Consider the following 61,515-nt stretch of genomic DNA (forward strand, 5'->3'; position numbering starts at 1 on the left):
GATAGGAAAGCCTGTTACTTCATCATCTCTAAATCTGTTAAACCACGCCCAAATGCACCCATGATGGTGGCAGTAGGAACTGTATGTCTAACTGCTAAATCATCAGCATTTAATGTTTAAATTAAGTTGTATTCTTTGGTTGTTTCCTTACATAACTATGTTAAAGTTTTTTTTTTAGGAAAGGGTTGCAAAAGCGAAACTCTCTAGTCAAGGATTTAAGACAGAATACACGTGCTTTGGTAGTGGTTTAGGATTATACAAAATAGATCAACGTAAATAGTATTTGAGGAGAATCCTTATTATAGCATGGAAAGAAATATTAATATTTTAAACTCACGAATAAATAAATTTTTTCTTTGATAGCACAGTTCCGATGTTTGTATGTTGTCAAACTAAGCTATCATGTCTTTATTCGATAATATATTGTCTCTATTCATGCTGTACACCGCATGCTGGCAAATTCATTTAATTGTAGTTAAATAAACAGTCTTGAGATATTTTGACTTTTAATTAGCTTTTAATTGCACAATTTGTATTCCCGAATATAATTGCTTTTTACTAGTGTATTGTGGTGTTTTTGTTATCTTTTATTCAGCAATAATGTCAGTCCTGAGTAGTTACATTCTAACACCATTTTCAAATGTTTCGTATATCTACCATTTGGATCCCTAACACTGGATACAGTCTGTAACTGGCTTTGGTTAGTTTGCTTTTCTTTTTGTGCTTTTTCAAAAACTGACTAAATCTGGTCATAGTTAAATCTTCTCCTTGCGAATTGTAGATATTTCTGGCATTAAATAAATATACGTGTCTACTCCTGATGTAGTCTTGTTCTTTTCTTGCTCTTTTCTATTTGTTCATCATTTTAAGTAAGTATTGTCCCAAAATCAACTGGTGCTTCTATTCTTAACTTTGTACCTAGTACAATGTATTACCACAGCTCTCTTTGTTAATACACAAACTCAGTGTATGTTTCTTTGTTTTAAACCGAACTGCATGCAAGAATTTAGTATGTAGTGAATGAAATGTACATCTCGTATGTATTGTTCCGATTTGCTTTCCAACAATAATGTCGAAAATGCCTGTGCGATTTTTAATTTCCCATACAATAACAGTTTCCGGTTGTATTTTCTAAGTATCATTACCTGTCTAACCTAACTTGCTTAAGTGCATTCTGATGTGAATCGCTATACATGAAGATATAGGGTCAACTAATGCTCAAGTGCATTCTGATATGAATCGCTATACATGAAGATATAGGGTCAACTAATACTTACGTGCATTCTGATGTGAATCGCTATACAGGAAGATACAGAGTCAACGGGCAGATCACTTTGCGAGAGTGGCTATCTTTTTACTCTCTTGGTTTTAACATAGAATAATATTTAATATTGTTTTGATATGAACTATTAAAACTTTCATATAGAGACTCAAAGTGTATTAGCAAATGTATCAGATACATTCAGTACTTAAATAGTTCGTTTTTCTAAATTGGCACTCACCTTTATGTTGATCAGTTTGTGTATATACTCTCTAATTTTAAGCATTTACAAACATTCTTCATAAAAGTGTGCATATATGCACCTACGTGTACCTAATCTGGATTTATATCGTGCACCTAATCTGGATTTATTTAGTTAAGAACACCCCTCGTAACCGCTGATTGAAGATAAACTGTCAAGGTATTCTCAATATAGTTAATCGTTCATTTTTTCCTGACACAAGTTTTATGGATGCGCTAGCTCTGTTTTTCAGTTTACACAATATGACACATCGAATTGAAGAAAATATTAATGTCCATCTTTGATATTCAAATGAAAACCATTACCTATTAGCAAAAGTTTACAATTTTCACACCACTAACTCTATCAGGTGTAGAGCTACACAACTGCACTCGTAAAGTAAATCTACCCCTAGTATGTCACATTGACCTTCAAAAAAGAACAACAACACACTCTCTTCTTATGATACAATTTACAAAACGTTATCCAGCAAATAGGCTAGTCTCAATAACCCTTTCAAGCAGAATAATACCGGAAAATTGTGTACAAAATTACACAAGTATCCGTCAACACTGCTTCCACCTTTTCTTCAAGAAGCACGTGGGCAGTTGTCAAGGAATTGTTTATACTGAATGCTTATGTATTATATTTGAACTAAAATGTGCTAGGGTTTGGGTTCGTTACCCGAGTGTGGTTTATTTATGTCCTACATTAATTCAAAATTCTGAGTTCGGATCACTCCATACCGTTAAAATATGAAAGATCTTGTCAGAGAGCTGTCCACATTACAAATCAAAATCTCCAGCTGTAGAGGTACATGAATTACAACATTTATTTCGCTATCCTTATCATAATAGAATTGTTTGATACATTTGATGTTCTAATATTTTGTTCTAATTTTACAGATAGTGAGACCTATGTCATGTAAGGTCATGTCACTAGATTTATTATAGTCTGTTTTCAAATTAACCAGTTTATAACTTATTAGACGAATTGTATTCACTTAAATGTTGCATTGTATTAAGCAATGAGAAAAGGTTAGCGTTTATAGTCTAAGATTCTTGTAGTCAGATGCTGATTCATATACGAACTTGATTATTATCATAATCTTGTACAGCAGTCCTTATCAAATGATTCACTATCAAATAAATCGACTCAACGTACGCGCATGTGTAACACACATCACTGTATTTTATTCATGACCGGCTTTAGGAATTATATTTTCAGCTGTTAGGGCAGCCGTTTGGCACCTGTTTAATTTTTGGTCTGTGTTTGGAAAGTATGTCTGATTTTGGATGTTTGGATCTATCCGATCTGTTTTAGCTACCCAAAGTTATCATCTCTGGTACAAGACCAGAGAGTGTAACCCAAATTCATATGTTATAGCACTGGCTCTGAAAATGACATAAAACCACCAACTTTCAGATCTCCGTATACAAGACTTCAACTCGTTGGATTGTTAAAGTATTTAGTGTCTGCAGAAACAAGTCCGGTACCAAGAGTCATGTCTTACTGCTCTGCATATTAAAGACGAACCCAAATCTTATCCCAAAGTTTCAAGACTGTGTCTCTAACGGTGTTGATGATACACTGCATTACTAACAGAGGGATATGCCGACAGGAATATATAATCCCAACTGCTTTGAAAGATGTGGAAATTTGTAATGTTAATTTTATTTACTTATTTAACACATTATGACTGTCAATGATGATTATGGGATAAAAGACGTTTATTTTTTTAATACTTTTTAAAAGAAATTATGACTGTCAGGTGCCAACAGATGTGTTATTTTTCCTCGCACATAAGCTATTTGAAATTACAAATGAATATGTGTCATAATGGAGAAAATAATGGGGTTTCACCTCATAAACCCGCTAGATTATCATAGCAGGAAGATTGGAAGTGGCCATACCATACACACATACACACACGGACACACAGTGCTGTTCTGAGTTTATGGAGCTTACATGTATGTATGTAGATGATCCTGATTATTCAGAGACTAAGAAAAATAAAGAATGTTAATACATTGTTAGACTGTTAACCCGCCACTTGAACAGCAACAATCCAGAAGAAAAGTTACCTCGAAACGTATCTCACAAATGAGTAGAAAATATTGCTCACGCATAATGTGCAATAATACATTTATGTGCAAAATCAATTCGTGTACATGCATCTACTTAGTCTGCATACGTTGCACTTTTATTTGTCCTCAGTTATCACCGACATAATATGACTTGTAAAACAGCAGCTTTAAAGTTTCTTTCTTTTTTATATTTTCTTGACTTCATCGTACTTTTTGTTCTCTGACTTCTACGTTTGTTTATCTGCTTTATCGAAACTTTCTCAGCTATCTTTACTTCCAAGACTGCAACATGAGTAGCAATATAAAGCCCTTTGGCCCTCTACGGTGATTTAACATTGAGGGTAAATGGTTACATTGTTAGAAGTTCATCTAAATCGGTCAATAATATTTTTATTGTGAGAAATGGTTGACCTTATTGATGGGACACTTTAAGCCCCAAGATAAACAAACATTACGCCTTAGGTTTACTTTGAGGGTACCCTCAACTAGAATGATAATATTAAATTATTTTTGGATACTATCCAACACCCACTTTTGACCTAATTTTGACCTCAGTAAAAACTAGTTTGTATGATGAAAAACAATGTGTGGGTCCATACATGAATGGTAATGAGTATTATTCAACACCATACATTTTGATTACTATACAACACCTAGCACGATTACATACAAAATGCCGTTTGTATTGACTGAAACCCATTACGCGTACTAACCAAAGAAAATGGTATGATGTAAAAGAAGGGAGAGGCACATATACACACATTACACACGCAAACAAGGCTCATGATGTTTACAAAGACACTGGACCCCCACAAACACACTGTCACACACAACGAAGGGTATGACTGTTTATAGACACACTGTCCCCATGAACATAAGAAGCCTTTCTTTACGTTTTAGTTGTTGTAAACATAGGCATGAAACATAGACAAACATACAATACATACAACATATGTTGTTTTCTTTTGTCAATAATTCTAAGTAATATCCCTCTTGTCTACATATATGGGTGGCCCTGAGAAGAGCTGTTGGGGTATAAACGAAAGAGGTTTATCATGGGTGATACCGCTTTGCAGTTCTTCACAAAATTATCGTCAAGGCCGGTCCATAGGCACAGCCGTGGTTCAAGCATCCATGTCTCTCCACATAAATTCGTCCTTTTAATATGGCTGAATATGTTATATCCTGCTAATGGCCCACGATGCATTGAAATATGCCCGTAAGTTTGATTAAACTCTATATTGTCAATCAAATCCGCTTATCATAAACACTTAGCCCGCTTATCTCTGTGAACGTATTTAATTGGGATAAAGGCTTTTATTCGTTTGCACTATCCCCATATTGACGTGCTGATACTGAGTGATATGATTGGCTCAAGATTCGCTATACCATTATGTTTGGATAAAGAATATTTCCCGGTTGTTGAACGGATACAGCAATTACGATGGTAAAAAATGTCCATGACTATTACTCTGGTGGAGTTAGTGTAAAGTTATGATAGAACCGGTTAAAGCGAATTCTGACGTTTTCAGCGGTGCGACCAAAACTAAAAGTAACCTATATCATCTAGTCTGCCATTGAATGTCTTAAAAGATTCACGTGAATTTACTAAATTAATGCAACGAAAATCAACACAATTTGCTCAAATAAGTCCCATGCCAAGTTTGTATAATTGTTTTCAGATATGACGGATAAACTCGGCCACCAATATTGTATCATAGTGAGAGTTTGGTTGACGCGTTTCTTAAATCAGTTGAGGTTACAACGAAATGGATTCGAAAACAACTGTATTCGTACTCCGACATGATTATAACCATTGCTGATATTAATGTTTTTATAGCCCACGAATTTCAGAATTCATGCTTACTGTCACATATCTGGTGCATATAGAGGAAATGCATACAGCACATGCGCTTTACAGTAACGGATTAAACCAAGTCAAGCAAAAATGTATGTGCTGTTTCGTGACCTCCGTGAGTATGCTATGCTAAAAGTAACCTATATCATCTAGTCTGCCATTGAATGTCTTAAAAGAGACAGAGACAGAGAGACAGACAGAGAGAGAGGGAGAGACAGACAAACAGACAGAGACACAGAGAGAGATAGACAGAGAGAGAGAAAGACAGAGAGAGACAGAGAAGGTAATTTAAGCTAATAGTCGTATGTAAATGAGTATTAGGTATCTATCTTTAGTCCATAGTTATGGATTATACTTTAAGATAATATTTGATAAAAATGTAGATTTGACGTTTTGGACTTTAGAAATTTCTTTAAGCGAAAGATTTGTGTTCTAGCTTTTTTTAATTTTGCTAATTAAATTCCTGTTTGTATCATCTTAATGATGTTACATGTAACTATGATGTGCAAGATTCGCAAGTTCAAATACAAGTTTATGAGACTGCAAATATTTCCGTTGGTCTTGAAGATCAAAATTTTGTAAGTGCTCATATACAATATATTAAATGTGGGAAAGCCTGCTAATTGCTTCGCGTGGGTCGGTGGTTCTTCCTACACCAGTTATACTGGCCGCCATGTATAGTCGATATTGTGCTGAAAAATGGCGTTAAATCCTAGAACAACAACAACATATAGTGAATGAAACGACACTAGATTGGAGACAGTTTAGATATGCACTGGGCTTGGACTTTGGATGCGATATACAATATATTTTGTTTAAACAAATAAATGCTGAAATGAATATCTAATCCAAAGACCAAAACAGTGGTGCAGTCGAATTAAGGAAGTTCCTAAATGGTGGCACAAAACATTTATCCTATATTTCCATAGAGAGCAAACTCACATAATATACTTTGATTAATGAATTGAAAGTTAGGGATGTAGCAAACCGACAACTAAAATCGACTACCGCCGTAACATAATTATAGAGGATGCATTAAATAGGCATAAATACAAACATAAATACAAAACAGGGCACAACATAACGTAAATATCTGAAAGAAATATCAGTTGTCATCAGGTGAACAATATAAGTCCATGACAATACCATATGTCAACAATAAACACAAACAAGCCGTTTAATGGATAGAAAAGAGAAGCAGAGTCTGTAATCAGTGATTATCAAGGAAGAATTTGAAAAGGAGAATAGAAAATTTCACATGCTGTGAAAAGATTATTTACAGAAAGTAGGAAGGCCATTAAGGGTTTACGTAACTGCAGACATTTTCGAATTACGTATAGAGTTCGTGCAGCTTGGTGTACAAATTTTTTTCTCGTTAAGTAGTTTTTAAATATTCTCGCCTACTGGAGCATTCAATATAGTTTTGGAGTATGGCGTTAAAGATAAGGTGATGTACCTGTCATTTTTTATAATTTGAAGTCAATTTATAAAATGCTGAAAAGTATCACCTGTATATCGATATGAAATTCCTTTTTTGGTGGAAATGCACTGATTCACTATTTAATTTTCCACACAGAAATTGTTTAGTTATCCCGTGTGATACGAGGCACTTATGGCAGTCCTTGCATAGTTTATATATTTTATTTCGTTTTCCATTTTCCAAATAGTTTTTTCTCCGCTGCGTTTGTAACATTAATAACGGACTTTTACTATGTATTTGACTATATGTGTAAGTCAATTACTACCAGGTGTATTTGTGTAATTTCAATTACTACCATGTGTCGTTGTGTAATTTCAATGAATACGAAGTTCCTTTGAAAAATGAATCTTCAAAATCAGTATGCCCACATACTGTGAAACGTGTATTAATTTCTACATCATTCAGATTTTGTAAAAGTGATTTCCACATTATTTGAATTTGGTTCATTTTCTTGTAATTATTTATCACTAATATTTTACGGATGCTTTATATTGAACATTGTAAATATATTCAAGATGAAATGCATCATTATTGCTTTTTGTAACTGTGTAAATAACTTTGAATGAAATATGAAAGACGCTTCAATGTTCGAATGATTTGCATCAACGTCTAAGTGACTTAATTTTCATACCATTTTGTTTATTAACTGGGATGTGTTCGGATATACTTTCTAATTTACATCATATCAACATGAGGTTTTCGCTGAAGACTTTTATGATGTTAAGTTGATCCTAAATGTAAATGGTGCTGAGGTGACATCCAATATGCTGACCAGAAAGCCATACTGACATGGTGTGATCGCCAAGAAACTTAAAATGGCCAATTGGTAGCAAAAATGACACATTTGACGATTATGTTTCATTATGTTAAACTGGGATTAAACTTTCGATCTGACACATTTGACGATTATGTTTCATTATGTTAAACTGGGATTAAACTTTCGATCTGGTCGCCATGTCAACTAGACATGAACATGTTTAATGGAAGCCTCATTTCGATAAAAGTGAACACCACATAAAATACCCCAAACGTACACATATTGTAATGAACGAGACAAAGAAATTAATAAAATATCAAAATAAAAAAGGAAGCAAACTAATTTCGTCTGAATAATGTCATCTCTAACAATTGAAATTTAAAAGTAAAATTAAGTTTTTGAGCTGTATAACAAAAGTCCAACTGTACTTCAATATTCCAATTACGAAAGAATTTATTTCATGGCATAATATCTCAGAACAAAAATGATTCATGGACATTTACAACTATTTTGACATTACAACCTTTTGAATTCCAAAGCAGCCATTCTAATTTCATACGAATGAAGGAGAGAAATTATAATGTATTTGTAATCATATTTAAAAGTTTGCAAAATAATTAAATAAATCAAAGTAAATGACTTTGCATATCAAGCATTTGGCAAACAATTTCAAATACCAACAATTCGTTAAGTATTACTACCATTATCATATTATAACAAATCCCATCATTTGTTCTGCCCGACCCTTTGTTCTAAAGTTCAAAGTTCTTTATATATGTTAAATTATTAACATTATGAACTGTTAACAAACCTCTTCGCTTGCTGTTTCAACTAAAGCACATTAACATTTAGCAGAGGCTGATAAAATAAAAGTACTAGCTAAAAAAGAACAGAACGCATAATGAAGACTTGACGAACATCTCAATTAATTAAAACAATATTCGCCATCCTCAGTGTGATAAGACGTATTGAAACGCTTGAGGACCGACTAGAAATAAATCTAACACAGTAATATACCAAATAATTTCAGGTTGAAAATGAAGTACATAATCTTCGTCCTCCTTATGTCCTGCTCTACTCATGTCTTCTCTAAACTGGAACTGATAAATAACGGATACGAGGGCTTGTACGTTGTAATCGGACCTGAGGTTCAGGAGAATTACAGCTTAGTCAGCAAAATTAAGGTAATATGCAATTAATATATTCATTTAATTCTGCCTTAATTGGTAAACCTATCAAGCAATCATCTGACTTAAACAGAAGCCATTTCAAAGTATTTTCAAAAATATATTTTGAAGAATGAACGTCTATCAGCAGCCACTATGCTTTCAGAGGACACTTTTGTCTCTTCCTAACTGTGTCGATTTAAGACATGGTCCATTGTGCACTGGATGAATCTGAGAAGGACAGATGTTTGATTGTAAACTGTACCAGTCTAAATAGGACAGGTTTAATTTGCACACTGGACCAGTCTAAAAAGGACATGTTTGATTTGTACAATGGACCAGTCTAATAAGGACAGGTCTGATTGTACACTGGACCAGTCTTTAGAGATGTGATGTGATGTGATGTGATTTTGATTTTTAACGTAACTTTAACAATTTTTCAGTCATATCGCTACGATGTCTGCAATGTGGCAGTTTATAGTGATGTCTAGGACTGGGGCATCATGCCGCAGACATGTAGCATGATGTCCCACGCAGTCACATTATCCTGACACCAGGCCGACCAGTCCTAACACTAACCTCTTAATACTGAACACCAAGCGAGGCAGCTGTTAGTACCATTTTTTAAGTCTCTGGTATGACTCGGCCGGGGATCGAACCCACAACCTCCCGCATAAAATCCAAGGAAAGTTTAGTTATTAATTTTTTAACTTTATGTTATTTTTGAAGACCGAGGATGCTCTTCTTTTACATTCTCATGTCAAATATATTTTTAATTTACAACAGAAAATCTTATTATCTTGTACGGTTTTAGTAGATCAGTGGGTTCGATCACATAAATTAATAGTTAATAAATGAATTGTTTCTCCTGAATGTCCGTCTAGAAAAAGTGTTTGCCTGACAGCTGAATATTGTATTCACCCAAAGTTATTTAAAACGAATGTGGTGATAAATGAATTGCAACGTAAATATTATGTATCCTTTATTCAGAGGAGCTGGTTTACGGTATGGGTATATGATGAACTCTTGAAGTAAAAGCTAAGGCAAAAATAATGCAAGCGCACACGTCAAAACATGTTTAATGTAAAACATTACCTTAAAAAGTAGTTTTAGATATGCACGGCACTAGATGCCAACTTTATAAGAGTTGTATTTCCCGTGGTTTTTACCATTCTTTGATATCATTGACATATAGGTCAGGATATACTTATTTTTGTGAACGGACGTTTTCTGTTAATTGTCACGTGTCTAATGTTGCACGGACGGTTCTGCTAAAGTCACGTGTCTAATGCTGCACGGACGGTTTATGTTGCCCACGTTAACGTACGACGAAGGCGCAGCTGAGTATTCGCCACCAAATTTGAATTTAATCGCCACCCAATTTTCTTCCGCGCTGCCTGCTGTGATACATTTTGAAGTAGATGTTGAATAGTTTATGCGTAATAAGGTAAATGACCCTTGGCAAACTGGCGTCTTGAGATCCCACTCCATCCCTCTCAAAATCGCCTACTATTTCGGAGGCCCGAAATCCAGGTTTTTTAGTCCGACCCTGGTATATCATACAATTGTTGGATCTAATCAAGATTATATCAATGATTCTACAAATAATGACGAGGTTAGTCCTTCTGCTAGTACACTGTGAAAGCATTGTACTTGGTATTCCGATTTTCATTATCGGGCGATAACAAAACATCTGGTGACTATTTCCGGTTATAGCTTCGAATATTCATTCATTAACAAAGAACAACTATGGAAAAAGATAGCATTTGAGAGTGAAAATATTTGAAATTATTCGGTAAACAAAGTAGCGAATAATAACTAACGCAAGGGCCTAGTGTTATAGTTACAATTATTACCGTCATCTATGGTTTATTTAACTTTAAAAATGATAAAAACACTCCTTAAATATATTAGCACTTGTATCCTGTTAACATATGGTTCTAACATATTTATTTAATGTGTGGAGGAATTTTCTTCTAGAACAAACAGAAAATAGTTAATATCACGCAAACAGCTTACAGCATGTATAAAGCATATATAGGACTGTTGCAATTACGTCCCTAACTCTGTAACATGTGTTGCCTTGATATTAAATAAAGTGTTGCCTTAATTTAGAGTTAATTAACTTATCTAAATGCATTAAATTTATTCCTTGTTTTGTTTCAGTGATGACGATGACGATGGTTATTATTATTATTATTATTATTACAGAGTATTATCACAGATGCTTCAAGGTTGCTCTTCACGGCCACAAAACATCGAGCTTTTATTAGGAATGTTACAATCATTATCCCCAGAACATGGTCCCGAAGTCTCGAAGGAGATATAATATCAAAGCCTTCGTCGCTCGATTCGGAATATATTTTGATTGATATTCCGTCCAGCAAATATGGACGCGATCCGTACGTGGAGGGTGTTGTGGAATGCGGAAAACCGGGGAAGTACATGCACCTGACACCTAGACTGCTCCTAATGGAAGACGCAGAGAAAGCACATGGCCCATGGGGTATGATTTATTTTTCATATTTTTGTCAAACGATTGGGAAGCAGGTCCGGCATATAGTGTGAACATATCCGTCTGCCATATCAGGCCACGCCACTACAATTCCATCACAATATTTGTTCCACTCGATAAAAGTTTGAATGCCTTCATCGCTTGGGCTATTTTTATGAGGCTTAACATTAGGAAGAATTAGATCAAATTCTATCTTCACCGTATTCCGGCATAACATCCACGTATTATGGCCCTGTTTAACTTAGACATTATTTTTCAATGTTGGTTCTGTTAAACAACGTTTGAGAGACTTCATGGATTGAAAAAATAAATTGGTATCAAGCTTTAGGGTTAAAAGAACTGTATTAATTTCGACTTGTACCCTTTTCGGTAAAAAATGTTAAAGATTTAACGACCCTGTTTATACATTTATATGTATAAAACGGTTGCGGTTTTTAAAAAATGTGAGGGGAAGAAAAACAAGTTTTATATATATCTATAAAAATCTTTAAAAAATAGTTGTGGTAAATAGGTTCTCTAATTTGCTATTGTTAACTTGACGTTATTCTACCCTCAAGAGAATAATAATTTGGACCATGCGACAACACCAAGACCACCTGGCATAACTATCTCTATACTCCCATTTGTGAAGTTACACACCACAACTGAAACACTGTACTTTATCTCCTTGTCCAAAGTAGACAAGTCCAGTTCTCGTTAAAGATTTCGGAGTGGCTCTTTCAACATATTTAGTTTGTTTTCCTTTGAGCGCATGGAATCGACTGGCAGAATCTCAATAGCCAGGAAAAGTCACAGGACCTTTGTATTCTTCTTTGATTCCGGATTCTCAATAGCTTACATCCAGATAGGTTTGTTAGAGTATTGAATTTGCACTTGCATGTAAATGATTTTGAATCGAATCCAATCATGGTGACGGGAAATCCGTTCCTTGATCTGAACTGTATTTCAAATGAAAATGTATTTTGTATCGTAATAAATTGTGAGCAATGACAGAAGCTTATTGATGACACTTTCGCACTATCTGTCGTCCACAGTCTCTCAGTGCACTAAGAGAAATCATAAAGAGTACAAAAGCCACGAAAAAGTTTCTTCTTCCCTTGCAACCATATTTTAAATCATTTTATCACTAAGGTATACCTTTCAATAGCATTTGATGTAACAGTCAAAGTGACCAGTACGTCCTTTTCCTATTCAGAAACACATTCATAAAGGTTTTCAATTTCTATTGGGCAGATATACAAACATTCTATTACAGTATGTCTTGGGATTTCTGGGGGACATATCATAATTATATCTTTGCCTATAAGCTGATATTACGGGTACGCTTGGGAACTTACAATACGTATATAGGCCGTGGGTTTAGAATGAGGATGGTATTATAGGGACAAATTATATATGGGCTAAATGGGGAATGGCAATGGCAAAGGTTAAAAGTTTTAGTTGTTGTTGGTAATATAGATATAGACAAACACATACACAAAGCATAAAACACAAATGGCAAAGAAGATTAGTATCTCTTTTCTAGAGATATGAATGGGCCTGAGAATAGCCATATACTTTCTGCTACTTCTCTCTCCGTGACCGCCATTTCTTCCATAACGTCTTCGTGAAAACTTTCAGCTTGAACTATGACTCTTCCGTTTGATTATCAAGTGTCCAGTCTGGATGCCACCATCATCAAGATGTAATTGGGGTGTTGAAAGTATTGGTCTTTTCTTTGACGTCATTTTCTTTTCGTTCCTCTTCCCAGGCCTGGACCTTCACCCAATTGGCATTGAGGCACTGAAAGTACTATTCTTTCCGACGCTCCTTTTCTTTTCTGTCCCCTTCTTCGGCAAATGTGATAGAAGTCGTTGACTTGTAGCTTATCTAAATGTTTTTGTTTGCTTGGCTCGACTTAGAGTTGCGACGTGTTCGGACATTCGGCCATGTACGTCGACTTATTGAGTGGGTCGGAGTCACAATCAACAAGATTTTACCCCTATTTGGGTGCAAACACTCATTTCGGGATATTAAAAAATGTGCGCGCGACACTCTAGCTTATTTCCCGTCGAGTAAAGATGGATCCACCATCAGAAGAGCTACACCTACTATATGTACAGAGCACGCTCATCGTGGATTAAATTACTAAGCTCATCGTACTTTACTCATTTTGTCGTCACGTGTGAGGAAGGAACAACCACCTGTCGACACCCAGTTTATGATGCAAGTACGGGCCCTCGGTTTTCTTGGTGTGAACAGCACGCTAGCGGGAATCGTGTTTGGGCAAGGGAAAGTAAGGGACAGGTCTTGCTGGAGTGGATGTACGCCTGAGACTGACTCGATGTAGTACCGATGTCCATTTGATGACCAATGCTAACGAGTACAAAACCATCAGAGAAGAAACCCGACTTTACGAGCGCGGTGCAGGAATTTTCCTTAAAGCGTGAAACGACATCAGCCAAAGTTTAAGTAAAACGACAGTAAAGTAGTGTCCGATAGGAAGAGAAATCTTCCCCATTGCCTCTTGATTCCGATCCAATGTTGAAGATCATGTTTTACGCGGACAGTTACCCAAAGTTTTATTCAGTAACATCGTATTGAAATCGCATATCATAAAGTGAACTAGCTATATCATTTAAACTCCGCCCTTGTTTGATTTTATTTCAACGGTTGTAGAATTCAAGATTGTGGTTTTCATAATCATTTGCAAGCAACAATTTGTAAAGTGTTTGGATTCCGTACCATGGAGTCATCCAGATGTGTGTTCTTGGCTTCTCTTCCTTACGTCAAGAGTTTTATCAGGTACGATCGGTAAGCGTAAGTATCCTTGCTGTAACTGACTAGTTTGTTATTCAAGTAAACAGCTACTTCAATGAAAAACGAATGCACACAATTGTTGGTGAGAGCCAAAATTTCTATTCCAGTTTGAAGTGACACAATTTTGCCTGTTCTCATTAAAGTTTGATGGGACTTCTCTACATTTTGAAGAAATTCTCTTTTTTTGGTATCAAAGTAGGATCTTTTAAAGCAAGTAATCTTCAAGTCACAATTTCTTTACGATGGATTCTACCGTACGAATGCGGATATGAACATCTCATAAACCATTCCTTGGTATTCTGGGTACATCTCGTACAATACACTGGGGAATCGATTTCGAAAACGTAGTTTCTCTGAGATTTTTCCATTGGAGAATATAATATTTTGTCCAGGATCTTTTATGTTGATGTTGCTACTGTCAAAATACAATTTGCAGACAGGAAGATATTGTGGATGTGTAAATTCATCATGAAATTGATATGTTTTCACCTTCCTCGTAAACAGTGATGGAAGAATTCATTTTGAAAGGAATGACTTTGAGTATTTGAGTGGATGTGTTTCCAACCACGTACTCAAACACATTGGATGACACAAACTTCAAATTCTTTCCTTTGTTCAATTTCCTTGGGCTGCAAAACTACTCTTAGAATCGATCGGTGTTATTGATGTCTTTTAAATGGGTGCTACGTTTATGTTCCATTTAGAATTTCAAACAGTCAGGGAGTAAAATGATGAATAACAGTTAGCTATCTATCAGACAAAATGCAGGATGAGACGGTGAACAATGGCACCATACTCGATTTGTAGACGTTTGTCAGCTTTTTCAAGGACTTTGCCAAAATGATCGTTACAAATAGCGGTAATCGTTTCAACTAGATGTTTGTTACTAATAAATAATAGCTTGCAGGAATGCGTAAGGAATAGATACTCAAATTATAGTTGTTTGGTTCCGTAATAACCAGGATCATTTTTATCTAACTGTTCTTGAATTTGTTCGTAGTGGATTTCGACGACAAAATCGGTTTGATTTTCAGGCACATTCAGGACGTGCGTAGGGTGAATGATTTCTACCAAATCTGCTTCCCACTGAGATTCGTAATTGAATTGTAGAACTTAAGATAATTTCGCCGTAAAGAATCATAGGATGTTGTAAAACACATTCATAGAACTACCACTGATTAATATTAAATAAAATTAGTTGATTATAGTTTGATGTTTCTGGCTTTCAAGAAGTCGCCCACTGTTAAAGGATAATGATTTTTACAATGTTGCAAAAGAGGGCAATTGTCATTGTGACTGGAAGAATGGTGACTGTCGTTGGCTACAAGGCTAGTGCTGTTGATGTTACAGCATATAGCATTGTTCAAAGAATAACTGGGAAGAAGATAATCAATACAACTAGTCATTAAAATTATCCGCACTTGTCTCTTTGTCGTAAACTCAAATTGACGATGGCTGCTTCGATAACGCAATACGATACACACATTTGGTAGAAAAAGACGATTAGAGGTATACACACGCGCTCTCCAGTTGACATCCTCAGAGTTTGCTATTATAGTTCTTGAAGAAAGGAACTCTGTGAAGGAGAAGCAGCTGCTGTGGTTTATAGGCACGGTTTTCACTGCATTAGTTTATAATCAATGATTTATGAAGCAGCAATCCAAAAATCAAAACTAGGTGGCTATTCTTTCCTAGCTCACTTTAACGATCAAGAATGCTTTCGATATAGTATATTTCCTTTTTATTCATTCGTTGTAACTCAGGAAAAATGTTTCCTTGAACACTTCACCCTTTATGTCTTCCAGTTTATTGATTGGACTATCACAACAACGTGCTTGTCCAGTAACAGAAACAATTCTGCTGTCCAGTTAGGTAAATAACCTTTGTCAAAGGTACGCTTGATTATTTGAATGCGAGGTAAATCTCCCTTCTTTAACATCTCTCGTTTCTTTGGGGTACTTGGTGACGTCCCAAACAAGCGTCCAAACACCATCACTTTGTTTTCGAGGCTGATTTCTTCGGTTTCATATCTGATGCTACAATAATACGATTGACTGTAAGCTATGAAGAATCTGAGTTATCATCCATATCACAAAACCTCTCCTGAAAGTAGTCCAACAATGGATCATAAAAAGGAACAATCACTTTTAACAAGAGTCCTATCAGCATGACCTGAAATCATTCGCTTTGAACATCATATTTTATCTGATGGGTATTTTCTCTTTCACCATATGAAGAAGAACATTCTGATGTTTCCATAATCGTTAATCGTTGTTTCTGTATTGTGGGCAAAGATACCATTCCTTTCAACACATTCAAACAGCATTCACATTCCGAATCAATGATTTATTTGGGTGTTTTTCTGAATGATTGTTTCCTCGTCGGAGGATCGAATTAGCGAGTACCACCAAGACGTGCCAATATTTAGATATATGAGGAGAGAGTTCATTTTTGGATGAGTATTGTATATTGGGACGACGAATAGAGTGGTGTGCACTTCTTTGTGGTAAGATCATTTGTTTCGGGAGTAAATATTACTGAAGTGAATGGTATTTCACACTTCAGTTTTATACTGGAATTCGCCTCCACTGATTGTCGGAACATCGTATCAGCCTCATTATGTACATCACCCCGACAATAAGGTGTTTCCAACGGAATAAATTGTGACAGTTCTTGTTTGGATGAATCTACTAAACTTTGTAACACTCCTGATTTGTCTCAGAAATTTGTCTTATTTGAGACCCATTTCGTTTCACCATGTTTTTAAACGCGGGTGTTGAATCATGCATGCTAGGCTTTATGGTGAATGGCGACGACGAAGTAGTAGGAGAAGGAAACACTGTAACTGAAAATATCTGGACACGAGTCGTTGTCTGTTTGGTATTGTTTTGTGGTAGGAAATAATATCCGTATCTAAGAAATCCTGGTAAAAGCACCGGAATGCTCTTGATGATGGTACAAATAAATATATTATCTGCCAAGGATATAGGTTCCTCGAAACACGAAAGCTTCTGGAACTACGTTATGGTATATTTTCAACGTACAGTGAAGAATCAAGTCGCCTTGAAGGTTTGCATTTCAGGAATGCCACACACCGTCCTGTTAGATATACGTACATGCTGTAACACGATTTCTACTTCTCTTCTCTTTTGGGTTCTGTCTAAATTCTAATGATCTCCCATGTTGTTTTCTATTATGCAGTCTCATTCTGGCTGGCATACGTTCGCCGCATGACGGTGGCATGAACTAAGCACATCTGATTTTGGAAGTAGTTAAATTAGATGAAACTTTGTTGGACTACAAATAACACATTGGCTGGAGCAATAGGTTTAAGAGGTGAATCGTGAGCCATATAAAGTGTAGTTTGTACTAGCGGTCATATTAAACTCGCCATTAGATTGTTAGACATGTTGAATTTTGTTGATGAATTTGGACGGTAATTCCACAGGTGTATTAAGTTTGATAAAGACCGGATGCTTCAAATTGTCACGAAGGATTGAAAGTCTCAAACTATCATCTCTTTAAGTCTGTTTAAATATTTTAACGAGGAATCCCACAAATCCGTTACGAAAATAGCGAAAATATATTTCGATTAACACTACCGACTACTCCTCATGAGCTATAAGTCAAGGTACCTGCTGCATGAAAGGACATTGGGCTCCATAATGTCATCAGCGTCAAAGAAAAAGAAAGACAGCAGAAGACCGAAGAAGCGAGAGACACAATTAAAGATACAGGTTCTATTATAATTGTCAGGAAAAAAGCAATGAGCATAATAGTGTCCTACAAAAATAGCGAATAAGCAAGAGGAGGTCAGTTCTTCAGAAAAAGAAAAAGGACCCATCCCAAAAAGAAAAGACAATGAATAAGTAGAATCAATGCCAGTGAAGAAATTAAAAGAAAAAGAGGCAGGGATTGAAAAAAGGAACGAAAATAGAAATGGATTTTTGCGATGTGTTATGAAATTTTCGTTGTGATTTAGATATAAAAAATATGCCAAAGAAACGTAAGTGTCTCTTTGTCTTGACCTTTAAGACTAACGATAAGTTACTTAAGCACGCACTCACACACAAACACCATTCAATCATGCGAATAGGGATTTAAGTTTAACTTGATGTGAAAATCACGGAGTAAAATATACTTTCTAAGAGACCAGGGAGGTCCGGAAAAGGGCATTTGGGTGTCTCTTTTAACAATCTCATGGACTTGTCTCTATCCTGCTTTTGTTAATATGATATTCCCCAGTACCCTAATACAACTACTTATGACCGAGTTAAGTGTGTGGGAGTAATACTGATTTGAAGGAAAACTATTCAGGTCATATCAAATAACAACAATGTTAAGTATTGAATCACGCCACATTAATAATGGTCTTGATGTTGCAGCTCACATGTTTGTCCACGAGTGGGGACATCTACGATGGGGCTTGTTTGACGAGTACAAGAGGACAGTTAATTATTTTAATCCTTATTTCTACTTGGACATGGAGACCGAACAATATCAACCTATTTTGTAAGTCTATCTATCTATCTATCTATCTATCTATCTATCTATCTATCTATCTGTCTATCTATCTGACTGCTCCGGTGGCCTCGTGGTTTGAGCGTCAGCTCCATATGTGGGAGGTCGTGAGTTCGAACCCTTCCGATTCATACCAAAGACTTCTAAAAATAGTACTAACAGCTGCCTCGCTAAGCGCGCAGCATTAAGAGGTTAGTGTTAGGACTGGCCGTCCTTGTGTCAGAATAATGTGACTTGGTGGGGCATCATGCTACATGTCTGCGGCATGATGCCCCAGTGCTAGACATCACTATAAACTGTCACACTACATACATCGTATCTATCTATCTATCTATCTATCTATCTATCTATCTATCTATCTATCTATCTATCTATCTATCTATCTATCTATCTATATATCTATCTATCTATATGTCTTGTCTGTCTGTCTGTCTATCTATCTATCTATCAAGAATATGTATGTATGTATGCATGCATGCATGCATGTATGTATGTATGTATGTATGTATGTATGTATGTATGTATGTATGTATGTATGTATGTATGCATGTATGTATGTATGTGTGCAGGTATGTATCGACGAATGAATTAAAAATTAGGACATGCCGACACAGGTACATACGGATGGATGGATATTTCCCATGAATGATCAATTATCAATGTTTTCTTCTGATATTTGTTGATGGTAGATGTTAGATGGTAGATGTTGATGGTATATGTTACTATAGAATATATGTATAGTATCTTCGTTGTATCATTGATATACCATGAGATATAAAATTTGTTTTTTTAAAGGAAACGATGTGTTCTTTTTTAAGCTTCTATTTTCGTTGATGTTTATTAAATGAAAATAAGACACAATTAAGTTGTAATGATTAAGGTTGGTTTAAATGAAGAAAGTTAGCACCACAAACACAGTATGGTTACATTAAACGCGCATCCATTCACTTACCGTTGAAACGAGCGTTGAATATAAACTAAGCAAAAAAGGCGAATAAAAATAGGTACTTGAAACATTTAAATGCCTTTACAGTTGATGCAAGTCATTATCATGCCTTAATTAACACTTGTTGATCCAAGTCATTAGTATGCATTAACTAAAATCATTCAATCAATCATGGATGTTATTTATATTCCTGTATTTCTACAATACCAAAGTCATCGAAAAGGGAACGTCGATTAAAAATCATATGCTTGAATTCTACACAAAGCTGGACAAATGCAATCCTATTTACATGATTTAAAAAAAAATACGCCATAGTACTTAGATATTTAAAAAATAATTTGTAAACTTGATTTTTATATAATGCTCAGCAAATATTACTGTATGACAAATTAATGATAAATATTTGCATCTTGTTGCATTTACACTTTGAACGTAAAAGTCTAATAATACTTTAAAAAACTGTGCTTGTCTGTGAAATCAGCTCATGCAAATTGTATTCCTAGCATTTATCTAATAGTCCCATGCAAAGGCACATTGGAAAACTACGTCACGCGGTCATGTTACAAGTGACTCAGTTGTGTAAGTAGTAGGCTGGAACTCAAGACAACATTGATGGTTACCCATATAAGATCACTGTTATTCGTCAAAACTGATACTTTACGGCTGTGGTTTAGTTGGCAAAAAGAGTTATAAAAAGTTTGTCTTTAAAATATTCAAGACAGTTGATAGTAAATAAATTGTTACAGTTTCTGCGCATTTTGTTTGCTGCTACATGCTTCGCTTGTGCACCCACCTGCGTGGTGGCACATCATTGGTAATATGACATGGGAGCTATGGACCAGCCATTTCGAGAATTAATTATCACTCCGGCTTGTGATGTTATTGCTTTACACTGCTTATGCTTTACTCAAACGTTATCGACGCGTATGCAATTAATTTTTTACTACAAATTCCTCTCCTCCCCCAAAAGTCTTTTTAGAGAGGAACCAATTTCAGATGATCACTGTTTTCTTACTCTTCAATTGAATAGTAACAAGGAAAAGCTCCCCAACCCACCCAGAAGCACATTGCACTTTGGTTTTGTTTAATTTATTATTATTTTTTTTTTTTGGGGGGGGGTTTGCAATCCGTTGTACATACGCCTGTCCATCTATTTTGCACGGAAGGGTGATAAAAGGGGTAGACTTAAAGTCTACTATTTGTTTCAACAGATGTATCAAGCATATTGCACTTTGGTTTTGTTTTATGGGGGGTGGGGGTGGTTGCAATCCGTTGTACATACGCCTGTTCATCTATTTTGCACGGAAGGGTGATAAAAGGGGTAGACTTAAAGTCTACTATTTGTTTCAACAGATGTATGAAGAATGTCAAAGGGCAAGCCCTCATGAACTGCAACAAAGATAAACCTTGCGATGTGACCAAAATAACGGATCCACTTCCATATGAATGTAGATATTGTCTAGCTGGAGACCAGACAACTCCCGTATCACTGATGGGTCATTCTTACATTGCATCCGTGAGTTTAACATTGTTCGGATTAATTTCTTTATATTAAAAGAACAATTAAAAAAACATAATATTTTGGGGTCGACTATATTTTTTTTAAATTTTGAAAATCCGTTTAAATGTATTGAGTGATTTGATGACCAGGGAACATACCCATTTTAGGAATAGCTCAATGTATAGTGTTTAAATATTCTAGAAAAGTGTATGATAGCAACTAGATTTTGTTTCTACTTTCGTTTTTTACGATAAAATAGATTCTCAATTACACACACACCCACACCCACACACAGACACCCCCAACCACCCACACCCACACCCACTATTGCGCATCTTTAAAATATTTCATATACAACTGCAGTTCTTTATTTATAATCGCAACCAAATCAATACATATGTTCAAGCTGGTGATTTATTATTGTACGTCGAGATTTGTCCCTGTTTCGTCTGTTTTTTTATTTAAATTTGGAACAGGTTTCGGACTCTGAACGGCTGTATATTCGGTCAGTCCCATGATTGTAACAAATAATGTGAAGCCAAAGTAGAAGTTATCAATTAAATACAAAACATCATACATATATTTTGTAAACCATCAGCTTCTAGGGAGCGGAATGTACTGGAAATCTCGCAAGGAAATAATAATCGCTTGTAAATGTCTTACGCAAACATTAATGTTACAATATTAACCATTGGGTATTAATACATTTGCTGATTTACGATATTTGTGAGAATGTAACGTTAAAAATATTTTAAAACATGATCGTACAGGACAACGAGCCTAACATTTAAGTAAAGACTGAATCATTCAGTTATGACCATATACTTTCAGGTAAAGAACTTCTGCGAAAACGACAATAATACTGCGGAGAACTACAGACATGTCTCAGCTGTCCCAAGTGATCAGAACGTAAACTGCCATTACAAAAGCACATGGGAAGTGATACGACAACATAAAGATTTTCAAGGTTTGCAGAGAGAGAGAGAGAGAGAGAGAGAGAGAGAGAGAGAGAGAGAGAGAAAGAGAGAGAGAGAGAGAGAGAGAGAGAGAGAGAGAGAGAGAGAGAGAGAGAGAGAGAGAGAGAGAGAAGGAACGTTGTCGGCTCTTGATTGGGTAGCTAGTTGTCATATTGGCAGTCGCTGGTAAGAAAGAATATATTAATAACTTATAATAGTACTCGCGATGTAAACCAGTCTGTAGTGAGTAAATATACAAAATCTTCAATCGTTTAAGATAGCTTAGAAGGATTAATATGGTGTATTAAATATCGAATTGACCATCAAACTTGAGAACGACTGTTGCAAGACATACAGCAAACAAGGACCATGCTATTGAGTATGGACACATTTAGTGTAAATTCAATCAACAATATTAACAACTTAAACGACATCAAAGAAAAAGACAGCCTTTGTATCTGGTTGGTATTTTTTATTTATTTTCAAAGGAAGAAATTATGCAGCTTCAGTAAGTACTAACACAACACCAAATTTCAACATAGCTTACAGTGGGGCAAAGGTTCGAGCTTTGGTTCTGGATGTCTCCGGAAGTATGAGCGTAACGGTTGCTTCATCCGGGGTACGTAAGTTGTAGTATTCTTTCGAGTTGTTATGCTGATTCATAAAAAGTATATAATACATATATTAATTAAATAATTTAGTTCCCTAGAATACAAAGTAAAAATGAGAAGAAAGAACTTGCGATATTGCGAATTAAATCCCAAAATAATCCAAGAACTACAGACACAAGTCCTGGTAATTTAAAGTCCTAAATAAAATTCAGTAGAATACAAAAACTGAAGGCGATGATGTGTCTGAGGTAGCTTATAGAGTGTAGATGTGTCAACAGTCTTTTGCTGAATCATAAAATATAATTACAGGTATGAATTTACTTTGAATTCCAGTGAATGTCTCTATCCAAGAATTTTATCAGAGCACTTTCGTATTTCCAGAGAAAATAATCACTTGAATTCATTAATCTGAATATATAAAATTCCAGCCCCAAAATGAATAATGGACACACTATAGAATACAACATGAAAGTGCTAGATCTTAAAGCACGACTGAAACATCCTCTCAGTTACAAGATTATATAGTTCTCTACTTGACCTCACGTCAAAGTTATAATTTTATAAAAACAAATCTATTTCCTAACGGGAAAAAAATGTAACATTTTTCATTGATCCTGAGGTTTAAAAAATAAAAACTGGAACTTCAATTATGTAAAATACGATAAAGAAATTCCCAAAGCCTAGACCTAGACCCAAATATACATATTTTGCTCTTATTAATAAGAACACTTATTTTAAACCCATACAAATAGATAACAATTTATCGATGTATTAGTTGGTTACAGAATAAAGTAAATTCAGTTGAAGCATAAATGAACTCAGTTTTGGACAAGGTCAAGTTCAATATGCAGAGTTACATTACAACAAATGAAATGTAATGAAATAAATGTTTATATATATTGTTACTACTCTACTGTCACAAATTAAGTAACACAAAGAAGCGTTGATATAGATCTAGTGATGATACTGGTATAGCAAAAAAGGTGCTAGCGTGTGTAACACATATCGAAAGGAATATTTGTCTGTCTCCAGATGGTGAATGTAACTCAAAGAATCGTGTTTCGTCTTTTTATGGGAAAGTATTTTACAAAATATATAGTTAAAACGTTTAATATAATAAAGACACTATATAACTGTATGTATAGTAAAATTATACATATGGTAGATATGATATTTAAAAAGTTACATTTTACAGGGTAGTACTGCATGTTCTGCATATACGTATACTATTGTCCCTGTTCAGCAAATCATTCTTTATTACTAAAATGCAGCTAAAGAACATGTTTTTTATATTTGATTTACTTGTTGCAGAAATCAAACAAGCATGCATATACAATTTAATAGTAAATTGTGCGACAAGAAAGATTAAACGTTTTAAGAAGAATATTAGAATTAAATTCTGGCCTTAAACAAATACTTGTTTCTTTTGATAATCACGTTTTGATGTTTTTTACGCTTCTGAATAATCTTATTTTGCTTTTTAGCTACTTAGGCCGATTAAATTTTGTATGAATATATTTCACCAGATAAACGTTCTATTTCTACAACAATTTGATATTTATAAAAAATATTTATTATTTTGAATAATTATTCAGTCCAATTTGTTGGATAACCTTTTCCAAATTTGTCTTTATTTCCTTTATATTCTTACCAAGGGTCTATTGTATTCTGAGCCTTTTATGCTAGAAAATCAGAGTCACTACAAAATTTCACATACACATTTTGGTCATTTGCTTGCTGGCCATGTAGGTGCCATTGTAATTCATTGGCATTTGTGTTTAACTATTTATTAAGAGTTTAATGTTTTTCTTATGAGTTTATTGAGATATAAACTGTCCGTTGCCAAATCACACAGGAAATAACGCCGTAAGTGTGTTGTAAGCTTTGTGAGTTGGCAACTGTCAGATTATACTAAGATAAGCTCAGAAAAAAACATTAAGGTCTTCTGTTTGCAATTTTTTAAAAATTTTATTAATTTTGTTCTTCTAGTTCGCTTTCTTACAGATTGTTTCTACTAGTTTTAGAACCTTATTTAAGTCCATTAATTCTTGTTGAGGTCTCCTGCTACGTTGCTATTCATGGAACATGCGATTCTGTCTCATTAATATAACAGCTACATTAGCATCAATCAAGCACTTACACCAATGGTTGGCGATGTGTTTTAAACATTCCACACCATGGTCATCATCTTTTATTTAATATGGCACATGTTGTACGTGGAAGCTCAACATTAAAAGCAAACGATGTGTTGTTTTGCTGGAAAGTCCATTGACTCTTATATTTTATACTTTCATGTGACTTGATTTAATCAGTATTGCCTTGACTGGGGAGTAACCAGTTTTTATTTATTTAAATCCATTAACGTGTTGAGTTACATTTTAGGCTTCATGCAGGGGCTACTTACAAATGAGATTAAGATTACTGGTAAATGGTTATAATAATGCGGGTCCAAGGGTGAAACGAAGTAAGGCATCAACGTTGACAGCTAGAATAGGGAATGATCGAGATATATATCCAGCCGACCCCACCCCCACATCGTATCTATCAGGGTTGGCGTCTTACGTTGTAGGACTATGGATCGATCTGCTATAATGTTAGTCTTTAAACCACTCTCCTCCCAATCTCTATATCTATTTATCTACAGTTTTAATTGCATTAGTAACCAGCCTCAGAGAATGATCAAGATCTAGCGAAAATGCAGCAGTATATTTCTCCAGATTTATAATAAGTATAGTCAAAGAAAGAATGATTTTAAAAACTGATTATATTGTACATGTTATTACGCAGCTTTGAATCAAACGTTCTAATATGGGTTTATGCAATTCTTCAGTTAATTGTCTACTTCAACGCTCATCCCGTGTTTTGATTTTCCTAAATGCTTAAAGTTACGATTACTTTGACAGTTATTTCTGTTGCTGCGTTTATGGCATCGTTACAACAATACGACTATCTAATTCACGAAACTTTTTGTTATATGAAATTGTGATTTAGTTTGAATGTTACTTTAACAGTGAACATGTTTTTCACCTATCGAATTATGCTTCTTTACGGGGCGGCCAATTTATAAAAGATTTTCTGGTCCACATTATTAATAACATTTTAGTGTTAAACCTTGTTTTTCTTACGAAGGTAAACTTTATTTCATGTATATCCATTCTACCACCGTTTATGATAACAAATATACGCTTTCTACCCTCCAACGGAACGTGCTCCACTCAGAACATTTTCTTTAGTCTTTCTATGATTCAGATACTTATTATTTGTATCCGTTTGGTTTCCGCACGTCAAAAAACATCATGGTTACATGTTTAATAGGTATGTCATATTGTAATTGTATATTGTTTAGTTAGGTGCTTTTTGAAGTCACCTAGTTGTTTTTTAAAGCTATCAAAATATGTATTGATTTTTCACGTCTGTATCTGTGTTGAATGTAATACACACATTAGTAATCAGCCATATTCAAATATAGAACATGTGAACTGTTATTATCTATTATTATAATATTATCTAAAGAAGGTAGTATGAAACAAACAATACATATACAATTAGTCGTCAAATCGCACAACCATATCACAAAGCAGGCAAGCTTATCAAAACCGAATATCCAATATAAAAACTTGGTTATTCGTTCCAGATATTATCTTATCTCCTTCAGATACCTAATCAAACAAAACTTCTAGAAACAATAAATTGTCGCATAAGAACATGACTTGATATGGGTTACAATACAAGGTAAAGACGTTTTATTGTTTCTCTTGGTAGGAAAGGACTGACTTGCAAGTTCATGTAATGCAACATTCTCATATTTAATTTTAGTCACGGCATCGTTTGCTAATTTTAAAGTTCAGAATTAGAACAACAGCAGCATTGCCTTCTCTTGTTGCAGATAGTGTATATTGTGTTATTTGTTTGTTCTATAGCTATATAATGTATTCATATATGAAATATTTTAAACACTAATAGAACCGCTCCGGTGGTCTAGTGGTTAGAGCGTCCGCCTCGGATGCGGGCGGTCGTAGCGATATGAATGAAAAATTGTTAAAGCTACGTTAAAAATCCAAATCACATCACATGACAAGCACTAATAGATGGAACTAACGATGCAGAATTGGATACTACTAAATAAGCGACGAGAAATGAAGTTATAAATATTAAACATGGATTGTATGAACATGTTCATCGTATAGAATCTCTACAATCTGGTTCTACAGAAATAGTACACAATTCAAACATGTACATAATGATGTTAAATAAGCAAACATGTGGATGCATGTCATGCAGTAATAAAACAGTATTTACATAATAATGTTAATATTCGTATGACAAATTTCATTAACAACCCGTCCAAAAGTGTTGATGAATAATTTAAAATTAGATGAAATTTATTTGAAACTTTACTGATGATACAACGACTGGTAACTTTGATATCCCATGGGCCTGGACGCAGTTAGACTGATAACTCAGATATCACATTGGTCTGGACACTGTCATACTTATAACTTGGATATTAAATGAGCTTGGACGTAGTTAGAATGGTAAATTTGATATCCCGTGGGCCTGGATGTAGTTGGACTTGTAACTTGGATATTCCATGAGTCTGGACGTAGTTAGAATGGTAACTTTGATATCCCATAGGCCTGGACGTAGGTGGACTTGTAACTTGGATATTCCATGAGTCTGGACGTAGTTGGACAGGTAACGTGGATATTCCATGAGCCTGGACGTCGTTGGAATGGTAACTTTGATATCCCATGAGCATGGACGTACTTGGACTGGTAACTTGCATATTCCATAGGCCTGGACGCAGTCAGATATATTGCCTGCTTTGAGATTGGAGTTTGCAAAAGTATAGTTAAGTTTGATGATGATGAAACGGTATTAAGCTTAATGAAGAAAATGACGCCCACTCAATTTTTTAACGTTTGACTTCTTAACTTCTTAATCGAAATTAAAGCTGACCAGACAATTCGTATATATATATTTCTTCACATGTGAATAATTTTTATTCATGGTTGTAAAGTATACAGAATGCCTTTGGTATATTTTGCCAACGTTATCTGAGTCTGCTAAGAGCATACACATTAAATAGGATGTACAGATAGTTGTTTTTGTATGTGCTAATAATAATCTTAATCATCAGACCTATTGACATCTTTGGCATAATTTTTTCATTGGCTGATGAGGTTTATACGATTATAGAAGAATTCATTAACTTCCCATTGGTTGGGCTAGGTCACATGAATAGGCAATGTTGAGACAAAATAAGTAGTAAGGTCCGTCACGTGTGGCATATTGTGAAATATAGTCACACTAGAAGATTTATATATGGAAAGGACTGAGCAATCTGATTCGTTGCAATTATGGAGTCATCCTCATTCTTTATTTTCATGTTGTAAGTCTGCAGATGTGTTTTATGTTGTACGTATTTATTATACGAGTGTAAAAACGTGTTTGGACTGTTCAGTATAATGAAAAAGTTCTCAGTACTTTTGGACCATAATTTCTATTCTTGAACTGTTGCAAATTATTCGAAGGAGTTATGGACAACGTCAAAATTCTTGGTAGGATGAGTACATTTCCAATTTTGAAATTGATACGGAACTTTTCATTTATTTGTGCTTTGATAGAACTTTGTCAGGAGTTTTGGATTCACTTCATATTACTCTAAGTTCCTCTAAAATTTTTCATGTATAAATTTGATAATTAAATCATGTGCTCTATTGTATTGTTGTTTCTGATTTCTCCCGTTACTTACTTGGGACCATAGAGTCGTAACAAAGAGTTTCGCAACCAATTATCATTTTGAAACAAATAGCGGCACGGTGAGAATGAAGTGGACATATATGCATACCGATTGGCCTTTCACTGAAGAAGGCTATATTCATCTTTGTGACATAATTTTGCAAATTATTGTTTTTGCATACAAATCCATCAAATGTAAAGCACGAATGAGTACACAACTACGCAGTTTACATATCTAGAAGTTAATATTAATCTTGTAGCAAACGTTATGTTAACCTCGTTATTCTTGCAAATGTTTGTTGCACATTTTTGTTTCTTTGTTTATCTTTTTAGTGTTTGTAATTGAAGGTAGAGGATTATGCGTTTGGTTACGAAATCCATAATAGCGTTAACACACAATCAGAAGGGTGAAAGGAAAGTAACGCAACGTCCCCCATAGTTTGAAATTACAGTTGGCTTCTATCAATGCTATAATAGCAGTTGCAGTTTCTGTTGCATTTATTTTCCAATGCTTTCTTGTTTTCACGTTTATTTTTTAGGTTTTTTATAACCTTTTCATTTAATGTCAATACAGTTGACCCGCATCGCAGAAATGAAGCAGGCTGTACAATATATTATTGATGTGTTGATCCAGGCTTCATCGCATCTCGGAATAGTTTCCTTTTCCGATTCTGCAACAATCTTGGCTCCCTTAAGAGAGATAAATAATGATACCGACCGCCATGTCCTTAACAATGTTGTTTTGTCATTAAAAGCCGACGGCGGAACCGCTATTGGTCAGGGACTATTAAATGCAAAGAAGGTAAGCAGCAAAGAAATTGTATTGTCATGTCGCTTGATATTAATTGTATATCTTCTTATATTAATATGGTCTAGATTTCTTGTTACATTAATATGGATTGGATATCTTCTTATATTGATATGGTCTAGATTTCTTGTTACATTAATATGGATAGAATATCTTCTTATATTAATATGGTCTAGATTTCTTGTTACATTAATATGGACTGGATATCTTCTTATATTGATATGGTCTAGATTTCTTGTTACATTAATATGGATTGGATATCTTCTTATATTGATATGGTCTATATTTCTTGTTACATTAATATGAATTGGATATCTTCTTAAATTGATATGGTCTAGATTTCTTGAAATCAGTTATATGTATTTATGTAGATTTTATATCCTCTTTGAATAGATAGTTTAGAGAAAGAGGAAATCTTTTATTCCGCATCAGCATATACATAAATCGTTAGACGTTTAAAATGTAACGAAGTGGACAAAAACCTTTCGTAGACTCAAGATCTCAGGATAGTCAATTTTAAATGAATAAGTGTTCCTCCTAACATGGTGTCTCGTAAGGAAAGGGAATGTACAGGGCATCAGAAAAATGTCAATTTATAATAAAGTCAAAATTAACTAGCTGTGTCGAAGTGGTTGCCGACGGCAAAGGAATCCTATATCTCGGTCGCATTTATGGCCACTTTAGGACATATCACATAACATACATCAGGCATTATATTGATATATTTCCTGATATATATTGATACTTATATTGATTGACAAGATTGGACTTAGCCTTGAAACAAAAGGAGAAAGAAAAACTGTTTGCCTTGGCCGAGAAAAGTTTTGTTCATATTGTCTGTCCAAGTGAACCATATTATTTGTTGTTATATGATTAAGGAAAATCACCCCCTCCCCATTTCAAAGATAAAATGTTTGGTGCCTAAAATACCATCAACGTCAAGTTAAGATATGAGAACGTAAATATGGATATAGTCAACATTTCCATATCATCTTGTGTCATTAGAGCAAATACCTCTCCTATGCTTACGGCATTTCAGAATTTCAACTGCTTTATTAATATTCATGTATAGATGTGTAGGACAATATAGTAAACAGTGACAAACTAAAATTTCAATTTTGATAATATTAGTACTTATTTGATTTCGTCGTCATAAATATCGTCTTAGCTTCGTCTCTTACCATAAAAGTTGATTTTGGCGTCGGAGTGTCGACTAAAGGTAAAGGTATAAAACTATGTCGGAAAAAATGTAATATTTTGACAAAACCTTATTGATCCGTTCCTTTGCACTACATAGCATGGATCGGCATCACAATCGCAACAGTATTAAACTGGTCACACTGATACTGATAACTATGTTATAGTATAGAGGTTTGATGTTGATTCCGAAGTTATAATTTCAAACAGATTTTATCTTCCCTTTTCATCTTTATTTGTTCTTACTAACCACAGTGACTTGTACAGGAATATATACAAGCCCCTGCACGCTGATTTCCTCCGTATATTCCAGTTATTTGAGACAAGTGGAATGGGTACGAAGGAGAGCGAGATCATCTTAATAACTGACGGACAGGAAACTACAGCACCCTATATCGCAAATGTCACTGGTGCTCTGATAGAAGCTGGAATCGTGGTTCATACAATTTCGATCTCCCAGAGCGCTCAAAATAATTTAAAAGATCTGGCCCAGGCAACTGGAGGAACCTTTCTCACATTTTTAGAGAAACAGTCAGTAACATTTATAGAAGTCTTCTCACAAGTCATCATATCCGGCGATGCAACTCCAGATGCTAATACACCCGAAAATGTTCGTAGACTTTGTACTTTATGATATAATGTTAAATCGCTTAAATAACAATGTTAGTGCGCAATTTATTTGAGCTCACGTATACGTTTATGATGTGGATCTTAGTCCGTAATCTATCATGTATTGTCCTTCCCTCAATATTTTTTGTTTTACGTCTAATAGCCAAGTATCATATTAATAAGATTTGGATGTTATATTGTCAAGCCGTGTTATCGGCAATGCTATAACCAATTGGTTTATTTTCTTGACAGCTAGTAGCAAGGAACTATGTTAACACTTCCTCGGTAGCAAGTTACCTATTAAAAATATGTAACTGCATGTTAATTTTTGTGCTTAGTTAAAAGGTTTTGAACTACGGATGAAGAAAAGGTTGAATAATTTAGATGAAGGTCATTCTAGTCTCTTTTTCTTCTCTTCAAACAATATCTCATTTCAAATGCAATGGCTGGCACAACCTATTGCAAAATCTTGAAGAAGGAAAATATATAATCCCATGAGCTGCTAGCCAAGTGTATTCCTACACATTACAAAAATTGATTCTTTCTGCCAACGCTGAACGAAGTCGCATGTGGATTTGTACATGGACAGGCAAAACTTACATATTAACATTATCGATGGATCAGAGTTTTGCTTGAGTGCCATCAAGATAAACCAACGTAAATGTTTCATGCCCATTTAAGATTATGTTCTGAATTTATGTACTGTTCTAGAAACATGGAATATGAATTTGATTCTATTTCTTTGAGATATACAACAATTAAATGACTATATGTTTAGAATAACGTAAATATTTAAGGACTCAATGAATATCATATGTCTGGACATGCTTAAATACACAATGACGTCAAGGATTCCTCAAATGACGATCCTAGCGTTTATTCTTTTTAAACATTACTACATAAACCTGATTCGTCATACATCAGCGAAAACACCCATTACAACAACTTGTATTCTTCAAAACATATTTATTTCAGATAGCAACATATTTCAAAAACACATTGGAGAATGAAAACTACACAGAAACATTTCAAGTTGATAACGGTCTTGGAAAGGACACCAAGTTGACTGTGACATCAACAGCATCGTCGTCATCTCCAGTGTTATTGACGGTTATTTGTCCCGACGGAAGTAACATCCAGAGTACTATTATATCGACGGGAACACAAACTATACGTTGCGGCGATAACAGAGCTTCTACAATGGTGGGTATTCTGTCTTCTTATCAAACTTCCAGAAATACAGCCTGATTATTACCTCGCGAAACAATAATAATTAATTAAAGTGTATTCATGTGGAAATGAAGATAATTTAGACTGAATATGTATGTAAACCTTTTAAAAGTGTACAGTAACAGCTATCAATGTTGGCACTCCTTGACCATAAAACAATATAATTACCTATTTAAGTGGCAAACATATATTTATTTTTTATTTAGATGTTGGAAGTGTGAGAGGTCGAGATTTGAAAAGGAAATCATTTCTACGTTACACGGTTTTGCATAAAAACTCATATTTCTTTTTGCTTAAGCGGAATCAATCCATCCCAAGAATCCGTCCAAGCTGCTACTGATTTGAGGCATTTGACATGGTGCAAAGTGTTTTTTCTTATCATGAACGAATGAATATACTGAAGCAAACGCATATACATCTCTTTTTTTGCTCCAGGCTGGTGCATATAGATTTATCCTTTCCTCCCCTGAAGCTACTTACTATAATGTCTACGTTACATCATCCCCTCGTGGTTCAAATGCAGATGTCATACGTGTAAGATCGTGGCTCTCTGACACTGAAATCGACTTTGCTTCCGCTTCTACCATACGCCTGTACGTGGATGTGGAAAAAGGAAGGTCCCCGGTTTTAAATGCAAAGGTTACAGGAATGCTGATCCGTGGAGATGGTTTAGGCATTAACCTGGAACTCCATGATACAGGAAAAGGTATTGGGAATGAGCAAGAACGATGAATGGATTAGGTTGACAAGATATTTTCCGATTAAGCCTGCTATTTTTGTTTGAACTTACCATATATTAGCAATGTTTATAGTTCAGTATATATTATTATGTTGCCATTTGTTATTCAATTGTTGCTATAAATCCATATGTGCCTTCTTATTTTTGTTTTCTCTTACTTTCTTTGACCTTTTGAAATCCGGTCTTCTGATTGATTCATATTACATACTCTAAAATTCTAATCCGATGATTTGTTTTCTATCTTTGCCATAATTTTGTAATATTTTTTTTTTAAACAAACATACAAATTTTCGTTAATTAGTTTAATTTTATTTGTAAATGTAGTCGCTAGAAAATAATAGCAAACCGGATACAAATATCGGATCTAAAAGAAAATCGTTTATCTTCCTGAAGGGGCAGACCTAAATGTAAATGATGGCCTTTACACAACCTATCTGTACAAGAACTACTTTACCGGTAATGGACGATACAATATGAAGATAACAGTGTCCAGCGATGAGGGAACCGTAACTTATTCTTCACCATCCGGTCAGAGAGCTCCTACAGTACCCGGAGGTAAGGGTTGATTATCGGTTAACGAGTCTCAACATTGAAGACGAATATATATATATATATATATATATATATATATATATATATATATATATATATATATATATATATATATATATATATATATATATGATAAAACAGATGACACCAATGTGCATGCCAATATTTATGGTCGTCTGGTCAGGACATATGCCTTTTTAATTATCAAACAAATTGTTAAAAAGCTGCCCCCAAATACATGTACGTTATCTGTTAGAAATATTATGGACCCATCACTATCTTGTAAACCTAAATATGAATATCAGAATATTAGGGTCGTTTATAACCAAATTTTGAATTGTGTCACAATTTCGTCTGCAGGTGAAGAAGCACAGCCAGTCATGGAATCTGTAGAAGTCTTTATGCGGAGTATTATTCCAAATGAATTTGTGGTGAAAAACTACAGTTCTTCAGCTCCAGACACTTCCCCGCCGGATGCCATCTCAGATCTACGTATCGCTAATGCAACTGCCAATGCTGTTCTCCTTGAATTCACAGCTACAGGGGATGACTTTGATATGGGCCAAGGTTAGCAACAATGACCTTAAACAATGTTTCCTGAAACATATATTAGACTAACGTATAAGCTGTAACACAATGAGATTGACGCTTACATATAATGTCCGCACTCAAGGTTACGGTCCTTACTGTTACTGAGTGATGCACTGAATGGTAGCCAGTCCATGTTAGGTGGGTTTCTTAAGTATTTACTGACTTCCATCACCCCAGAGGGATGTGATTTCACAATTAAAGATTAAAGTACAATTTGGGTCGAAACAGATCCATGCAGAACCGTAATGATAAACATTAGAAAATACTTAATAGCAAATAAAGTCAGCCCGTTTTTAATTAATTTATTGTTTATTTTTATCCGCGGAAAGCACGCTGTTTTTTTGAGACAATACTCAAAATTGAACTCAGATCCAAAATGTTATAGTCATTTTCTCACCTCAATAGATAAACTGTCTCGTCTGAATAGTTACAAGCATTGTATCACCTAAATAGTTACAAATATTGACTCACATAAATGGTTACAAACATTTGCCTCACCTAAGAACAAACGTTTAATAATTTGCGAACCTTTTGCAGGATCTGATATGATTTTACCATAAAAAGCCTTCCTATAAAAATGAAGATTACTATTCGGTTTCCTAACGTTAAACTAAATATATCTGCAGGAAAACGTTTTCTTTCTAACAGTCAATCACACGTAATGATCCTTCTCATGCTTTCACATTGCAGTTTTAGATTTCGCATTATATATATATATATATATATATATATATATATATATATATATATATATATATATATATATATATATATATATGCAATAAACTGACAACGAACAGTGCGAAACTAGTATATAGCTTGCATGAGCGCTTTCGACACTTTAATGAGTCTTTTTTTAAGGCAAATATAAAACATAGACAAGACAAACAAATAAAAGATAAACACGGTTATTTTTTCGAAACTTTACATGGTTGTATCTACAGGAATTCAACCGTTTAACTTTATTACGTTTCAACTTGTTTATTTCAGTTTGTTGCTGGTACTGGAAAATATTTGTATTTAACTAAAGTTGATAAGCCATGACGACATCTGTTATTTTATGTAAATTTATGTAAGCTCAAATTATATACCCATATTTCATTGTTATAGAAGTCATAGGCTATTAAGCAAATTTAGAGAATCGTTTAAGAGAAAATGTGTCGGCTACAAAAGATTATTTTATTTGTGCATGTTTGTCTTTTTCTAGTCTTCGTGGTTTAAACCGCTTGATTTCAATGTTCTAATTCGGTGTATCCAGTGAGATTCCTTTAACTTCCTAGTTTGGGGACTCCACTTGGGTTGTGAGCAATTGCAATAAGTGCTATATCACTGAAAGTGTGGCCAGGGGAGGAGAAGTGTTCTGCGGCCGGGCTTCTGTACAGCTTCTGTGTCATCCAATCAGATCTATGAAGGCTGAGCTTTTTGTGTAGCTTTTCAGTTTCTCCAACATACTGAAGGCTTCAGATCTCACATGTGATGAGAGAAACGACATTCCCTGTTTTGCACGTTTTGTTTGGACCATGTATGTTTAATTTGTCTCTAGTCACTGTGCTAGAAAATGTCCTGGTTTCTATCATATGTTGACAGGGTTTGCACGATTTATCGCCACAGGGCCCAGATTGACTAGGCTGGTCTTGATTAGTGATTGGCGTTAGTTTCGCTCTAACTAGGATGGCCTTGATATTTTTTGGTCTCCGGTAGGTGACTACAGATTTGTTAGGGAGGATTAAATTTAGTGCGTCCCACGATTCCACGGGTCAGTGTTTCCCGATGATTTTACCTACTTCGGGGTTGTCTGGACGGTAGGTCAGGATAAATGGTATCCTATCAGTCTTTTCCTTTTTTCCAAATTTTAGTAGGTCATCGCGGTTTATTTGTTTATCCCTTTAGGTTGCCTCCTTAATCACGTCTTTTTCGTAGCCTCGGTAAATTAAATGTTTTGACAGCTCTTCAGACCTTTCTAGGAATGTTTCATCGTCGGAGCAATTTCTGCGTACCCTCAGTGCCTGGCTATATGGGATGTCCCTAATGCAGTGTTTTGGATGACAGTTATTTGGGAGGAGATACTGTTGTTTGTCGGTTGGTTCGGAGTAGATGTCTGTATTGAGTTTGTTTTCTACCAGTCTGGTTGTTGTTTCCAGGAAGACGTGGTTTGAGTTGGAGACTTCTGCCGTGAACTTTATTGAGGGATGGAAGTCGTTTTCTTTTGATATGAAATCATCGAGACTTTCTCTTGCATGTTGCTACTTCATTTCTGTATGATCGGTAAAGCGTACCCACTGGTATGGTGTAGTTCAACCGATGCCAAAAGTTGACCCACCAGTTTTCCCATAAAAATATTAGCGTACGAAGGGGCCATTTTTGTACTCATTGCGGTTCCGTTAATTTGGAGGTAGTTTTCTTCATTAAATGCAAAGATATTGAGTTTTAGGACAAGCTGCAGGAGATGAACTAGGAAGTGTGTTGGTGGATTGTCTATAGTTCTAGTTTCCCATGCTTCTCTACAGGCCTGTATTCATTCGTTATGCGGCTCAGGCTAGCTAGATACTAGTTTCGCACTGTTCGTTGTCAGTTTATTACATTTATCTTAATCAATCCCTGACACTTGTGATCCCTTGCTGGATCCATTGCACTTGAAAGGATTGGTATTCGCCACATGATTTGAATTCTTTCTATATATATATAAAATCTCTGAGTGTACTTTTAGCCCAGTATTACGAGGTAAGAACGTCAAACAGTATCAACGTTCTCATCAACGACTTTGACTCCGGTACCCTTCTCAACACCAGTAACATAGTACCCAAGACATCCGGAGAAACTGAGCAGTTAGTCTTTGAGGGAAATGAACCTGGATTCAGTAACATTGAAGCAATCTGGTATGTTGGCATCCGTGCTGTGGATAGGAATGGCAATAAGGGAAGCGTATCTAATATCATCACTCTTGGAAGATCATCTTCCTTCAACATCACAGAGAACTTTACAGTGACTGCAATAAAGAAATATGATATCGATAAACAGCCGGAAGTGAATACATCGAACTCAACGATATATATTGTCGTTGGTGTGGTAGTTGTTGCAATACTCGCTCTTGCGGTTGGTGGATTGTTTCTGTACAAAAGACGAAAGCAGTCCGGAGGTATGGAAACAATCAACTATGGTAATTGTTCTTGTCATCTTCATTGATTAATTGCTATTTAGAATTTTTATGATAATAGATAAGGTCTTCAACAATACAATAATATCAAAACGGATACAAAGCCTTGTCTAGTACAATAAGGCAAATGTACCTGAAGTAAACAAAACACATGGTATATACAAATATCGCTGTATTGTAAGTTTCTGACGTGTAAATTTTACATCATATCTGGGCAGTTTTGCCGGCTATTGGCCTTGTGAAAAAAAATTGTTTATCGATTGACACCCCATTTTTGAATGCAGAACTTATATTAATAGCAAAGTATGGGGATTAAGCCTCAAGGGGACATTACAAAGGAAAGAGTGAACAAGGAATATAGCCTCAAAATGTATAGCCTGCAACGGGACTTCCAAGCAAAATAGTGAAAATGGAATACAGCCTAAAATTTTTAAAATGGCAACGTTATTGCAAGTTTGTGACCCTAACAAAAGTGACTGTGGAATATAGGGTCTATGGGAATTTAACATGGTGAGACCGTATAGGGACAAGAGGAATTTAACATGGGTGACGTAAATGGCAACAACGTTGCAAGTGGTTGACCTCAATTGGGCGGTTATTTAGTAACAGTGTTCGAGTTGACCTCAATACGCGCTTCTCTAGGTAGGTTGTGACGATTGAGCTTCAAATCATTTTATATAATCGAAATGTCGGAAATATTTCTAGCCTCAAGGAAATGTATAGGCTCAAAAAAGTTATAGCTACAAATGAACATTAACAAGGACACTCTAGCCTCAAATGAAAATGAACCGGGGCACTTGCGCCCCAAAAGAGAAATGAACCGGGGAATGAAACTTAAAAACTGAAAATATTACGATGAGTTTAAATGTGTAGGGATTCAGTGGACCGATATGTGTAATTCGGAGTGTCAGTAGGATTCTTCGTGAAATGCGCTTAAATGCTTGTGAGATAACTTTACCTGTTAGTGTGCCTGTTGAATCAATAAGATTCAGTTGATGCCATAATGCAACTATTTATTCTTGTTTGAAACACCTTTAATGAGCTCTTGTTGTTGGTTCCTTATTATGCTCACTGACTGCAGTGTAATGTAATTATTAAGTTGATGTTAATGTCTACCTATACAACAGTTTCAGAAATGTGTTCACATAACATTAGTTAATACACCGTGAATATTGACCAAATCGCTGAAATTGAGCACAGCAAACACTATACATTGTAATATACTCGTGGTATCTAGATTACATTCTTTTAGTTAGAAACAAAAAAAATCAGTTTATTTTTTTTCCCACAAGGACAAATTATCTAGTTTTGGTGGGTGACTACACTTCTGCAAGCAATAGACATTCTGAAACATTTCAATTTAATTTTGAAGCAATCCCTTTAACATGTATACATGGACAGATATCTTTCTACTATATTTCTAATGCATTCACACCAGTATGAGTGGTATTTACAGAATAATGTCACCTTCAGTCCAACATTTTTAAAGGGTCAATTCAAACGTGTCTGAATGTTTTAGTTTTTGTTGTTGTTGTTATAGGGTTTAACGCCATTTTCAGCACAAGATAGGCTATACATGGCGGCCAGTATTAATGGTGGAGGAAAAATCCGGGAAAACCCCCGGAAAGAACCACCGACCCACGAGAAGCTACTGGCAAGCTTTCTCACATATCCACACTGGCCAAGCCGGAGACTCGAGAATGTGTCAGAGTTCGTAAAATAATTGTGAAGCTTTAGAAACTAAAAGCAGTTTATTTTCTCTTCTAGCTAGAGCTTTTTAAATACAATTACCTGTTTTTTTATTTAGAATGTGTAATATAGGTACTACCTGCCGTTACTATTCATTGCAATGAATAACTACGATGTCAGTCGGAATAATTCAGAGTTTAAGTTCTTATATGGCACTACTGTGATCCATCCGTTTTATACTTACAGTATAAGTTCCTTTTCTTAAAGTAATGTTTCGTACACCTCAGCAGGTAGTGACCTGATTTAAAGTAAGAAGCCGCAATTTATTTGTTACATGTGTTCTAATGAAGTCGATAGCAACAACTAGCCATTTTTACAGTACGATTGTATGGGCTGTATAAGCCAATATTCATGATACAGAAGAACTTGACTTTTAAGACCACCGTAATTTCATCTATATTGAAACAATTAAAAACACTTATGCAGTTCAGATATATCATGTTTTATCACAGGCATCAAGTATAACAATATCAACCTAATTCTGAAAGAATACTACTATATATTTAATACAATCCTTGTTCTGTGCCTAGAAAATCTGAAACAATTAAAGCCATTTCATGTGAATACTTACAATGGATGCTAATTCGAAAAAACAATTATAAAGCAATTTTTATGGAAAACTCTCTTTCAAAAGCAAGATGTCAGGAACAAAATCAATTTTCGCACAAAAAACTCTCTCCCACCATTTATTTGACATGGTCGACATTTGAAATGTTGATTCATTATTGATGATTTTCTCTTTGCAGAAGGCACGTTGACCCAAATACCTTTAAAGCATGATGTCGATATAACCTCCCATGTAGAAGAAACAACAATATGCGCTGAAGGTGGTCTAGCCGGTGAGGAGGAGACTACATCGCCTCTAATGAAGGAACCGAAAGATGTTTAAAAAGAGAACAAAACAAAATTCAACCGTTTACAAATTCTGGAAGTTTATATAGCTCTTTTATGATATATTCCTTTTTTTTGCTCCGTGAACTTTACATTGTCGGAATTGTGCAGTATTTTACGATACTGAACACCTTGTTATTGCACGCACTTGCGCGACACATGTGCCTAAAATACCATAGTGTATTAATTACAACTTTGTAAACAAATGATACACACTCAGGTAGTAGACAACGTAAGTTTTAGTTTATTAGATTTGGTTGTTGGTGAACTGAAGCAGCTGTTTCGTCTATTTGAAAGTAGAGATGATAAAGTAAAACATGTGAATGCGTTTACTGAGTCCGAATTGAAACCTTCAAACAAGCAGCTGAATGAACGTGATCTTCGCAATATCCGCAGCAAACCTTAGAGATGAAGTATAGAAAATACCATTCTGATCATTTTAAGTTATTTAGGAGAAATGTCCCATTCTGATCATTTTAAGTTATTTAGGAGAAATGTCCGTAACTTTTTGTTAGTGCGATAGTTCAGACTATGAATAGTGCTCTCTGGGGTATATAAAAATAGCATACAAAAGAATAATAGCAATAGCTATAGCATATCTGTCACAGACGTGCCATTTTATAAATCAAAGTACTGTATTCGTGCGAAAAAATATAGAACTAACGTTTTAGTAGAAAAGTAAGGGCCTTAGTACCAATAAGCCAAGACGATGGAGAATATTTATTTTCACCGGCTAAATGGACTATCGCACACCAGCTGCTTTGCAATTTTCTGCGTTAACTTTGTTAATACAATATTTCGGATTTCAGCTAACGATACAGGTCATAACATAGCTGGAGTCCCATCAAAACACATTTAAGTGACATGGCATACACATATCTTCTTTAGCTCGTAACAAGAATGGCAAACATATACGTACCTATTTGCATCTTGAATTTCCTCAAAATGTACTTTCTTAGTTCTGCAAATCCAAATTACATGAGCTGTATCATGGGTTCAAAAGACTGATTACACACGGCTAAATTGTACTGTAATATCGACTACATTTCCAGCTGCAATAATATTCTCCTTACTGCACTCACAATGCAATAACATTGATATTCCATAGCGTCTTTTTGATCATTACAATTTGAAGAGTTCATATTTTCTCCACATTATTATTCCAACTATTCAATGACATAACAGAAACACACATGCAGCTGAGTCAAGACAAGTCCGTCCATTCTCCAATCAAAGACACATGTACTTTGTTTGCAATTGGCGCAGCGGATAAATCCCGTCCACAATTAGCGGAATTGAGTTGAATCGACAACCCCCAACCCACACCACCGACTCCCCAACATAAAAAAAAACAAAAAAAAAAAACACAACAGAATACAAAACCCATTCATCCCAGACCAACTGGAAAAGTTGTTGAAATACGCATTCATTCACAATATGACTCTAAATTTCAATTTTAAGTAGACCATAACAAGAATTCCTTATGAAACTAACGTCAAACGCGCGACTAAGTTGAAAGGTCGGTGATCGGTGTTATGTGCGCATTAATGTTGTTATTATGCATTTATGAATCTACCATTGTGTATTCATTTTGGAACAAAGTATAAATTCAATTACTTTGTGTCTTGTAGTGTATTTGTTATAATTAAGTCTCAGGTAGAAAAAGACAATGAGTATATAATAAACAATAGGTTACTGTATTAGTATGGGAAAATATGAACTCGTTTTCTCGGATGAATACTGCATCCCGAAGATCGTGCAGTATCATCTAAAAAACTCGTTTATATTTTCTTATGCAAATGGAGTAACCTATTACATCTTTGCGTACATGAGCAGAATAGGAGAATTTTTTTTCTTCTAAAGTAAGTTTTTTTTATCATTTGTATTATCAGATTTTAATTACGTATAGTTAAATTTAGAGATTTCAAGTACGGATAATGAAATTGAGATATTTTAATTTCAATATTTGGTACTTGTCCACCTTTTTCGCTTGTACCTTTACTTTGTTTGGTGAAATTAAGAGATTTGATTTCCAATATGTATTACAGGTATGCCTATGTCTTTTATATGTGTATTCTGTATAATAAAACTCAGAGATTTTAATTACAACATACAAATATGTCGTATATGCTTACTTATTTGTTTTGTAAGTGTGCTGTGTATAATACAATTTTAGATTTTAATTACAATGTGGTATATGTCTACTTATTCCTTTTTGCGTGTACGGCGTATGATGTGCTAACATTGCATTTAATTCTTATTTAGATGTAAGGCAAATGTTTTGTGTAAATAAAACTAGATACAAAAGACGTTCCAAACCTTTTCTAGCATTATACATATCACAATACTCTGTATACATACACATTTAAAATGATAAGTGATGGCGAGTGTTACTGTCTCGGAATGCACGGGTGAATACGTATGGAATGTTGCATCAATTGTCTTACACTGAAAGATATACATATTTCAAATTACGCGTTTTACTAAAATATGCGTATACTATAAAAGTGTTGTAAAAAGTTGTAGTTAGCAGCCTTCAGGATCTTAGTAGTATAGAAGAGGTATGGAAATAATGGGGTCATTTTGAACCGTAAGTAGATTAACATTGCTAAGGGGCTAATATGCAAATTTAACGTGATGATGCGAATATGGGCTAATATCAGCGGGGTCGCTATAGGCCTTATGGGATTTAACCTTAGGATGTCAAAATTTGTCATTTTGTAATTGTGATATACATCTATATTTTGCATAACGTTTTGTATATGATGGTATCTATTTTTTATGTCAGGGTTTGGTACGTAAATAGGTATTTACGACCATTAACAATAATATTTATAATAAACCTGTTAACGAGTTTGGGGTTATTTCCCGTTGGATAGGTGGTTTATTAGGTTCTTAGAATATTTGCATTAGTTTTCATTGGATGGTCCGATGCAGTGGGTTCTATTACTACTTGGTGTTTTGCGATATATCATGTTGTGAGAAGATTGAAATTCCCTTTTTGGAACGTTATGAGTGTATGTAAGCAGATTGCTGAGCTTGTATATGTGATTATGCTTTTTCGAGTAGCTCTAACAATTTTCCAGTCATATAGCTACGATGTAGTGATGACGAGTAGCACTAGGACATCATGCCGCAGACATGTAGTATGATGTCCCACCCAGTCACATTACCCTGACACCAGATCAACCAGTCCTAACACTAACCTCTTCATTCTGAGCGCCAAGCGAAACAGCTGTTCTAACCATTTTTACAAGTCTTTGGTATGACTCGCCCGGGGTTCGAACCCGCGAGCTCCCACATACGAGGCGGACGCTCTAACCACTAGGTTACCGATAGCTGAGCAATTAATCCACTCCTACTTCGGATTCCTATCTCATATGTTCTTGTTTTAATATCAGCCAGCAAATGTGCTTAATGTTGTATTTAAATATAATTTCTGAGGAGATATTTGATTTTATTATTCATTGGTATTACAAAGTCCTCATGGGACTCAATATTATTCTGGTACTATTACTGTTGTGAATTTATTCAAAGGAATTCTGGAAAATGCCATTTTATTTCATCTCGACTGTTGGCAGATCAGTCCATTCGAGGATCTGAAATTCATTCAGAAAATTATATTCTTTGGACTTGTGAAAAACATTTTAGAATTATTGTGGACTTAATTCATAATACTGTAAGTCCTTCTTAAATTTTCATTTTATAATTTTCATAAATAAATTATTTTAGTTTCTCAGAACTTGTCGGTTTTGCTTTTTTCTGTTACTTAGTTTATGGCCATGGAGTCCTAACAAAATGGAACACGTTCTTAAGGACACAAGCGATACATGCAAACAAAATGATGAGGAAGGTAGGGAATAGGTAATGGGAACAAAGATGAATTCACGTATACATTCAATCGTATATATAAGCGCGGTGTAAATATAGATAATGGTGAAAACGAATACCACCTAATCTGACAGACAAAACAGTACTCAAAGACAAACATCCACGCCGATAAGGAAATAGAAGAGGGAAAGGATATGTATGTAATTGTTACTAACACGCCTAATGAAACCCAAAACTTACATAAAAGTTTGCAACCAATGCAGATGAGTGAATCTGAAGTTATGAGATGGCCATTAACACCCTTATTTACAAACGAATGTACTGTCTGATATACAAGACTAGGGGTAGCTCAAATGCTTTGACTTTCAATTCAACATGCCATCACACTTACACAAAGGGTGCGGATATGGTCTATAATTTTGTTTTATGCATACATACTGTGTATGAGCTCACCATCATACAAAGGGGATGTAGAATAGGGCTACTTGTGTTCATTCGTAGACAAACATAAACATGGTGAAGTTGGCAATCAGCGATTAGTATCCTTTTGTAGAAAAATGAGGAGCCCTGAAAAGGGACAGGTTCGTGTTCATAAATGATGTTAAGCATAGGCCACACGTCTTCACTCTTTTCACCGTTGGATTATATTCCAAGACCATATTGACACACTCTTGCAATTTCTCATAAATCTTTCAGAGAAATAATGTTATTTCTGTGAGACGTGTTATAACACCTTTTGACAAGAAATATAAATGGTAGTCTAGTTGACACAACACTGGAGTAACTATCGATGATTCTCAGCTAACTTGCATCTGGATCCTTTGAGAACGGATGAAAAGTCTGGTGAAAAGCATCCCGATATAACCTTGTTAGCGTACTGAAAATGAGTTTTAGAACGATGCCAAAGTCTCACTTATCATATCCGTCTATTGCGTTTATATCCACCAATCATTACGTTGAATAGAGTGTATTCAGTTATGTCAAACATCATTTTAACGCCCAACCACAAGACATTACACTTCAGTACAATACCATGACGGTGATGTGTTGGAGTTGACCTGCAACCTTTACTTATACCAATTACGACATTACCGCTCTTGCTGCTGGTTTCACTACAACTACTGCCCCAGCAACTACTACAACTACTACTACAAGTATCACTACTATTCAATCAATATCATGATCAGTTCCAGACGATTCTTTGCATATTTTTATTAGTATCGCATCAATTTCAGATGTTATTGAGAGTACATATCTTTGAGTACGATGCTTTGAAGACGACACAAGAAGACATTCAATGATATTAACAGACATTAGACGGAAGACTCGACTTTTCTACAGCAACATGAAACGAAGAGAAAACGAGACATGAACCTGATGATTATATGTGGCCAACAGAGTCACAGATGTGAAACCAAGAAGCTTTGCAACAAATAATGAATGAAAAGAAATTATACCGCTATATCAATCCGCTTTGTCACAACCCGCGAGGAAATAAGCAACAACAACAATAACAACAAGAAAGACAACGTGCCATCAGCAATAGATATCGAATCAGGAGAATTACAGCTCATGTTCAAAATTCGATGATTTTTTTGAGTGTATTTTATGTTCAAGCAGACCCTCTCATGACCAAACAGATATCATAGAATTATAAACCTGTCTATCGTTGCCAAATTACATTCCCCACCCCGAAAACAGATCCAAAACAAAGAAAAAGGTGTGTATATATGCGTGTTTGTGTGTGTATATGAAGAAAATGTTTCAATGATCGTAAGAAAAACAAAAATTGTTATCCATACAACGATAGATTTAAAAAAAGCAGTAAAGGCGAAATAGTTGCAAATAAACACCATTAGAATCTAACTTTCTTTGCTTATATTATGTATGAAAAATAATGAGAACGCAATTGTAAACACGTCTTTCACAAACGTCAATTTGTTGGTTTCCTGTTTTCTTTAACCTGGCCTCTGACGATGTCTTGTGAGCTTATTCAATTAAATTTCGTAACTGGAAAAGGCTTCTTTTCTTCTGACTGCTGTGTACTTGCCTCCATCCTCTTTGTAGTTCTACGTTTCCTCTTTATCACACGCTTCTTGTCCATTCTGGACACACCGAGGGTCAAGATCCATGCTTAGGAGAAATTAACCTCAGTCGTACTCAGCATTTCTACGCATGCTATTGCAACATTGACTGAACTGAGTAGAATAGAACTACTAACTTGTTTAATTTTTATTTTTTATTAATGAAACTGAAAAACTAGTCAAATTTTTAAAATGTTGAAATTCCAAGAAAACATAAAAAATCCAAAAATGTAAAATGAGTCTACAATTGATCTAAAAATGATATTTGGTGTACACAATGTTTGTAACGCATTAAATCACAAGAGTAAGTTTATAAATAGCGTTTGATACATAGACAAATATAACAGAACAACATATGTGTATTTTGCTAGGCAGCAAAAAAAGTATTTGCAAAAGCAATAAATCAGATAAATCAGATTAATTGCTGCTTTATTATATTGATTAAAAGTTACTTTATTTCTTAAATTTTCTCTAAGTTGAAAAGTAGTGCTGGCCACCATATTATTCAATGTTTGTCCGGAGCAGCCGCTACATTCTACTTTTAGATATGAAGTATTCAGTCGTGACGTCACACGATTGCGACTGCAAATAAGCAACGCTTTCATGCAGCCACTGTGCCTTCAGAGGATACCTTTCTCTGTTCCTAATGGTGGCGATATAAGACAGGGTTGAATGTTCGCAAGACCATTATAGTATGGCCAAGTCTGATCGTACACTGAATGAGTCTAAAAAGTATAGGTCTGATTTGTATGCTGGCCAAGTACGAATAGAACTTTCTAGAGCTGGGGTATTTTTTAATGTTTAATTTTCATATTTCATTTATTTCTTTTTATAATTATTTTTTTTTTGTAAACTGGTGTCAATTTTTGTTGATAATGCTTTCAGGACGCACTCATGTATAGTAGTATTAAACAATCCTTGATGACATATTGTGTAGAGAAAACCAAATGAGCCACTGCATTTTCAGGATTTGCCTGTGTTTGTACCAGGTGGTTTCAGAACCGCACAAAAGAGTCTGCAAAGTCAAGTATGTAAAAAGACCGAAATTCCATCCCAAAAAACCCACTGTCTTTATTTGTTTCAGTTACAACTAGGATTAACTCTAAAAAGATCCTTGCTACTAATATCTTTCAATATTAACCAATCCCGGCAGGCCAACCCAAATATCTTATGTTTACCCATTTCTAGACTGTATCCCATTATTCATATTATCGATAACATGGGTTCTATATCAGCCCTTGATTGACTTGACATTACTGATGAAAAGTAATTGAATTTCATAAGAAAACTGTTGGGATAGTTCTCCTTGCCAAATATTACATTAGCGAAGTATAATTTATATCATGGTTCGTTTAGGGAAATATTTAAGAATTTGAGCTTCATTTCCGAAATCATGCCCAAACTTCTATTCGTCAGTATGGACACAAAGAGAGTCTGTGTAGAGAAGGTTATATGAGCCAAAACCATACATGGTAAACAAAAAGTAATGATGTGTGTTATGTATATATAATTTAATTATTTGTTTGTTAGTTTAACTGTTTTTTTTTTTAAATTTCATTGCATGTTATTGTAATGTAACATTGTATACTGGACTTGACCTTGTCAAAAATTGAGTTCATTTGTGCTTGACCTGATTGTTTTTTTTATTTTTAAAAATGTATTTCAGTTATTTTCTATATATATGAGCTTATTATCAGGATTATTTTTGATGTAAACAAAGAAGGAGTAAATATGTTAATCAGGGTCAGGGTTTCGGAGATTCCTAAGTAAATTTTATAGGCTATTGTGTTGTAAATAAACAAGGCTCATTAGATCATTCTAGAAGGCTATTTTCCATTATGTAATGGTTGTTTTTAGAAAATGCAAATTGTGACCTGAGGTCAAACAGAGAACTATATTTTCTTGTTACTTTGATGATTTCACCATTAGTGCTTTAACATCAATCACTTTAAGTTGTATTATGTTGTGACCAGTTTCGGCTGAATTTTATTTTCTTCAGATTATCGAATTTAAGTGATTAATTTCTCTGGAAATAAAAAAGTGCTCTGACATAATTCTTGGATAAAGACCTTCATTGGAATTTATGCTGAATCCAAACCTGGAATAATATTTCTGTGATTCAACAAGATATTTTTGACACATCAACACTTCGCTGACCATAGCAGACAATTCATCGCCTTCAATTTTGGATCTCTTCGGGACTTGAACTGAGTTTTATTCAGGACTTTGTATTATTAGAACTCATGTATTTTATTCTTGGATTATTTTGGGGTTTAATTCGCAATACCGTAGGTTCTTTCTTCTCATTTTTCACTTTGTATTCTAGCGAAATAAATTTTTGGTTAAATTTTACAAAGCTTGTTGTCTTCACTCATTTCTGTTACTTATTTTAAGAGCATGTAACACGTGTCATCAACATTTTCCTAAGTGATCTTACCGAGAAAAATGTTTCAAAACACATCTAGGAAAAATCACATTGCTGACCATAATTATTGTATTATTGGTAATTAGATAAACCTTATATATCTGATTGCTTAGATAGTACCCATTGGGGAGGACTGTCCAACATGCATGGTTCGAATGTACACACTCTAATCACTGCATCCTCCATCACCGTTCATGAGAGCAGTTGCCGTATATGAATGTGTGTTTCATATCATATTAGAAGTCACTCAGAGGCATTGAGAGGCTATTCATTTTTCTTAATATCCACAATGAGAACCTTAGTTTTGCATTTCTGGTAAAATTAATTGTGCATGCATATGCGAACTATTTTTCTCTGTAATATGCACGGTATTAATTCAGTTTCCATTGTAAACCTATGCAAACACCATGGTATAAATTTACTAACTTTAAATTTGTGAGTGCATACGACCAAAGACAATTTATTAGTATAGACTCATTCGTAATGGCAGCTTCTGGGTAGAACCAAATGAACCTCTGGATCTAGAGGTGTTTGAACCATATGCTTATTTATTCAGTTCCAAATAGAATGGCATCTGAAAAGATTCTTTTTACTAAAAACTAACGCTCGATATCAACCAATCCTAGCAAGCAAAACCCACATATACTCTATTTTAGATTCACCCATTTCTAGACTAGTCATCATTGCCATATCATTAGTACAGTGAGTCCAATAGGCACTCTTGATTTACTCGACATACCTAGGAATAGTAGTTGAATGCATAAGACAACAGTGCTTTAGGCAACATTGAATATTTGAGCTTCATTTCAGAAACTTAGGAAAAATCTTAAAATAAATCCGTCCGACCATGAGGTTTGTAATTATCTGTATAGATACATTCTTTATGACAGCTTCTGTGTGACGTAAGCAGTACGAGGACAAAACACGCACTGAATGAAATTGGTGGGATATAAAGTCGCGAAGAGTCTTCACCATTAAACACAGTTTTAGAGGCATATGTAATCATAACTGAAGTATGATGTTTCAAAGAATAACTAGGACATAACAAGTTGATGACCATAATTACTCCATAAATAGTACATTGTATAAACTGTATAAATGTGATTACATCGATACTAACCAATGCACAAAGCACTGCACCGGTCATATATTTATCTTCACACCCTACACGCTTCACACCCTACACACCTCACACTCTCTCTATTCATGGAATTAGATGGCATATCTAATAGCGCGTTTAATAACCTGCTAAAGGTCACTCTGAGATATAGAAAAGGTAATCAGTTTGCTTTTTATCCACAATAGATCCATACGTTTGCATATTTACATGGAATCACTGTTTGACGTATTTTCTCTCTAGGACTTTCGGTCCTATTTCAGTCCGGAAAGTAAACCTATGCAAAAAGTAAGGTAATGAAAATCCGAAAACTTTAAATTTCTGCTTATTCATGATCAAATCTATATTTATCAGTATAGATATAGTATCAATGAGGGCTTCATTGTAGATAAAACCATATGAGCGAAGTCATTTTCTACATGTATTAGAACTATGTTTTGAATAGAGCATCAAATAGTCAAGTGCTCATTTCTGAGTCTTCGAAACTTACGTCTGTAAAACGACATATTCCATCAATAAAACACTGTCTCGATCTTGTAGGTGCAACTACGATAAGCTCTCACACGATTATTTAACTAAAATCTAACTTTCATTATCAGTCAATCCTGGCAAATAAAGTCTGTATAAACTATATTTTATGTTCACCCATTTCTAGACTGATTCCCATTTTTACGTATCATTTTCACCGTACCGTGAGTCCAATATCCACCCTTGATTTACTTGAAAGACCTATAGCAGTTGAAACATAAGAGAACAGTGCACATAGTACTGATTGTCAATTATTACTTTAGTAAATATTAAATTTTATTGCATGTTCATTTGTATCAAGAATAGCATTTCAAGCAGCATATGCGTACTTGAATGTCATTTCAGAGAATCAGAAAAAATTAAAATATATCTACATAATCACGTGTTACCCTTTTTTTAACTGTCAACATTCATCTCTCTGCAAGACTGGAATTGAATACCAGACTTGTGATATTATGCACCAGTTGATTAAAAGATCAAGCCGAACAAATGTATGTGTATGAATTAAATTACTTGACTGAAATTACCAGAAAATCACAAAGAACAGAAAATTTAAAACTAAAGAAAGCCAATCAAAATACAAAATATGAAGCTTCAAAACATTCACTGAACGAAGTTGGTGGGACTCAAATTTACGAGGGTCATCACCATTAAAATTGGTGGTTGAAACAAAAGTAACCTTATTTGAAGGATTAATGTTTCAAAACAACTAGGATATACCATATTGCTGACCAAATTTACTCTATAAATAGTTGAATGTATTAATTTCATATATCTGATTACATAAATATAAACTATTATGCAGTAGACTCCGCATGGCATACACAAATCTATGCACTCTACACACTCCGCCCCTTCCCCTTTTTATGGCAACGGTTGCCATATCTGAAAGTGTATTGGATATCCCACTGAAAGTCACTCCTAGGTAGACTAAAGGTATTTAATATGCCTGTTGTCCACAAATAGAAGCAAAGTTTTGCATAGATAATACAATTACTTTGCATGCACATGTGGAATCACCTTATGTCTGTTTCGCTCTATATGACTAACGGTACTAATTAATTTCTCATAGTAAACATATGCAAACCCCAAGACATTAAATTAAATTTGTGACAGCCCATGGTCAAGCGCATATTTATCTGTGGCGACACATTCTTTATGACAATTTCTGAGTAGAGTAAGCGGTATGAGCCCAAAACATGCACGGAATGGAAATGGTGGGACATATAGTCACGAGGAGTCATCGCCATTAAGCAAGATGTTAGAGGCCTATGAAACCATATCTGAAACAGAATGTTTCAAAACATAACTAGGAAATATAACATGGATGACCATAATTACACCATAAATGGTGAAATGTATAAACTATATAAATGTGTTTGCATCGGTCTTAACCAATGTGCGAAACAATCCAAATGGTATAGACAATTCTGTACACCCTACGTACGTCAGCCCCTCCCTATCCTCACACCCTACGCACGTCACCCCCTCCTTATGCATGGTAAATGTTGGCATATCTTACAATGTGTTTAATGTCCTACTGAAAGTCACTCTGAGTTATTGGAAAGGAGTTAAACATGCTTGTTATCCGTAAATAGAACCATAATTTAGTAATTATAGTAAACTTAATTGTGCATAATATCTGAAATAACTGTAGGTCTCCTTTTCTCTATAGAACTCTAGGTACTATTTCAGTCCCCGTAGCACACCTATGCAAATAGCATGATATTGCAAATTTCTTAGTGTACATGATCAAACATATATTTATCAGCATGGACACATGATGCATGACAGCTTCGCTGAACAGAAAATATGATCTGACGCATTTTCTACTTGTGTTAGAACCATGCGCTTTGAATAACGCACCAAAGAGTCAAGTGATGATTTCAGTTATGAGTGTTCGAAACTTAAGTCGGTGAAAGGACTGAAATTCCATCAATAAAACCATGTCTCGATTTTTTTTTCAGTTACGATTAGAATATGGTCTCGAAAGATTCTTTTACTAAAATCTAGCTTTCATTATCGATCAATCCTGACAAGTCAAACCCATAGATACTCTTTTTTATGTTCACCAATTCTAGATTGGTTCTCATTATTCCATATGCTTATAACAGTGAAGCAGAATGAGAAACAAGTGTTTGTCTCATTCACTACCTTAAGAGTTTCCGGTCACTCGTCCTCACCTCTAACCCCCATTAAAAGGTCCTTACTCGGCTCTTGATATTTTGGTTACTTTTTTGCTGAGGGTTTGGTAGTGGTGTAAACACCCACGTGACGCGAGTGAGTCATGCAGGGTTAGAGTCAGTGTCACAATTAAGTATCCAGTAAATTAAACAGTCCCTTTCGTACTACTCTCTATTAACTTGCAGCTATTGGGAAAGGAAAACTCCCTGCAGAGAGAGAGAGAGAGAGAGAGAGAGAGAGAGAGAGATAGAGAGGCAGAGAGAGAATGGTAGCGATCGATATACACACGCTGCTAAGCCTACTATAATTGCCGTGTACTGATTTTTGTTCACAGTGCGATGAAAGTATATTATTCACTTTATGTTGGTGAGAAAGGAAAAATATAGCAGAGTCGTGAATATAGTTTGTATTAAATGCTAGGTATGGTTTAATAGAAATGTTGAGCGACAGACAGGGAGTTGATTGCCAAAGCATTATGAATGAGTTTATTGATGTTGCTAGCAATTGCGTAATTTTGCCAAAATATTGGAAAAGCTGATATGTAGCAGAAAAACATGAATCGATGTATCGCTTGAATTCGTCATACAGATTGATAAAAGAGGCCCAAATACGTTGCACGAATTATCCGATACAAGGACAGAGTCCACTGATAAGCTGGTAAATTTGGCAGTGACCTTAGAAATAGAAGGAAACAAAATTGGGCAGATTTACGAGGCAAACAAAACAGAATATCTGCATGAAAGATTATATCATCAGAAGAACAGGATAATTCGACTGAAGTGATTGCAATTTTCGATGAGGTCAGCGATGAAGATGTTTCAGAACAAGATAATTATAAAGACGCATTAGGCTCATAAGTATACACAAGGCATCCCAACTCACTTCTCTTCAGTGGATATACGAAATGTATTACACTGACGCAGAAGAGGAGAGGGGCTGCACCAGAAACTATTTTACGAGACTGTTGCTAAAAGTGTTGAAGGAAATACGATTGAGGAAATTTACCAACGCCCTATGACAATTGATGTAATTGCACACAAGCTCACAAAGTCTGGTAGAATTCGCGTTCTCGCAGTACTGAGTGACAGATCATTTGAGACTTTTAGTGCTTACGCTGGGCTGAAATTCATTTTATCCGTGTGCGCAGATGAATAATAATAATAATAATAATAACGAGGACTTTGTATAGCGCCTAATGTTTAGAAGCTCTAAGCGCTTTACAACATTAGACAACACCTATAACATAAGAAACATATAATGATATGATTACAAAAACAAGCACCATGAAATTAGAAAACAAAAAAACATGCTGAGAATATTTAAGGTAGGAAACATTATTAGGTCTTTAAGTCTGTTCTTGCAGTCGAAATAAGTGAGTTTTGAGAGCCCTCTTGAATGGGATCACTGTGTCTTTGTGTCTAAGTTCAGTGGGCCCTGGTATGCAAAAAGAACGCTGTCCATATGACTTTGTTTTCATAGTGGGAATAATGAGTATACGATTGTCAGAAGAGGAGCGTAAGTATCTTGCTGGTGTGTAAAACACGGGTGAGGTCGGAGAGGTATGTTGGACTAGAGTCCGACAGTGAAACGTAGCACAGAGAACAAATTTTGTGTTTGATTCTGGATTGAATGGATAGCCAGTCTAAGGTACAGAGCAGCAGGGAGGTGTGCTCTGATCGTGGTACTCTAAGTATGATCCGAGCAGCTGTGTTTTGAACTTTTTGAAGTTTCTGGAGTAGATATTGAGATGAACCAGACAGAATTGAGTTACAATAGTCCAGTCTTGAAAGTACTAATGAACACACAAGTGTTTTAGTGGCATCAACTGAAAGATATTTGCGAATTGAGCTGATGCGTCTCAGCTCAAGATATGCAGCCTTGCATATGTTCGTGACATGTTGGTGCAGTGTGAGAGTACTGTCCAGAGTAACACCTAGGTTTCGTACTGATTGTGTGAATTTAATGTTTTATCAGCTTTCATCTGCAGCTTGTTACATGTCATCCATGATTTCACATCAGAAATGCACCTCTCTACACCTTGGATGGTAGCATCAACTTCAGTTGGGTGGCTAGATTTGTATATTTGGGTGTCATCAGCGTACAGATGGTGAGACACTGGATGATGATCTATGACACTTGAGAGCGACTGAGCGCATAGAATGAAAAGAACAGGCCCCTGTGGTGTTCACAACATAGATCGTAACTGGGCTGGAGTGTATTCCATTTGCAGATACAATTTGTGTCCTGTTGACCGAGTAGGACTTGAACCACAGTAAGGCTGTATCATGAATGTCAAATACATGCTGCAGACGGTGAAGTAATATAGCATGGTCTATTGTGTCAAATGCTGCAGAAAAAACCAAGGACTGTAATTTTTCCGCTATCCAACGCAGAGAGAATGTCATTAACTACTTTTAGAAGAGTAGTTTCAGTACTGTGGCAAGGGCGATATGCAGGTTGTACATTGCTAAAAAGACTGTTTGGATTCAGATGAGATACAAGCTGGGATAGAACAACCTTTTCTAAGATTTTTGATATGAATAGGAGATTAGAAACTGACGGTAGTTCTTTAAATCGTTATGGTTTAGTGTTGGTTTCTTCTGCAGAGGTTTTACAAGAGCAGTTTTGAAAAATAATGGGAATTCCCCGGATGAGAGAGAGATATTAATAACATCAGTTAGTGAAGACAATACTAGATCTAAGCACTCAAGCAGCAGTGATGCTGGAATTGGGTCAAGTTCACACGACTTTGTTGCACTCTTCATCACGATTGTACGTACGAAATCCATAGAGACAGGTTCAAATGCTGCTGATGGTTGCGCCTCAAATCCTGTATCCCAACTGTATGGTGACGACGAGTCAATTGAAATTGTGTTGTCAAAGTTATCTCTAATGGTTTGTACTTTGTCACAAAAGAAATTTGCAAACATGTCCGGAAGGTCGACTGGAGAGAAGGTAGTTGGAAGTGGTGTAGATTTGTTACTTGACATTAGCTTGTTGTAATCTCGAAGAGCTCTTTGCAGCTGAAACTTTCCATGATCTTAGTAGTGTAGTGGGCAGATTTCGCTGCATTGACTATATTTGTGACATTCTTCTTAGCGGCTTCATAGATTTGCTTATGAATAGTGAGTCTGTTGGAAAGCCAAACCCTCTCAGCTTTACGGCGGTCTTTTTTAGCAGTGCGAAGCTGGTCCCTTACACTGCTATACAATGGATAAGACTTTTGAATTGATACTCTGCACTTGGTAGCTGGGGCGTGTTTGTCAAGCAATGAACGCAGGCAGTTATCGAGTTGTTCTGCTGTTGGAGGTAAGCAAGTTGTTAGGTTTGCTTGGATGTCTTGCATTAGTTTGGTTCTATTTATCATACGGAGGTTTCTCTTAGTAGCAGATAAAGGTGGAGGGTTAGCGACTGATACGTCAAGATGGCATATATTGCAGAGGTGATCTGATGCAAGGTCATGGGATACCAGGAAGGACCGTAGAATGTTATCATCAGGTCTATGAAGAATCCAGCCTACAATTAGACCATGTTTATGGGTGGGTTGGTTAACTGACTGTTTGAGGTTGAAAACATTAATGGAATCTATGAGTTTTGATGTGTTTGGGTTTCCGGGACAGTCAAAGTGAAAGTTGAAATCTCCAAGAATAATCAGGTTGCCACCTTTCGAATTGCCATACTCCAGGAGATTCGGAAACTGCTCCAAAAAGAGAGATTCAGCCCGCTTGTTTTTTCTACTTAGAAGAGGGCGGTATAGGCAGATAAAAAGGACTGACCTTTGCTCCGTTGTGAATGTGGTTTGGACTAGTTCAAACGATGTGTGGTCGAAATTGCATGTTGTGGTGTGGTTAAGACGTTTAATCATGGAGTTCTTTGTGTTGATAGCAATTCCACCTCCGCGAGAGTTATGGGGGAACGACTTGATGGAGTAACCAGTGGGTGTTAGATCCGCACACTTGGGCTCATCGCCTGATGTTTTTACCATGTTTCTGTCAGGAAAAATAACTCAATATTCTGATTGTTGATAAAATTAATTATTTCTGTACGCTTTTCCGGTGGTCCTACTGACTGGGCATTGAATAATGCAATACGCAGAGGTATTTCTTGGATCGTTCACACAAAGGTAGACGTATTAATAGGGATTTGAATTAAGTTATCTAAATTAACGGTCGAATTTGTTTTAAAAATTGTTGAGCCGAAATAAGGGAGATAACTGGAATCTTCTTCTTGTTCTACGCCGGCCAGCTTTGAAACAACGTTTCTTTTATCTCTTCTGTTTACCTTTAGGTAATGATGAATGTAGTCCCAGTTCGTTTAGTCTAGAGCACAATGTAGAGTGGAGAGCCAAGGAGTGATCATTTAAAGCAATTAATAAGGGTCCATCATAGCATAAACGGGTAGACTGGCGAGTATCACGATGGCGGTTTGTTCAAAAACAGTGTAGCAAGAGAGTTGAGAAAAGGTCTAATTGTTCTCATTTCCAAAACAAGGAGATGAAGAAACACATATGAATTGAACAGCCAATACATAATGAACACAATAACGTAGATGATGACAGGCAACAAGCACAAAAATCATGAAAACGGCACTAAAAAACGGAACAGCTGCTCAAGCCGGTTAAGCCATAGCGGCCATCTTGCTACATATTCAAGGTGAGCAAACTCCAAAAAGAATACGCCATTATTCTGAAAAAGCCTGATCTGAAATTGCAAGTTACCATAAAGTCGCGTAATACACTGTGTGATGCTTGCTATCCGCCTTGCCTTGCAATCAGTGTACCATCTGATGCGGAGGAGGATATCAAACTGCGACGAGTGGCAGCCATACTCAGGCTGGTTTAACACAAAGGAAAGAGGCTATGAGCATATTATTGTCAATTAGATAAACACTCACACATAAGTAAATAGGAATTTCCATGGCACTGGAACGAAAAAGTCTCATGGTATGGGAACTCAACAATGCAAGGCAACCTGTCATGTAAAATACTAACACTGTAGCAGACAATGCCATTACTAGTACTACATAACAAAATATTACGTGAAGGATTCGTTCTCCCCTTAGTATAGACATGGCTACAGTTCCACAGCTAAGACAGCTCGCACAGCAGCACGGCATACCCATACCAAGTTGCATGAGAAAAGCAGACGAACATGAATTACCAAGACCCATCCTCGCCATGAATCCGAAACAGCCATCGGTTGTCACCGGCACTGCGACAACAAACAAAACAACGGTAAAACAACTAAGACAATATGCTTGCGAGCAGCATATTCATATATCCGTTGGCGCAAGAATAGTCGAAATTCTTGCGACAACATAATCGTATGAACAAAACCGTCTTCATGCTGAGGAAGAATAGAAACGAATGCTGTCCTCGGCTTCCGCTACTGGAACATCCGAGCACGTTCACGCAATTACAAATGCCCGAATATAAATGTCAGAAACGTAGTGATGAATTGGAAAATCACGTGCCCATTATCCCACCCACATGCACACCAGCCAAAGACGCTTAACAATTTCTGACCAATCTAATTCCTGGAATTATAGTTTTGTCAGAAAACTTTGGTCAGGCTCGAATCAAATCAGACATTGTTCTCATCGTTCATCTATTTGTGCCGCTTAGTCATGACAAGGACGGATTCAAAATTACTACTTAGTGAATTCATAGAGGCGCCTGCATGATTCTGAACCGCAAAGACAGCAGCGCCAACAGATATGAAATTGGCAGAGACATCGAAAAAACTCGAAACGGAGAAATAAACCAATGCAGAGTCAGATGGACACTCGAAAGAGATAGCCAGGTCGAGGTCCATCTCCAAACTTTGATGATATCGAGTTTCCCGTGCACGTGACCAAAGCCACACTGAAGAAATTTGAACAATGAACCCAGGTATCGCTGTTAATGTCTTCGCTTATGACAGAGGCTTTTATTCGCTACCATTGTCTCCCCACGGACAGAACGGCAGAACCCAAATTTAATCTTTCTTGCTGAGTCAAATAAAAGACTCAGAATCGGTCTCGCACAATGTATGGACAAAAAGCATTAGTCGGTTGTTTTAAACGGCACAGAAATAACCACATCAAGAAATTACATTGCAGACATTACAAACATATAGTTAGCACTCAAGAACGGCTAAAGATCACTTTTACTGCGAAGGCATCAGTGAAATACCACAACGCACCATCATTTGTGAGCCTCGTATAAACACCCTTTAAAATACAGCCGTGTAACGAAAGATGAAGGCCCCCTACACCATCTACGTGGATTGTAAGTGCCGGAATGTGGTCGTGGATAAATGCACCGAATCTGACCTCACAGTGCAAGTCGCAGATCAGATTCAATGCGGGTTTTGTTACTTCCAGGTTAGATGCGACGGCAAATAAGAACCACCGTTTATTTATCGCTCCCAGAGTGCCGCCGCTCCAGACACAGAAGAGGTATTCCTACAATCGTTCAGCGTGATCCACAACAACATGGATAAATACCTAACGTTTAGGCTGGGGTAATTGTAGATCGATTCGAACCAGTTGATGAACTCGTCCCTGGAGAAGTTAGTGAACAATCAGAAGGAGGAGAACTTCAAAATCAATACTGTCCTACCAATACGGAGCTGATCACAACGAAAGCTGTGTATCCGTTCGAGTACATGAATGACTGGAGCAAATTATCCTCTGGCCCGGGTGGTGGTTGTCCCTGTATCACTGCTCGATCGTGAATGAGTCAGGACGCAAGTACACCCGAATGCTCAAAGATCGTTCCAAGTCTCAGGACAAAGCACAATTACATACCACACATCTGTAATCTTCAGCTATAATTGCGACTGGGAATGAGCATGATTAAGATCCTTACAGTGCTCAAATTCCGCCGGCAGTCCTAGATGGTCCCTACATTCAGATAAACACAGACCTGCTCAACAAGGCCATCACTGAAGCTGAGATGGCTTTTTCAAACTCATGATCAATGCCGTGTTTGGGAAGACATTGGAGAATCTGACAAGTTACCTCTCTAGTACTGACGCAGACTGTAGTATATTTTGGAGAAGGTAAGGCTCTTTGCGTCCATTGTTTTTATTAGTATAATGTATGTTTCTAATGAGGTCCACACAAGGCAATCATTGCTTTCATGCGATTCGTTCTCCCAGTGTTGCATTAATCGCCTTCAGGTTGTTAAGGCATGGTCAAGGCGGTAAAACGTCTCATCCTCGCGATTAATAAGTTCTTCACCGGGTTTGGGTTGGTTGTGAGAATAGTCATACATCCAGGCGAGTACCATGACCGCAATAATTGTAGATGTTTTCGCCCTTATATTTACTCCACAGTAACTTTGTTAATGCAGCCGCGATATCTTTTTCTAAACTGGACCTCATAAACGTGAACTTCTTACTCCACATCGGCACAAATCCCAGCATTGGTCGTTCGTTACGTAAATGGACTTCAGGAACGCGTTTTTGTACGACATCGCACACAACACGAAGACACGATTGGATTATAACGATAGACAAGTATGCAATGGTATTAGCGAAACGACCATTCGCATATGTTTTCAATGTCATTGATTTCTCCACGCAAGAAACTCTTAAACGGGCCAAACATGGTAATGGAACCATGTTTACAAACTCAGGTCGGGCACTCATCATTAGCCCTGCTGAATCCGGTAAAACACACATGTTGCTGAACATCATGATTTTACGATGGGTAAACTGGAATCGGTTGTACGTAATTGTATCATTCAATGACGATGAACCGTCTTAAAATATGCTCAAAGAAGTTCAAAAATCATTACGATGTAGTAACTATCGATTTCGTTTCCACCATCAACGACTCCTCTACCATAGACGAATTGGATCCCATTGAAAACAATATGGTGTACAAGTATGTGATGCCAAGGAATCAAGTCAATACCGCACACATATTTTGACGCGCACCGAGGCTATCAAACAACGAAGACGATTACATGCACGCCAGAGATGGCAGCTGAAGGCAAAGACCAAGAAGACATTGGAGAACCTAATGAGCCACATTCACCCCTATATCAGTCAATGCTGGAAATACCAGTACGAAATTTTTATAAAAAGGCCGCTAGTGGATTTTGTAAGATCTTGTCCATGCAGTTTTGGCCCCCCCCCCCGGAAAGATATAGTGACCAAAAATCCATCTCAAAACATAATAAAGGTGGGTATTTAGGACATTTACTGGTTTTAAACACGTCTATGGGTATTATAATGGGATACTTAATTTGGCTAATGTTGGGTAAACTCGTGAAACAATGAACAATATTAATCGTTTGATGAAATTCCTTCAGGGAAAAGAGTTAATCTCTGGTGTTTTTACAACTGAAACTGAAACAGAAGACTATTCCTCGACCAAAACGTGTGCCTCCACACACGAAATTAAAACGGGAAAAATCTGGCATTAACACTAGAACACAAAGAACAACCGGCATCATAATCTCATACAATGGAAGAACGGCGAGACCAACAGGTACAAAGGTCTTCATATTAACTGTTACCAGGACGCACACCCACCAATAATAATTCACCAAAGAAAGGACAGGACCTTGGGGTGCTTGCAACTCTTGGACTGTGTGACCTTCACGACCTTGAAGATCGATTGGAAATGCTCATAGGTAAAATTGAAAGCTCTGTCTCAAACCTGGCTGAAGTTAGTGAAAATGGTGGAATGAGTAACCGCTTGTTCATATCAAAGAGCATATTGATGTTAAAAGCTGCAATAAGACAATATGTGAACGAACAATTTGATAAAACAGAAAAATGCGTTAATCAGCAAATTGTATATGTTCCCACAAACCAACGCATATGAACGTTTTTGGGGAATATTAATCAAAGTGCTAGAAGAAAAATCTGGAGATGCAGCCTTAGTAAATGGTCGACTTATTTTAGTTTCTACTGGTGCTGAGTTTGATAGATCTGAGAGGCACATCTTAAATGTGCGTGAGTCCTGATCATATTTGTTTCTCATAACTGGAACTAAAGGTATGTGGGGACGGATGGAAATGTGGATAAACGATAATCGAGATCTTTGTCTTGATTTTGCAGCACTAATATTACGTATTGCGAGGCCAGACAGTGACTTTAAAAATTCACCCACGGTTGCCTTGTCAACATCGTTAGTAGCCGGAGATGAAATTCAGTTTGAAGCACACAACATTTATCCAGACTTATGCTTAACTGTCTTTTGGCGATTGTGTGTAAGATTAGATTTTTATCATTATTTCATACTTAATAGAATCTGACAGATGTGACGTGATTGCAGAATTTGCTGACGGTGTGTTGAACCAGCTGGCACGGACGCTACTGCTATCGATAACAATTTCACTCCACTTTTCTCAAGGAATATCTGCATCAGAATGGCGTTACGAAACCCT

At 35.8% G+C, this 61,515-nt stretch overlaps 1 protein-coding gene across 2 annotated transcripts; it reads left to right on the forward strand.

The window, feature by feature from the left end:
• Window positions 1-8,720: 8,720 nt before the first annotated feature.
• On the forward strand, window positions 8,721-42,056 carry LOC149769309 (calcium-activated chloride channel regulator 1-like). 2 transcript variants are annotated; one of them, XM_089949925.1, is made up of 14 exons: window positions 8,721-8,868; window positions 11,062-11,356; window positions 18,550-18,676; window positions 20,985-21,147; window positions 21,964-22,099; window positions 22,577-22,707; window positions 29,016-29,243; window positions 30,760-31,056; window positions 32,031-32,258; window positions 32,721-32,991; window positions 33,418-33,579; window positions 33,937-34,143; window positions 36,875-37,324; window positions 39,817-42,056. In XM_089949925.1, exons 1-14 carry the CDS (start codon window positions 8,722-8,724, stop codon window positions 39,957-39,959), a joined length of 2,985 nt encoding a protein of 994 aa, XP_089806051.1. In that variant the 5' UTR covers window position 8,721; the 3' UTR covers window positions 39,960-42,056. The 2 variants fall into 2 exon arrangements, with proteins under 2 accessions (XP_089806051.1, XP_089806054.1); XM_089949928.1 differs by having other exon boundaries at window positions 36,875-37,303.
• Window positions 42,057-61,515: the final 19,459 nt, after the last annotated feature.

The sequence above is a fragment of the Sinohyriopsis cumingii genome, unplaced genomic scaffold (assembly GCF_028554795.1).
Source record: "Sinohyriopsis cumingii isolate HCF-2022 unplaced genomic scaffold, ASM2855479v2 utg003970l, whole genome shotgun sequence".
Lineage (NCBI taxonomy): Eukaryota > Metazoa > Mollusca > Bivalvia > Unionida > Unionidae > Sinohyriopsis > Sinohyriopsis cumingii.

What these genes read in the sequence shown, in the direction of transcription:
- LOC149769309 (XM_089949925.1), top strand. Translation starts at nt 8,722, where the DNA reads ATGAAGTACATAATCTTCGTCCTCCTTATGTCCTGCTCTACTCATGTC. An exon ending in GAACAATATCAACCTATTTT is followed by an intron (nt 18,677 to 20,984) that starts GTAAGTCTATCT and finishes TTGTTTCAACAG; the next exon opens with ATGTATGAAGAATGTCAAAG. An exon ending in TATGGAAACAATCAACTATG is followed by an intron (nt 37,325 to 39,816) that starts GTAATTGTTCTT and finishes TTCTCTTTGCAG; the next exon opens with AAGGCACGTTGACCCAAATA.